The sequence below is a fragment of the Coffea eugenioides genome, chromosome 8, assembly GCF_003713205.1.
Source record: "Coffea eugenioides isolate CCC68of chromosome 8, Ceug_1.0, whole genome shotgun sequence".
NCBI classification, from domain to species: Eukaryota; Viridiplantae; Streptophyta; class Magnoliopsida; order Gentianales; family Rubiaceae; genus Coffea; species Coffea eugenioides.
In genome coordinates, this window is record NC_040042.1 from 1983894 (window position 1) to 2055982 (window position 72089).

Here is a 72089-nt window from a genome sequence, read left to right on the forward strand (position 1 = left end):
ACATGTGGAGCAATTTTCTCCAACAGGTCCCCCTTTTAGCATTTTTTTAATTCCATTTCCTGTAGATAGGTCCGAATACCAAATATAAGTATATATTAACAATTTAAAACAATATTTAGTAAAGACAAAGGGAAAATTAATAATAAAATAACCAACAATTAACACCCTATCAATTCCCCCCACACCTAAATCATGCTTGCCCTCAAGCATGAGAACAACAAACAAACACCAATATTTGATAGTGGCTACTGCTCTATCTACCATATTGCCAAGATACCAAGAAAAATAATAATCAAGTATCAATGGTCAAGTCCAAGAAACATCACTCTGGTTAGGTTCTAAACCACAAACTCCTCTAATTTCAGGTTAATTAATCTAAGAAAAAGGAATGACACACAACATTTATCAGCAAATGGTCCAACTATTAAGCAAAATCTCAATATTAAATCCATAAATCGACAAGCTGACTTTTATTATACACTAACACAATATTCACTTTTTTTCCATGTTTTTCTATTTTTCTTTTTTTTCTTTCCACTTTTTTTTTTATTTTTGATTTTTGATTTTTTTTTTGCTTTTCTCAATAGTAACAAAAGACTTAGTCGCTAGCCATTGGAGCCTTTTGACGCAAACTCTGACATTTGTCAGATGAAAGAGCCCGGTTACTCAGCTTCTATCGCTATGTGATCACGTACTCATAGCAATTACTACTTTTTGACGCGAGAATCGACACTTTTGGTGAAGATCCCCGGCTACTCGGTAGTAAATACTAGCGGAGTACAGTCAACTCTTATTCATAGCCAAATAATACCAAAAATTCAAAATAACAAAAAAATCAAAAGGAACTTTGCAGCTGCTAGCCTCATTTTTAAATATGAAGAACTAAGATTAATAACCGGACCAATTCACATGAAAATGTTAACGGTCCTTCCCTATGCCTAGGAGAGTTAACCAAAAATTATAAAAGTTACACAGTCGTCGATATTCACCACAGAGACATTCTTAGACTCAACCACATCCACTTGATACACTTCCATTACTAAAACTTGGCAATAGCAGAAATAGAGGCAACAATCCAACGTCAAACTTGGCATCACATACGAACTAATCACTAAAAAGAAGAAAAAGAAAATGAATGAAAGACACTAGCACCATAACTGCTCCCCCCACACCTAAATCCTACATTGTCCTCAATGGAGGAATTAAAGCAATTAAAGTGAAGAGGACAACGAAACTTCCCTCTCAAGTGGCTACGGGGTAGGCGGGGACGATGGAGGGAAACCGATGTGGTGGAAGTACGCGCCCAAGTTCTGAGATAACATAACTCAATTCAACCAGCAAATGCAAAACTCTGTCCACCCAAAATCTCAACAAAGCCTCCAATTGGACAGTGAGTATCTCAACTCAAAATCGACAATTCTAGCAATAGTAGATCCAAATTTTGACAAGAACAAAACAAGCCAGCTACCACAACCAGTGCCACTGGTGGACGCACAAGTAGGAAACAATTAAAATAGTCAACCCAATCAACCAGAAAAATTCCAATGCGTCACAGAGAGCAAACAGAGGATCAATAGTGCAACGAATGTAGCAAACAAATGAATCTCAGCAAGCGCCCAGCCAAAATAGCAATTGAAACCACAGCCCACCAATTCAAATATACTCTACCAATTGCTATCAAGCAATTCAAGGAAAATCCACCCAACCACTAGATGCGAACATTCCCATAAAGCATAACCGCTCACAGTAATAAGCATATGACCTCCGAAACTAGCATAATCCAGCATACTTCAGAGGAGTGGGGAAACGAGTTACAAATACCTCCACAGATCGATAGTTGAAGAAGGTGGAGCTGGTGATAGCTAACAAAGGGGAACAGAGGCACGACACGAGAGAGAGGAATGGCCACTACCTGTGGTGGCGGCGGACCGTGGATGGTGGATGGCCCGTGTGGAGAACGAGGGACGACGTGCGAGCAGCGGGCGGCCATGGACAGTGACGTGCGGTTGTTGACGATTGTGCACGGAGCCTGGGCTTCGTGAGCTGGCAGGAGTGGCGTGAAGCGAGGTAGGGGTTGCTAGAGTTGTGAGGGAGAGAGATGTGGCGGGTGGAGGAGCGAAGACGGTGGGTTGCGGCCCGCGGCTGCGATGGTAGGCCGCAAGTGAGTGACGCTGGAGAAGTTGGCGCATGGCAGCGTGGGCTGGCGGAGTCGGCTGTGGACGAGGCGCAACACACGAGCAGCAGCGAGTGGAGGAGATGGCGGCGGGCATGAGGTGTGCTCGGCCGAAAGAGAAGAAGAAACAAGAAGGAAAAAGAGGAATAAGGCAGCGGGGAAGAAGAGGAAGAGAAGAGAAAGAAAGAAAAGAAAGAAAGAAAGAGAAAGAAAGAAAGAAAAAAGGAAAAGAAAAAAAACAGTTGTTGGGTTTTTTTTTTCAATGTTTTTTCCAAAATTTTTTTCTGAATTTAAATTTTCAAAATTTGAATTTTTGAAGAAAAAGAAAAAGAAAAAAATGTTTTTTTTTGAATTTTTGAAAAAGGAAAAAAAATGTTTTTGAAAATTTTTTTTAAAATTCATTTTTGGATCGTCAAACACCGCGTGGGCATGCCAAGATTGTAAAACGTCCACTGCCATTGAGTCTTGAACTTAGACGCTTAACGCGTGCCCTCCTCGCGTGGGCACGCCAAGATTATCTATCCTGGTCATAGTGAGAAAACATCAAGAGTGACTAATACCCAAGTGAGAAACGACATATTTAAAAAACTTAAACACAAAAATAACAAAATCAACAATTGGGTTGCCTCCCAAAAAGCGTCTTTCTTTAATGTCTTTGGCTAGACATTATCATATTTTGTTCATGGAGGATAAAATCTTGTGGCTCGTCTTAATGTTTCATCCTCTATATAGTCCTGGTAACCCTCGTAAATAGAGTAATCTTTGGGCACACGAGTTACGGTCTTCCATGGACTAGTAAATGGCGCCAAACAAGTCAACGATAATTTGCATTCTCCACTCACTCCTCCATCACTTGCATTTATTGGTTCAAGATATCTTGACATCGCCACTCTTAATTTATTCCTGTCATGAAATTCAAGATTTTCTGGTATAATAAAATCAATTTCATTAACAGGAATTGAAAAATAAGAGTCAAGAGAATATTGATTAAGGAATGGAGGAGATGTCACCGCATTTGGAGGTTGTTCACTGGATTCATTCACTTGGATGGGTTGATATTGGGGGCTCATTTTTTGCTCATCAATTTCCTTTTCAACTGCATTTTTAGATTCGTCTCCCTGAAACTCTTGCAGTTCCATGTCATTTGGCCGGATAATTGCACTCTCATCTTCTTCAAGGTTGATATTGATTTGTGAGGGCAATTCTTCAAGGTGAGAAGCTAATCGCATTATCCTGGATATCAATAGATGCACTTGATCCGCCATCCCGGATGTCAATTGATGCACTTGATCCGCCAGATTACTAATGCTCGCTTGTGTCTCCTGATGAAATCGATATGTATTAGCAGCGAATAATTCAATCATTTCCTGAAGAGACATACCTGACATGGATGATGGTTGTTGAGACTCTTGCTATTGAAAATCCATTGGCCCGGTCGCATAATTAAAATTGGAATTATCTCACCATCCTTCATCATACCTGTTTGGGTAAGGATCATACCACGTTTGAAATCAAGGTGGAAAATCTCCAAAAGTATCAATTGAAACACTTAGGCCGTCTTGAAATGTGGGGTATGTGTCGGTTGAATGACCTGAAGCAAAATAAGTCCCACAATTTGCAATAGCCAATTGATCATTAGGCAAAACACGAGTCTCATAATCCCATTCAGGAATAAAGTCTAGTCTATCACCAAAATACGGAATGTTAGCAGCCATAAACTGTATTAAAAAAATAAGAGAAAAAAAAAATGAAAACAAGATGAACTCAAAAAGAAACAAATTAATCTGGCACCAGTTCCCGGCAACGGCGCCAAAAATTGACAGGTTGTCAGCCTGTGCAATAGTAAAAATAAAACCTAACTACCACTAAAAGCAGTCAAAAATTAATCCTAGGTACTGGAGCAGGGACTCTAGGTGTGCAATGAGTTACTTCATTCACCCTATTCCCGAAGAATTTGCTTAATCCGATATATCAGAATTAATTGATTGACGAAATTTACAAGATAGTAGACAGTGGCAAGTAGGGTCGTCTCCTCAGGGACTGGAGATATTTGTCTCCTTTAAATTCCAATTGGCAAGGGGGGATTTCACCGGAATAAAACTAAAAATAATTAAACAACTCAACTAAAAATAAATAATTAACTAGCACGAATATAGCAGGAATTAAATCAAGAATAAATAAATTCTAGCCAAGGATACAACTACTCAGACACAGTCCATTTATCGGGTCATTGATGCAAGAGAGGTCCACTTAATTTATTAATAGGCTAGTTATAGTCGCTGATGAACTCTAACGACCAATTTTTCCTTAATTTATAGATAACCAAGGTACGACCATTGATCACCCCTAACCAGAAAATACTCCTAGGTACGACCGTAGGAATTAATTTTTCAATTGCATTAATAACTAGAAAAACCTAACCCTAACCAATAACACGCTACGAGGGTTATTTAAATTAGATTACACGCTCCCCTAATGTGTAAACACACCAGTTGCCACTAATATTAATCAATCAAAAAATTACGGATTTAATTGACTAAATTGGCACGAGATTAATAAATCACATTGAACATCGGGCCCTTGACATCCAATTAATAAAATAATCTCATGAAAAATCAAGCAGACAACGTGCAAATATTAATAAATTAAGGAACGCGTGAAAACTAATTAGATCTCACAGATTTTCGGGACTGCGCCGTCGAATTGACCCTTGACTAGATGGATGACTTAGTCACGCCGCATAATTAAATCACCACATGAATTAATTGATTGCAAAGGCATTGTGTTTTTACTAGAAAGCTAGAAATAAAAAATGTTTTTCCCGTTGAGAAATATTGTCGAACACTTGATGTGTGTTAAAAGCCAGTCAAAAGAAGGAAAACTAGAACTAAGCTAAAAAGCTAAACTAAAAAGGGTCTCCACGAATAAAGAACAAAAACAACTCTCTGCACGTTTGTTTCCTTTCAATTCAAATGACTAATGCCTTTCTTCTCTCCGTGGTCCCCGCACAACTTGAGAGTCCAATTCCCACAAGTAAGCTCCAGCCGAATTTTTCTCTTTTCGTTTCCTCTTGCTCCTCAAAGACTTCAACTCCTAATCAGCAAAAAGGAAATACCATCCGTCTGCTTTGTGAAGCTTGTTTGGAGTCTCTCACATGTGGAGCAATTTTCTCCAACAGGTCTCCCTTTTTAGCACTTTTTAATTCCATTTCCTGTAGATAGGTCCAAATATCAAATATAAGTATATATTAATAATTTAAAACAATATTTAGTAAGGAGAAAGGGGAAATTAATAAAAAATAACCAATAATTAACACCCTATCAGTCCTATTTAACACTAGAGTATTGCTTTAAAAAAATGACAGGAAAATCACGAAGTATCTAAATGACTTACCATTTAAGGAGATGGTGAGACAAAAAGCCCCACCAACCGCATGGTCTCACTAATAATTTCCATGATTTCGTTGGGTAGCTTCGCCTTTCAAAATCACGTTGCTAACTATCTTCTTTCCATTCAATTTCCATCATCTCTCTTGCATTAGTTTCTTGTAATTGGTTACCTCTTTCTTCTTATTTTTGATTGACTATAATGGCTCTACTCCTTTTTTTTTTTTTGTTTTGCTGCAGTTTCTTGTTGAGTAAGAATTTTCCTCGTATTTCGTCCTTATCTTTCTCACACGGCTTTGATAATTTTTGTGCATTGAGTGACCATATAAAAATGATGAACATTAATTGACAAAAATTTATAATGTCAATAATGTCTTTCTATCTTCTTTCTTACGGTGTTTCTAGGAACCAACACTGTTATTGATTACTAGGAAAATTTTGTGCCTCTGCTTCTTCTTTTGTTTCAAAATTGCTTTTCTGGTGTACAGTGTTCGACTAGCTCACATAATGCATGCACCTTATCACATCTGACTTCAAATTATGGCTCTACGATGGTTAATTTTACTAGTGAATTTCAATTCATTAACTCAAATAGCGGATTCGTACTAGGATTTGAAAAAAAAAATGAACTAGTACAACATTTTTAGCCTATGACTCGTTAAATTAAGGGAAAACAAATCTAACTATATATATGTCTCAAATTTCTCTTCTTTATAACAATATCCCTATATAAAAATCTTCTTTACAAGGATACATTCTCACTAACTATAGTCAATATTTATTATAGTCAATATTTATTTAGTCCTTGCAGATATGTAGCAAAATTTTCCATATATTAATTATTCTTGCACAAGTAAAACTGCAAGAGGACAGATTCCAAGCTCGGGCTTCCGCTAACTATGCTCCCATTTGGTTCCATTTTAACCATTTATCATTACAATAAGGCAAACGGTAAGACCCCATGCCACATGCTAAGATGAAATGGTAAATCAGAACAAATATCATGCATCTTGTACGAAGGGATTTGAGAAAACCTCGGTACATTGAAAATTCAATTCGATGATGAAAGGTGAATATAATCTAGAAAAAGGGTAAACTTCAAAAGAAAAAATTGAACATATAATTATAGAATGAAACATATGCCAACTTCAATATTATTGGCAATTAAAGGTCGAGGATAATATATAGCATACATAAATATTTTCTTCATGTTGTTTGACTATGTATAATGCATAATTTAATTCTAATTTGTCAAAAGAGCCACTTCTTGTCCCTTATTCCTAATCTAGTCTTAGTTGTAATAATTTCACAACTTTGGAGAAAAAGAACTGAGATGAAAGATTACATTGGTGATCCAAAGTGCCAAGTTGGTGTGGCACTATCATTCATTTTACATGGAAGAAAGAAGAAAAATAGAAACGCAAAATTATGATTTGACTTTGTCGGGTATATCTAATTTTTTTCTTTACACATTACAATAAACTAAAAGAAAAATTAGACATCATAAGATGGTGGTGATCGGATTTGGCTGCGTGGTTAAGGGTTTATCTTAATTGCCTTATGCTGAGCATTAAAACAAAATTTAGCCATCTTCAACATTTTCATTCTCACTTATTTCTTCACATTCAACCTTGTCTACAAAACCAGGAAAAAAAAAGAAAAAAGAAAAGCTTTCCAGTTTCCTAAAAGTAAATTTGTAGACTTCAAAGCTAGGAACAGCAAACGAAGAGAACAACTCAGATCATTCCAGTTTCCTCCGAGTTCAAACATTATTATTTACTTCTTTTCTCCTTTTTGAATAACTAACAGAACCAAAAGTAATAAATATCCATCCATCAAATTATCTTTAAAAAAATAAAATTGCATTATTTCACAAGGTAATAATTTCGAAAGAATTGAAGAATAGAATAGCATAAGTAAAATTTTCACTTGAGTTGCTTATTATTGGACCTGGTCCTTTTTATTCAAAAAAAGGCAATATAGAATTAAATTTATTCTATCTTTAGTAAAGTTGAAAATATAAGGCCAAGAGTAATAAAAAGAGGTAAATATAGAATGAATTTTATCTCATCTTCAATAACATTGAAAATATAAGGTCGAGAGCAATAGTAAGGGCAGTGGTGGTTGGCTACACTTTTATGGATTTAAAAACACAATTTCTGTATGTTGTTTGAAGGTGTATGTTGCATAAGACGATTCTGATTGGTAAAAAGAGCCGCCTTTCGTCCTATCTAGTCCTAGTCTTTGGAATTCCACAGCTGGAAAAAGAGGGGGGAAAAAACAAAAGAAAGAAAGAAGCGATCATGTTTATAACAGGTTGTGTGCTAAGTGCTAACACTAACTTGGTTACTGTGGTGCCATGTTTATAAATTATAGAGAAAAATGCAGTTTTGATACCTGAACTTTGACGTAGGAGCGGTTTTAGTCCCCAAATTTTGGACGAAAACAAATTTGATACCTGAACTTTCAAATTTTGAGCACATTAAGTACCCTTGACAATTTTTTCCCAAATTGTTACCGAAAAAAGCCACGTGTCCGGCCAAAATGGAATTAAAAATGGCCAAAAATACAGTTTTGGTACCTAAACTTTGACGCACGAGCGGTTTTAATCTCCAAATTTTGGACGAAAACAAATTTGGTACCCGAACTTTCAAATTTTGAGCACATTAAGTACCCTTGACGATTTTTTTTTCAAATTGTTACCGAAATAAGCCATATGACAGTCACGTGTCCGGCCACAATTGTATAAAAAAAAGGCCAAAAAATGTCAAATGCCATTATAATACTAAGTATTAAATTTAAGGACTAATAGCGTAATAAAAAAAAATTCAAGGACTAAATAACATCACATGAGTCAACAAAACCCAAGAACCGATATAAATGAGCTCCAATTTGTATAATTTGTTAATATTAACCGATACTAAGTTAATTTTATTTTAAATATAATTTGTTATCATATATTTATTATTTTAAATATAATAATATATAATAATAACTATATCTAATATTAATATGCATTATATTTATATAAAATATTAGTACAATTAATATTTATATATTATATAATTATAATTATAAATTTATATTATAACATTTGTATAATTATAATTAATTATATATATAATATTTAATTTAATTAGTTACAAACTTATAATAATGATATTATTATATTATATAATTATATATTATAATTATTTAGTTAAATATAATTATACCTATATAATATATATTGATAGGTTGCAATTTTATTATTTATTTTATTATTAATTTCCCCTATTACCTGACTTGATGTGGATTAATTATTAGATTCTACTCACTTTTCGTAATTTACATTTATTTCAGGGAGTAGAACAAAAATATTACAATCAAGGCTAATTTGATAGTCATTGGGAAAGTGTTCAAGTAAGAGATGTCCAGGGGTATTTTTTGGAATATCAAGATGCGACCCTCTCTGATAATTTGCGAAAGACAGCATAAAAGGAGAAGAAGGAACACAGGGCTAGGCGTTCTTTCCCTTGGGGGCTAGAGCCGCCGCACAGAGCCAGGCAGTAGAATAGGATTTTTGATAGAGGGAGGAGTAGAGGATTTTTCCTCCTGAAGCTTAGTTTTCCTTTGACTTTTCCATCGTAGCTTTAGAGGGGTATCTTCCCACGCATGTCAGAGAGCAAAATTGAGGAGAACTTTAACTTTTCTACTTTTGAGCTTTGAGTAGTCTTTTGTTCCTTCTTGTATGTCGGACGAAATGAATTTCCCCAATTTCAAAGCACGATGGCCGCGCCTTTTGCTACAATTTTGCGTGAGTTTTTCATACCAAATATGAATTAATCTCTTCACCCTAGTCAAGGAGCAACGGATGCTTTGACTCGCCTAAAATTGTGAGATCGATTTAATTTCATCTTTTTCTTTTATTTATTGGTATTCGCATATTCTTTGATTATAGTGCTTATGATTATTTAATTAATTGATTGTCTTGGATCCGGATAATTAGTTAATTTGGTAATCTACTATCAATTAGGGCATTAAATCCGTAATTGTTTAATTACCCTGAAATAGTGACAACTGGCATGATTAGATTTGTGTCAGGGGAGTACGCGGGCTAATCTAAAATAACCCTGGTAGTGCGTTATTTGGTTAGAATAGGGCTCCTCTAATACGTAAGGCAATTGGGGAATTAAATTCTATGGGCGTACCTAGGATTGTTTTCCAATTAGAGAAGTGATTAACGGACGTACCTTAATCACCGATACAGTAAGGAGGGGTTGACTGTCATCGCTTGTTTGGCAGTTATAACCTATTTATTGGTAAATAATTGGAATTGGCTTAGTATCGATGATCAATTAGGTGAACCATTGCTGAAGTTATTCCTTGGCTAGATCCTTAATTATCACTCATTTGATTTTAGTAATTTATTATTTAATTTTTAGTAGCTACTTAGATTTTATTTGCATTTATTTGATTGGCACTTTCTGCATAAAAACACCCCACTTGTCACTGTGAATTTGAAAAGAAACGATTACTCCCAGTCCCTGTGGATTCGACCCTGCTCACCGCTATTTACAGAAATTAATTTTAGTTCGAGCAGATTTTATTATTGCACAGGCTTCGACAACCTGTCATATATTATAAATATATTATTATATATAATATATATATGTATATTTATAAATGTATATTATATGTGCATATAATTATAATATATACATGTATGTAATATTAATAAGTTATATAATTATAATTATAATTATAATTATAATTTTAAATATAATAATATATAATAATAACTATATTTAATATGTAATATATATTATATTATATTATAATATTTGTATATTTATATTTAATTATATATATAATATTTAATTTAATTAATTACAAACTTATAATAATAATAATAATATTAGTTATATGTATTATATAATGTATATTAATTTATGTAATATAATTAATATTATCAATTATACTAATAATTATACATTTTTACTAATAGAAATTATTAATTAGTTAGACTAAATTTACTAATACATTTATACTAATATATTTAATTAGTGAAAATTTCTTGTATCCCATTTACAAAGGGCCAATAACTATTATTTACGATGTGGTTTATAATCTATTTATTATGTTCCATTCCGAAAGAGTCGACGAACCAAACATCAACTATAGTAATAATACACATTCCAGGTACTTGAACCAAACAAATGTATTGGAATGAATGACCTCATTCCAAACCCAAGATATTTGATTCTGAATCCGAATCTGATTCCGATGTGCGAACCAAATGCCACCTAAAGTATTGCTGTAGAAGTACTGAATTATGACATCAAACCTCGTCCTCTAACACATAATGACCTATCTGCTCTTCTCCCTTGAACCCATGAAAGATCAAACAACAAAAATAAAATCAACAGCTCCAGTCGGATTTGCATTCATCTAAAAAATATCCCAGACATTTTCCTCTCTCCTTTCTACTAATTAGAAGTAACTTAAGGCAAGTAAACAACACTACAAGAATATCAAAGTGTCCTACACTATTCTAATTCAATTGCTAATATGTTTTATGTGATAATCAAGTCTAATGTGAAAGATTGCATTTGTGTCAGGTGGTGGTGGCGGGATTTGACAATTTAGTTCTTTTTGTATTACAAGTGTCTTTTTTTTTTCTATGAATGATCAAAAGAACCACTTTAATTTAAATAATGAATATTAATTAAATTTTGAGACAAAAGAATTCATTTTCTTTCAAGTATCAAAGTATCCAATATTTTTAGTTTGATCTAGATCTATCCTAATTCCGCCCTGTATTCGAGTTGGGAAATTTAAGAATTCATGGTGTAATATGAATAAATATTTTATGAAAATGATAATATGATTATAATAGATAGAAACTCAAATTAACTTGTAATGAAATGAATGTTTTGAGAGTAGAAAAATATTTGCAATATATCAACAAACATATCAGAAAATATTTTCATTGACAAACCAAACATCGGAAAATTATGAAAAAAGGAATTTGGAAAATATTTTCACTTAATAACCAAACACTGGAAAATTATGAGGAAGGAAGTGATTTTCCAAGAAAATGACTTCGATGAAAAATACTTTCCTAGGGAAAATAATTTCAGTCCAACCAAACGGGCCCTAAGTCTCTGACTATTTCATAGATTTTTGTCATCAATTAGTACCAGATTCTAGCTTATACTAAAATGCTTTGATCACATTCCGACCAAAAGAATTATCGTTTGTTTGTGTAGTAGTTTCTTGCAAGTATACGAGCTATTGGATCCTAAGTTTTGCTCTTTTCACAAATATTTGTGACAAATTAACATATACCAAACATTCTTCTGGTCATTAATTACGTAACTGTTGGACTGTGATAAGGAGATAGAGCAAAACGAAAATTGTTAATATTTTTTTGTGATTTTGGCTAAATATTATATTATTAGATTGATTCTACTCATATTTGACAATTGATATTGATTGTAGGAATATAACAAGAAAAATACACGGTGATTCAATGAAAATATTTCCAACAGGAGACTCTTAACTTGTTCCATGTGAACGAACCAAGAGTTATTGGATATTTAATATATATATATATGATTTAAATATAATTAAAACAAGAAGGTAGGTGTACTATTAAAGTTTTAAAATTATTATTCACCACTTAAGTTGCAACACTTTGACAGAAAAAAATAAGGATCCACTTCTTATTTGCACCTCTTATTTGGTGCACTACCAAATAGACAACCTTTACATGTATACATTCTTAATTACCAGTATTTTACTACTTATATGTGAAATAAGTTCACAAAACTTGTATTATAGAAGCCAAATTTGCCCGTGGTAACTCTAATTAATCAATCTGATATAACTGAATTACTAAAGATAGCTATTTCTCATTCTAGAAAATTGGGATTCGGCTCTTCCCTATATATCCACGCTCCCATTCTCTACCCAAAAAGAAAAAAAAGGGATGACTGAAGAATCGCAGGCATCACTGAATTTAGTATTGCTTTCCGGGCATCGGCCACTTGACAGCCAGGTGCTAAGGCTCGGCATCTCTATCTCGTTTGTCTTTTCGCCTAGCTAATTGCCAATGTTGCATTGCAATATTGCACATGGGATCATGGGCTATAAATGACTCATGCTAATAAATTTTACTTCTGCTAATAATTTTTTTTAGCAATGAAGTGGAACTCGTATTCATTTCCAGTGTAATTAATTGAAAAAGGGCAAATTCCACTTTACCCCCTGTAATTTAGCATTTTTTACATAATCCCCCTATGGTTTCAAAAGTTATATATAACTCCCTTATGATTTGGATTAAAATATCAAAATAACGGGAATGATCATTCGTAACGGAGTCACCTAAAATGTCAATAATACCCTTATGTAAAATTAAAAATTATTTATTAACCAAGAGGCGTTATGTATATATTTTGAAAACCATAAGGAGGTTATATAGTAAAGTATTAAACTATAAAGGGGTTATATGGTAAAATATTAAATTATAAGGGGTTAGTGTGTCATGTATTTAAAAAGGTAATTTCGATATTTTTAGAAATTCCGTTATGAATGACTATTTCCGTCACTTTGACACTATAATCCAAACTATTATGGGATTATATATAACTTCTGAAACTATAAAGGGGTTATGTAAAAAAAGGCTATACCACAAGGGGGTAAAATATAATTTGCCCATTGAAAAATTGAAAGATGAGAATTATGCAGGCAATCAAGAACCAATGCTGATGATAAGATTTAGCAACATGTGGACAATCAAAGAACGATTGGTTGGCATTTTGTTTGATTAATTTAAGGGCTAGAAAATGTTTAGTTCTACTGTATTAAAAACCAGAATATAAAGAGGGGATCTCTAATTAACTTCTTTATTTGAAATTAAGGAAGCTAGTTTCTCATAGATAAGATTTGGACCACTACATTCTTGCGCAAATTCCTCTCTCTTTGAGTACAACATCAATTGGCCAATAAATAATAATCATAGTAATACTATAGTACAACATCATTTGATCGAAAAGCATTGAAATACTATTCAATTAAAAAAGAGGTGGGTGGGGGGATAAAGTCTACTTTCGGGGTTAGTAGGCGGAAATTAAAGGATTTCTCGGCTGCTTGCTGCGTTTCATGTATAATTAATCATGACCACAATCATATTACAAATTAATGACTGAATGAGACTGGTAGAGAGTGTAGCTGACAGGGCGTCAGCCTGTGCAATAATAATAATAAATATAGAACCTAACTACCACTAAAAGCAGTCAATAATTAATCCTAGGTACTGGAGCAGGGACTCTAGGTGTGCAATGGGTTACTTGATTCACCCTGTTCCCGAAGAGTTTGCTTAACCCGATATACCAGAATTAATTAGTTGGCAGAAATTACTGAATAGTAGACAGTGGCAAGTAGGGTCGTCTCCTCAGGGACTGGAGATATCTGTCTCTTTTAAAATCCAATTGATAAGGGGGGATTTCACCGGAATGAAACTAAAAACAATTAAACAATTTTGACTAAAATGAATAAATAACTAGCACAAGTATAGCAGGAATTTAATCAGGAATAAATAAATTCTAGCCAAGGATACAACTACTCAGGCACAGTCCAATCATCCGATCATTGATGCAAGAGATGTTCACTTAATGTATTAATAGGCTAGTTATAGTCTGACGACCAATTTTTCCTTAAATTATTGATAACCAAGGTACGACCGTTGATTACCCCTAATCAGCAAATACTCCTAGGTACGACCATAGGAAGTAATTTTCCAATTGCATTAATAACTAGAAAAACCTAGCCCTAATCAATAACACGCTACGAGGGTTATTTAAATTAGATCGCACGTTCCCCTAATGTGTAAACACACCAGTTGCCACTAATATTAATCAATCAAACAATTACGGATTTAATTGACTAAATTGGCACGAGATTAATAAATCACATTGAACATCGGGCCCTTGACATCCAATTAATAAAATAATCCCATGAAAATTCAAGCAGACAACGTGCAAATATTAATAAATAAAGGAACACGTGAAAACTAATTAGATCTCACAGATTTTCGGGACTGCGCCGTCGAGTTGACCCTTGACTAGATGGAAGGCTTAGCCACGCCGCATAATTAAATCACCACACGAATTAATAAATTGCAAAGGCATTGCGTTTTCTATTAGGAAGCAAGGAATAAAAGGTGTTTTTCCCGTTGGGGAATATTGTCGAACACCTGGCGTGTGTCAGAGGCCAGTCAGGAGAAGAAAAGAAAAACTAAAGACTAGGCTAAAAACTAAACTAAAAGATAAACTAAAACTAGAGATGTCTTCCTTCCCTACGTTATCCCTATTTAAGAAACAAAAGAAAGATAGACTAAAGCTATCTAGGTGGTCCCCACACATGTGGACAAAGCCTCCAAAGTACTTCTTCTCCCAAGTCTCTTTTCCGTAGCTTTCTTTGAAAAGCCCAAATGACTTATAGCTTTGTGGTCCCCACCAATCCAAGGGCCCAAGGATTGAAGCCCTTAGAAGTCTCCATATTCTCCATAAAGTCCCTCCTTTTTGGTAGTTTTCTGCTTCATTCCTGAAATTAAGTCCAGATACCAAATATGAGTAAATATCAGCAATTAACACAATATTTATCAGGGATAAAAGGGGAAATAAATAATAAAATTACTAACAAATTATACCCTATCAGTAGCTGTTGCATGCACTGAGCTGGCTTATTTTGAAGCCATCTTTGCATTATTTTGAAGCCCGGAAGCCCACAATTGCATTTGCAGTCTCACCACCAACTCCACCACTTGCAGATGCCCTTCTTTAACTTATGGTGTATTAGTGCACTAATTGATTTCATTGTAAGTTTAGAACATCTTGTCATTAATTTATTGATCTCCTTCGTTTTACCAAGGTGGGTGTTTGTCTTTTTTTGGTTGTTGCTGTGGTGGGGGGGTGCTTAAAGCTTAGGTTAAAGTAACAGGGCTTACTTTGAAGGGCCACGGTGCTAAAGGCTGCTTTTCGATATTAATAGGTGCACAAGCACTGGTGTTCTGAAGTTTGAAGATAATTTATGCTAACTCTTTGGGTGCCTTTCTGCTTCGATATTAATAAGTATAATTTTGTATTCTTAACTAGCTTCAGCTACTCTCGGCTAGCTTTCACAAAAGAATTCAGCAACCTGAATTGAGCTTAGGTCTTGAGTTGCATTTTCTGTTCCACTCCGAGGAATTTAACTTTGCTCTGCATCACACATTCCTGGAAAACACATAGCTAGCTTCCATTTGATTCATAACTGTCATTTTTGTTTTGAGGTGGGATTTTCTTTATTTAAAGTAGATTCTCATTCTGTTGTGCTGTTTCCTCTTTAATTACTTAAACACACATGCATGTCTATACCGAAAATTTGGTCTGACACCGTAGTGGAGTGGTTTGTTCCCAAGGTTTCTTTGATATTCCACCCGTTTTTATTACAAAATACTAATTGGTACAAGGGGCAAAAAAAAAAGAGTAGAAATTAGTTCCACAGGAGGAAGAGGTTATATATGTCAGCAGAAGGTGCAAAAGACTTTGTAGTAGTAGTTTTATTTCTTCGTCAATGAAATCAACAATTTCCATTCCAGCCCTTGTTAAATAATTTGACATCATTGCTTTTGCACGATGCTGGGGTAGTCACTCCTTTATCTTTATCCGACCAAAGGACCCACAGTTGAAAGAAGGTCCTGAAGGCTGATCACCCCACCAATTGCACTGTCTTCTAGTTGCCGTGAGGATTTTTTAACACTTGCAAGTAATCATTGAATATGGATTGTTCTACAAGAATGATGAAAAACAGATGTATTTAGTTTTACTGTGATTATGCAAGCGATTTTGATGATAGAAAGAGTACGTCTGACTATATATTCATGATGGGTTCAGCAGCTGTTTCATGGTATTCAAAAAAATAATCAATTGATACTTTACCAACAACTGAAGCAGAATTTGTAGCTGCAACAGCCTATGCCTGTCAAGAAATTTGGCTATGGAATATTCTTGAAGAATTGCATTTTCAACAAAAAGGACCTACTATAATTTACTGTGACAATTGTTCTCCCATCAAACTCTCTAAAAATCCAGTTCTATATGGAAGAACCAAGCACATAAATGTGAGGTTTCACTTTATAAGGGAGCTCACAAGGGATAAACTAATAGATTTTCTCTACTACAAAAGTGAAGATCAGATTGCTGACATAATTGATAGAACGGTTATTTGGCGTATTTTGCACTGTTATTTTGTCCTAATTTTGGCTATTCACGGTGCTAAGAATTGCAATTTCACTCATATTCGATATTTGTGTGAATTGTAGGTGGTAGGCATGAAAAATGATCTCGCGGGGTAAATTTCCAGAAGACTTTTCGTCTCAAGGCGTGGCCACGCTTTAGAAGGTGGACGAAACCGAAAGCCGGACTGCGGTCCACGTGAACCGCGAGAAGCATGGGATAAAAACTCCAAAAGGGCTAGCTTTTGAATTGGGCCAGACGTCTGAGAGTTCCTGCGGCGGCTATAAAGAAAGGAAAAAGCAAGATTCAAAGCATCACTATTTTTAGCCTTAGTTTTACCTTTTTGCAAGACTTGTTAGACGCTTTTGTTTTTCTTTTGTTTTTCGGCGGCTTTGGGTCAGACATTGGAGACTTTCTCCTTTTCTGTAGTTTTTGCTTTTATGCGACTCTGACTCCTGAATTCGTTCTTTTCGCCTTTGACAATTCTCCGTTGGCTTTCGCTTGTAATTGCGGCTTCAATACGAAGCCAGAACCACGCGAGCTTCATCGTGAGAGCTCTTGATAATATACGAAGCCAGAACCACGCGAGCTTCATCGTGAGAGCTCTTGATAATCTGATTTACGGCTTTGGCTCTGCGTCACTTTATTCCCTCCAATCTCTTCAGCAATTAATTGAATGAATTCAATTAAATCACGCGGGATTAACATGATGAGGAGCGGCTAATTTTCTCCTCTACCCAAAGGTCGACGCGAGGGCGCGGTCCATAATATCTGTGAGATCTAAGCAAGAGGACGGGGCGGAACAGGTAAACATGGCCGGAGGCGTGCCCGCGCCCCGCAGGCAGTACGACCCGTACTCCAATACGTACAATCCTGGCTGGAGGGACCATCCCAATCTCAGTTATGGGAACAGGTAACAAAATTCATTCTCCAATCGTCCACCAGGATTCCAGCAACCATGGCAACCGAAACCGCAACCCTCATCCTCCAACACAGGGAGTTCCTTGAAGGATATTGTCAAGAGTCTGGCTACGACTACCGCCCAGCTCCAGCAAGAGACCAGGTCATTGACCACAAATATGGCTCAACTCCAGCAAGAAACTAGAGCCTTAACCATGAGCACCACTCAGTTCCAGCAGGACGCAAAAGTAGGCATGAAGGATATGGAGGCTCGAATAAGCCAAATGGCAACTGCCATCAATCGCTTGGAGTCCCACGCTTATGGAAAGTTACCCTCACAACCTGAAGTAAATCCCAGGAATGTAAGTGCCATGACACTGAGGAGTGGCAAGACACTGGAAGGGTCTAAAGAGGGAAATTCAAAAAGCAAGAGTGAAGAGGAGATAGAGAAGGAAATTGAAGAGGAAGGGCGTATTCGCAAGGATCCTAAGGTAACCTTCACTTCTCCGCCCATTATTAAATCTAACTTACCTCCTTTTCCTTGCAGGCTGGAGAAGACAAAAAAGGTAGAGAAGGAAAAAGAGCTTTTAGATGTGTTCCGAAAAGTGGAAATTAACATCCCTTTACTGGATGCAATCAAGCAGATACCGAAATATGCTAAATTTCTCAAGGATCTATGCACCCATAAGAGGAAACTGATAGGGGACGAAAGAGTAGCGGTGGGAGAGAATGTGTCAGCAATGCTCCAAAGAAAGCTTCCACCCAAGTGTGGAGATCCAGGTATGTTCACGATCCCCTGTAAGATAGGGAATACACCGATCAGGAAAGCAATGTTAGATTTAGGGGCGTCAATCAATGTGATGCCAAAGACCATTTTTGCTTCTCTAAATCTTGGGCCACTTAAAGAAACAGCCATCATAATCCAACTAGCTGATCGCACAAATGCATATCCAGAGGGGCTAGTTGAGGATGTCTTGGTTCAGGTAAATGAATTGGTCTTTCCTGCAGATTTTTATATCTTAGACATGGGAGATGAAAAATCATTAAACCCGTCACCTATCTTGTTAGGTAGACCATTTCTTAGCACTGCCAGGACTAAAATAGATGTGAATGAGGGCATTTTGTCTATGGAGTTTGATGGTGAAACTGTGAATTTCAATATTTTTGAGGCGATGAAGTATCCAGAAGAATCTAACTCGGTTTTTGCTTTGAGCATTATTGAGCCTTGTGTGCAGGAAACTTTCGAATTAGACGGCAAAGACGCATTGAAAGTGGCTCTAATCAAGCATCTGGAGTTAGGTGTAACTCTTGATGTGGGCCTAAGGGAAGAGTTGCTCCATACTGTTGAGGCCTTACACTCACTACCCATCGTATCTCCAAGGTATGAACTTACTTCTCTTTTTGTGCCAGAGGCTCAGACAAAGCTGCTGCCTTCAGTGGTGCAGGCACCGGAGTTAGAATTTAAGCCTCTCCCGAAGCATCTAAAGTACGCATTCCTAGGAGACCGGGAGACACTGCCGGTGATTATCTCTGCACACCTATCTCCAAGTCAAGAAGACAAACTGGTGTGAATCCTTAGGGAGCATAAGGAGGCAATTGGGTGGAGCATAGTCAATATTAAAGGGATTAGTCCGTCCTTGTGTATGCACCGGATAAGACTCGAGGATGATGCAAAGCCGGTGAGGCAAGCACAGCGAAGATTGAACCCTCTGATGATGGAAGTTGTGAAAAAGGAGATACTCAAGCTTCTGGAGGTAGGGATCATTTTCGCTATTTCGGATAGTCCGTGGGTGAGTCCTGTCCAAGTGGTCCCGAAGAAGGCGGGAGTGACCGTGGAGGAGAACCAGGAGGGTGATATGGTCCCGGTCAGGAAAGCTACTGGGTGGCGTCAGTGCATCGACTACCGGAGACTAAATTCTGTGACTAAAAAGGACTATTTCCCCCTCCCTTTTATTGATCAGATGGTTGAACGACTGGCGGGTCGTGTTTACTATTGTTTCTTGGATGGCTTTTCAGGTTACTTTCAGATTGCGATCGCACCAGAAGACCAGGAAAAAACTACCTTCACATGCCCATTTGGCACGTTTGCCTACCGCCGGATGCCTTTCGGCCTCTGCAATGCTCCAGCAACCTTTCAACGGTGTATGGTAAGTATTTTCTCTGAGTATGTGAAAAAAATAATTGAGGTGTTCATGGATGATTTTAGTGTATACGGGGACAGTTTTGATGAATGCCTTGAGAATCTGGTTCTAATTCTGAAAAGATGCATAGAGACGAATTTGGTGCTTAATTGGGAAAAATGTCACTTTATGGTAGATCATGGCATTGTCTTAGGGCACGTTGTGTCGGCTAAGGGAATAGAGGTAGATAAAGATAAAATAGACCTTATTTCTGCTCTACCTTACCCCGTATGTGTACGGGAAGTGCGTTCGTTTTTGGGCCATGCAGGATTTTACAGGAGGTTTATCAAAGACTTCTCAAAGATAGGAGCACCCCTGTTCAAGTTATTGCAAAAGGACGTGCCATTTGATTTCACGAATGAATGTAAGGTGGCTTTTGATAAATTGAAGGAGTCGTTGACATCGCCGCCTGTCATTCAACCACCAGATTGGAGCGTTCCGTTTGAAATCATGTGCGACGCGAGTGACTATGCCGTGGGGGCCGTTTTGGGGCAAAGAATTGGAAGAGTGCCACACGCGATCTACTACGCGTCGAGAGCATTAAGTGGAGCCCAACTTAATTACTCCACGACGGAGAAAGAATTACTAGCTGTTGTTTTTGCACTAGAAAAGTTTAGGTCATATTTGTTGGGTGCAAAAGTAATTGTTTTCTCTGATCATGCAGCCTTGAGGTACTTGCTAGCGAAGAAGGATGCAAAACCGAGACTGATTAGGTGGATCTTGCTCCTGCAGGAATTCGATCTAGAGATCAAGGACAAGAGCGGAGCTGAGAATTTGGTGGCTGATCATTTGAGCCGGTTGCTCACAAATCAAGAGGATCTACCGTTAAGAGAATCATTTCCTGAGGAACAATTATTAGCCATTGATTCGTCAATACCTTGGTACGCTGACATTGTCAATTTTTTGGTAACAAATCAATTACCTGCAGGGTGGTCAAAAGCTAAAAGAGATAAGCTAAAGAGTGATGCCAAACATTACCTTTGGGATGACCCCTACCTGTGGAGGCAATGTTCGGACCAAGTGATAAGAAGGTGTGTAAGTGCAGGTGAGTTTCATTCTATTTTGACTTTCTGTCATTCATTTGCATGTGGAGGGCATTTTGGTCCAAAGCGGACGGCTCGTAAAGTGTTAGAAAGTGATTTTTATTGGCCTACTCTCTTTAAGGATGCATATTTGTTCTGCAAATCTTGTGATAAGTGTCAAAAGGTGGGGAATATTTCTCGTAGAGACCAAATGAGTCAAACCCCCATATTATTTGTTGAGATTTTTGATGTCTGGGGTATAGATTTCATGGGTCCCTTCCCCTCATCTTTTGGTTTCTTGTACATTATACTTGTTGTTGACTATGTTTCCAAATGGGTGAAGGCAAAAGCCACCCGGACTAATGACTCTAGAGTGGTTGCAGATTTTATAAGATCTAACATTTTTGTCCGTTTTGGAATGCCGAGAGCTATAGTGAGTGACAGGGGCACCATTTCTGCAATAAGACGATCACTGCTTTGTTTCGTAAGTATGGTGTGCTCCACAAAGTGTCCACTCCCTACCATCCCCAAACGAATGGTCAGGCCGAAGTATCGAATAGAGAGGTTAAGTCGATCCTGGAGAAGATGGTGAGGCCGGATAGAAAGGATTGGAGTGTGAAATTGGAGGATGCTCTCTGGGCTTACTGCACCGCGTATAAAACGCCAATTGGAATGTCCCCTTACAGGTTAGTCTTTGGGAAGCCGTGCCACTTACCGGTAGAATTTGAACATAAGGCATTCTGGGCGCTCAAGCGGTGTAATATGGACCTTATGGAGGCCGGAGGAAATAGAAAGCTCAAATTACAAGAATTGGAGGAGTTAAGGAATGAAGCCTATGAGAATGCAGCAATTTATAAGGAGAAAAACAAAGTCTTGAACATAAGGCATTCTGGGCGCTCAAGCGGTGTAATATGGACCTTATGGAGGCCGGAGGAAATAGAAAGCTCCAATTACAAGAATTGGAGGAGCTAAGGAATGAAGCCTATGAGAATGCAGCAATTTATAAGGAGAAAAACAAAGTCTTTCATGACCAACAAGTCTCGAGGAAGTCATTTGTCGTTGGGCAAAAAGTCCTACTCTATCACTCGAGGCTTAAGCTTTTTCCTGGTAAGTTGCGTTCCCGTTGGATTGGTCCATTTGTTGTTACTAATATTTTTCATTATGGTGCAGTGGAAATCCGAAGTCTTAAGACGGAGAAAAGGTTCGTAGTCAATGGTCACCGTCTAAAGCTTTATTACGAAGGGTTCAACAGTGAGCAAGTGGAGGTTCTATTCCTTGATAATCCAAGTGGTGAGGTCTAAACAGTTGAAGGCCATGTCTAGCCAAAGACGTTAAAGAAAGGCGCTGCTTGGGAGGCAATTCAAAGATTACAATATTAGTTGTGATCATTTTTCCTTACTCTGCGATTTTTCAGTTTTATTTTAATGTTTTGATGGTTTTTGTGGTGTTGGACAGAAGAATAGAGGTTCCAAGGCATGCCCACGCCTTGGAAAGGGTACGCCAGGTGCCCTGAGCAAATTGGAGACTAGCGGTTCCAAGGCGTGCCCACGCCTTGACGGAAATTCGTTTGGACATCATTTAGATGTCGTGGGCAGAAGGACCATGCCCTCCAAGGCATGCCAACGCCTTCCAACCCCTCCGATAGTGAAAAAGTTAAAAAAAAAAAAAAAAAAGAGAGACCCGGACCCTACCTTTCCCACTTTTTCTTCTTCGTTGACTACTTTTGTCTAGTTCCCTGCCAATCTACCTCAGCAACTCTTCTTCTTGTCTTTGTACCGTACGCCGCCACCTCCGTAGATCTGCCGGCGCCGCCGCTGCTCCATCTTCCCCGTCATCTGTAGCTGCCCACCGCCGTTCGCCGTCGCCAGCGCCGCGCCAAGGCCAGCCTGCGCGCTGCCTCGCGCGCTCGTTCTCACCCAGCAGCAGATCTGCGCCGACGCAGACCAGCCCACTGCGCGGGCTTTTTTCTCAGGCGCAGCCCAGCGCCGTGCGTCACAGCCGCGCGCCGACCTGCCCTTGCCGGCATGTCCCCTGCGCAGCAGTCACTCCAGCAGCGGCCAAGGACCAGCCGCGCGCCTCGCCACCCCCGCACGCCAATCGCGCCCGCCAGCGTCCCCCAAGCTCGCAGCCTCCAGCACGCTTGCCCGCGCGGACAGCACCCGGGCCCAGCCCATCGCGCGCGACCGACTCGACCGAGCAGCCTACCTCAGCGCCCCTGCTCCCTCTCTTCCGCAGCGCGCAGCCTTTCTTCTTCTCCAGCGCGCGCGCCTCCGGCCCAACCCATGCAGCGCTGCTTCAGCCGCGTGCGCGCAGATCAGCACCTAGCAGCAGTGCGCCCAACCACCCCTCCCGTCGTGTGCCCTCTCCTTTGTTGAGAGCAGAAGAAATTGGTACCTCTGTCCTATTTTATTGCTGCCACTAGTCTTTGAATTTGGGGTCCGACACTATATTTGACCAGGATCTGGAATTTTATTGCTGAATTCTCACTCAGTGTTGGGTTGACATAATTGCTTGTTTTTGGGGGACCATTTAATTGTTGTCTGCAAGTGCGAGTCCACGAATCTGCTTGGGATTGATTATATACTTGAGACATCTGTGGGCTCTGGTGAATTTATTATTTGTTACACGTGGTCGGTAGCTCGCTGTTTATTGCCTTTTATTGACTGATATCTTGATTTGAGGGGAGTTGGTTCGGTCTTCTTTATTGTTGTCGGCTATTTAACAGCAGTGGGACATTGGTTGGTGTTTGTTGACCGGTTGTTGTTTGGTGGGGACATTGTGTTCCCTCTTTGCTATTGGACTGTTGATTGTTGCATATTATTTGTTACCTGTGGTCCCGTGTCCTCTTTTGGGTAATTGATTGGCTGTCTCCGGGCTGATTTACATTTCATTTCTGGGCATCCGAATGCCTCCAAAGAAGGCGACAACTGCTGGGCCGTCTGGGTCCCAACCTCGCAAGAGGCGAGCCCCGGTTCAACCCACCATTCGGTCTCGTCTGGGCCTGAATAAGAGCACTATGTCTCCTAGAGGAGGGGGGAAACGGTCACTAATCTCACACAGGCACAAGTGAAGCGGTTTAATAACTTGGCAAACCGTCCTTTTACTCCTTGTAAGTGCTTTCATGCCCCGACCTTGGACCATTTGCGAATTGCACGGGAAGTTGAACAGTTATTCTCAGCCATAGGTTGGCAAAAATATCTAACCATTAATTACCCTACGTTTGAGGAGCTGTGTTGTGAATTCTTCTCCACATTCGAGTTCAACAGAAATGAATTCATCACTTTGGATGAGCCGGAGGTCATTAATTTCAGATTGGGAGGTACTCAGTTTGGTATGTCCATTAATGAGTTTAACCTGACTTTGGGGTTTGCTAGTGAGGCCACCGTTGCCTCTGGGGCATATATAAACAGTGTGTGTGACTACACCCGACCGTTCTCTACTGACTACATTGACATTTGGAGGGAGTGGTCCACGGATCGTCAAGTTTACAATCCGAGTCAGTCGAAGGCTTCCCATCTGAAGGATCCGGTCTTGAAGGTTGTCCACAGGTTCTTAGCTCACAATTTCTCGGGGCGAAAGGATACCTCCGGCACGCTTACCAAAGTGGAATTCTATTTTCTTTGGTGCATGCTCAACAAGGTTCAGGTTAACTTTGGATGTTGGGTGGCCACCCAGATGGAAACGGTCATGCAAAAGCGTAATAAGCCGGTGATACTGGGATCACTCATTACTCACTTGGGGATTCGAGTGGGAGTGCTTGATCTGGGCAAGGAGCACAACTACACTCTAGCTCGAGAAAATGAACCCCTGGATTTGCGTAGCTTGGAGCGAATGGGGGTTATTTTCAAAGTGGGCGATGTTTATCAGTTTACGCCTCCTGGTGAGGGCGGGCCACGGCCTCGGGTGCCTACAACTGCACCCTCCACTAACTCGCCACCCCATCCGGATCAGGCGGGTCCGTCCTCCTCTCATCCTCCTCCTGCTGGGGACCCCCGCTACCCGGATCTCCAAGAGGCTGTCCATGAGCTTAACACCCAACTGTCGAGGATAGATGGTTGTCTTATGGCGCTCCAGGTTTTCGCCCACATTCAGGCAGAGAATCAAGCGGCTTTCTATGCTCATATTGGCTTCCAGCCGCCGTATCCGCGGCCTCCTTAGGCTCCAGTCGCACCTTTTCAGTAGTCAGGGAAGTTTTCGCTCCCTCTGCCCTAGCGAATTATTTTTCCAGGTTACATTGCGGACAATGTAGGTCTTAGGTGTGGGGGGAGTGGCTTCCATTAGTTCTTTTCCATTAGTTCTTTTTGGTGAGTTCTTTTTGCTTTGTTACTTTTAAAAGAAAGGAAAAAAAATGAAAAATGAAAAGAGAAAAAAAACATTGTAGTAGTCGTCTTTTTGGGGCATGTTGCTGTGATGAATGACATAATCAAAGTGAGTTGGTATGTGGTCGTATATGCTGGCTGTGCGTTTTGTTTCCCTTGGCAATGTCATTGAATGTTGAGTATGCTGGAATTCACCCATTTTTGTAACTTTTGGGGAGCTTTTGAGCCTTACTTGAGCGTATTATTCTTGTTTGCTCTATTTTGTTTGATTGAGTGGGTATCGCACATGGTATGAACATTCTAGAACTTGCTATTTTGTACATGTCAAGACCGCATTTTGATGAACTGGATGCATTTGAAATGATAAGGGCATTTAGGATTTAACCCTCTTCAGCTATCTAAAAAAATCAAGCCCTCATTTTATATCCCAATAGTGAACCAACTTGAGCTTTTGTCCTTCGTTTCTGGTTGATATCCGTGTTTGTTAACCCAAGACCTCTTTAAACTTTCTTGTTTATCCCTGTGTTGTCAAGGGATGTCTGAAATCCATCATTTGCGCAAAGCAAACGAATTTGGGGTTGAAAGTGCTGATAGATTAGGAGCTATATGATGCTATCTTTGTGTAAAGGAGGGGAAATTGGAAAAAAGGCCACTGACCAGAGGACTTTGGCTTACAGGGCGTGCCCACGCCTTACAGGACTGTCTCTTGAAAAAAAAAAATTCATGAAGAGACCTCGTGACCAGAGAACTATGGGCTACAAGGCGTGCCCACGCCTTGCGAGCAGTATAAAAAAAAATAAAAAAATAAAATTTGGGGCACTTGTACAGGGTGTACAGCAAATGGAAACTGCCTTGTTAGTGAAACTCCTCCGGTAAAGCACTGTGGTTATTGGTGAGTTTCGGACATTCTCTTGACACTTTACCCCTTATCTATACCCTCTTAACCCGCCTTTCACCTGAGCCCCGTTACAACCCTATTAAAGTCCCTTTGATTTATGTGTTTAGTTCACTTTTAAGGGGTGGAGATGTGATAAATGTGCAAGACTATGGTAATGGCATTCCGTGATGTTGAATTGAGCGTTCCTAGTATTCGTATATACTCTTTGAATTACAACATGTCCGGTGTGTTCTACTTTTGGTGATATTGTCAGGGACCCTAGATGCTTGTGTTAGTATAGACTATTACATGACCTCTGCTCTCTTGGTTGTACTTCTGAGCTCCGAAATGCTTGAGGGCAAGCATTGTCTAGATGTGGGGGGATTTGATAGAACGGTTATTTGGCGTATTTTGCACTACTATTTTGTCCTAATTTTGGCTACTCACGGCACTAAGAATTGGAATTTCACTCATATTCGATATTTGTGTGAATTGTAGGTGGTAGGCATGAAAAATGATCTCGCGGGGTGAATTTCTAGAAGACTTTCCGTTCCAAGGCGTGGCCACGCCTTAGAAGGTGGATGAAACCGAAAGCCGGACTGCGGTCCACGTGAACCGCGAGGAGCACGGGATTAAAACTCCAAAAGTCCCTTTGTTTCAATGAATTGGGCCAGACGTTCTTTTTGGTTGCCTGACCTCCTGCGGCGGCTATTAAAAGATAGGAAAAAAGCCAGATTCAGGATCATCTATTTTTTAGGCTTAGTTTTCTTTTCCTACGTTTGTCAGCGGTCAGACGCTTTTTCTCTTCTTTCGCTTTCCGTCAGCCGCAATTGGATTTGAGCTTTAAGTTTCCTTTTGTTCTCTTTCGGAAAGAACGTAATTTTCTCTCCTTTAGCTTTTGTCTTGTACGGATTTGACTGCTGGGTGGTAACCCTTGTTTTGAGGCAATTCGCGTTGGCTTTTTGCTTTGCGATTGCGGTCCTAGAACGAATGCAAAAGCAGGATCTTCTTCGTTGTTGCCGCAATTAACTTCCTTTCCCCAATTCTTCGGCGAATAATTGAATGAATTCAATTAAATCACGCGGGATTGACACGATGAGGAGCGGCTAATTTCCTCCTCTACCCAAAGGTTGACGCGAAGGCGCGGTCCATAATATCTGTGAGATCTAACCGAATCTTCATTATTTCCTCCAATTAATTGCTATTCGTGCGTTTCCTGAATTAATTGTTCATGGGTATTTTATTAATTGAATATCAACGGCCGGGTATTTGATTTAATTTAATAGCCTACTGCCACGTTAATTAAATAGAATCCGTAATTGTTCATTTAATTAACACCTCGTGGCAACCACCATAATTGGTTTTATGATGGGGAAACGCAAGATCTACCTTAAATAAACCCTCTTAGCGTGTCTATTGGTTAGGGTTGGGTTCTTCTAGCTTTAATACAATTGGGTAATTAAATTCCTACGGTCGTACCTAGGGTTGTTATCTGGTTAGAGAAGCAGTCAATGGTCGTACCTTGACTGTCGAAAAAGTAAGGAAGAGCTGGTTGTCAGAGCTTATTGATGGTTATAACCAACCTAGTGATAAATGGATGAAATATCTTTGCATCGATGAGCATTTATTTGGACCGTGCCTGAGCAGTTGATCCTTTGGGTAGAACTTTTATTAATTGCTATTTTTAGTGAATTGTGCTTTGTGAGTTAGTTTTGAATTTTGTTTGTTTTATTTTATTTTATTTTTGTTTGCCTCCCATTGAAAATCCCCCAATTTCGTTCTACTAATTTGGAAAGAAATAATTTCCTACCTGCTCCCTGTGGAATCGACCCTACTTGCCATTGTACGCAAAATTAGTATTTTTATAGACAAATCCGGTATATCGGATCAAGCAAACTCTTCGGGAACAGGGTGAATCAAGTAACTCATTGCACACCTAGGGTCCCTGCTCCAGTACTTGGATTTGTTCTATAATTATTTAATTGAGGTGGTAATTAGGACTTTTTAGTAATTATTATTGCACAGGTTCGGCACCTGTCAATAATGATAAAATCATTGAAGTTATCCATGTTTCAAAAATTAAGGAAGTTGGAGTCTGTACCGTTGATAAGTCCTATTAAACTGAATGTTTGGAAAACTTTCAGTTTAAGGGAGAGATTGTTAGAAATATTTACTGTTATTAGTTTGACCATGTTTGTTTGTTTTGTTCTACTTAGTAGAATTAGTGGAGTTAATGTAGTAACTAGTGGAGTTAGTGAAGTTAGTTGAGTTAGTAGAATAATTAGTGGAGTTATTTTGAACTCTATAAATAGAGTAGTTTCATGTTGTGTTCATGAAAAATTATGCAACTTGATCTATCTCAGACACTGAAATACCAAGATTGGTAGCTAATTCTGAGGACAGGAATGCATGCTTCCTGCTTGCTTTATTTGGTGAATAAAGCTGAAACGGATTTTGGAATCTCCTTTCTGTTTGTGTTAGCGCCTGCCTTTTCTATTTTTTTTTTTTTGAGGGGTGGATTTATCTGGATGATGAATTGTATTCTTGCCTTTTTTTTTTTTTTGGTGTTTTGTTTAAAAGCAAAAATGGAGAAGTTAATGTTCGTTTGCTTTTGTTTTTGAGATTAGTTTAACAGTTTCCATCTCCATTTGTTTTCATGAGATGCTTATCTTCATCTCTATGAAGTTTTCTTTCTCTCTTCTCCTATCTCATTGTTTTGTCTAATAATAACAGTTTTTTGTTGCACAGGAGGCTGATTACTCAACACTGTATGGTTGTTGTGTTTTAGTTGAAGAGATAATACAGAAGCCGTCTGGATTGATTTCCATGATTTCAGATGAGCAGCCTTGTCATTTGGGGTTGAGCCGCCATATTATAACCACAAAACGCCATTATTGTACTCTTTCAAGACTTCCATTTTACGAGCTGCACTTTGGTCTGTTGAACAGGTATATTAACATATGAATCAAAGAGACATGTTCTTATCAGGTACTACATACTGTATTTTGTGTGGCAATGTGTGAAATTCTTAAAAAGGTTTTCCCACCTGGGAAATTACTTAACTCCTTTTTTTTTTGTTGGTCTCAACCATTTTGCAAAAAGAGGTTGCCAAGGTAGGATCATGCGAATGCGCGCTAGATTTATCATAGATATCTACTTCAGAGCGGCTCCATCAAATACCTTTGGGCTTCATTCATGGTTATGGACAAATAATGTGTTAGATATAGAATTATGTCATGCAAAACACTACCAGAGGATTTAATTCCTCTGCATCCCCAAAACACTACCAAATATATAGATTTAATTCCTTCGCATATCTGCATGCCTTTTCAGGATTTAATTTTTTGGGGGAATTAAGCGGAAGTTATTTTCCAAATAATGTTGGAGATATATATTTCTAGGTATCCTGCCATGTTTCATATGTTCTGTTCAGTTAAAGTTGCCTTTTCTTTTCTTCTTTATGCATGTAAAGCAAGCTGGAGTTCATCTTGTAGAAAGCCTTTTGTTGATTGTGCTCATTAGTTAAAGAGGTTTAATATTCGTCAAGGTAAAACCAATGACATTAACTTTTCTAGATTTATTCATATGGTCATGCCTTTGCTTCACTTTATATGTAGTCAAGGTTTGCTATTAGCTCACATTTTCAAAGGTCTTCTGTAATTGTTTTCATGCTTAATGGTCATTATTTTAAGGTGCTTTGTTTGCTTTACTTTTAATTCATTTCTGGATCTTATAAAAATTATCTTATACAGATTCTGTTTTGATATTATGAAACATCCATGGCATGAAGCAGGAACTTTATGAGTTTTTAAATTTCGAATATTGTGGTTTGAATCCTGCGTTGATTCTCTTTTTCTGTTACATTACTTTGTTACTTAATTTTAAATGACTAAGGTTAAGTTTGTAAGAATATAGCTGCCAAGATTAATTTATTTAAGTAGTACTTTGACTTGGCATGTTCCCATTTTCAGTGCTGCCTTGAATCGATGATTTCTTTCAGTTTAGGGTTCGTTTGGTTCCCCATAGAATTGGGGTTTAGAATTGGAATTGGGGTCCCAATTCCAATTCTTCAGTTTGGACACCCGCAATGCCAGAGAATTAGAATTCAATTTGAATTCTACGAGCCATCAATTCCACAAATTCAATTCTTTGGTAAGACCTAAGAATTACAATTCCAATTCCATAATTTCACCTCCTATTCGGGTTAGTACGCGGATCCTAATGGGTAAAAAATTAAAATCGGGTCAACTATGTGAGCAGCCCTCTCTCGCGATCTAATTAGTCACTTTTCCTCAACTGCAAGTGCTTCTTCTGTGCGTCATCCCCTTCACCGCCACCCTAACATTTTGTCTCTTCCACCACCGTCTCCGGCATCGCTCTGCCACGCATCTACCCATCACTTCAGCAATCGCAAGACTGCTCCGAACTGGGTTCTTCAGTCCGGAAGGTAACAACTAAAAGCTCTCCTTTGCCTTCGATTTTTAACTTTGCAGCATTGAATATTGAATTCTGAATTTCTTTGACTGGCAAAATCTTTGTACAAGAGAGTGATTTGATGTCTTTCTTCAAGAGAGTTTGGTTAATTAATAGGGAATTGGACATCTTAGGGGATTTTCAGGGGCAACAGGGTGAGTGAAGTAAGAGGATTGGATATGTTTTAAGAGTCAGTTTTCGGCGGCTGGTGAGCAGACAGAGTCACATGATGGTTCTGGACATCCGACGATTTGAATTGTGTTGTGGGATTTGGATTATGATCGATATTTGTTTTTTTATTTAAAGAAAAAATAAATTTACTGCTGCTACTTATGAATCGCATTTGCTCCCCTAATATTCGTGAAATTAATTAAATAATAATAATAGCAAATGGAATAGTAGAGGCTTTTTGAAGGATGAGTTGATGAGGATTGAGTGAGTGGCTTACCGCTTACTCTCACGGTAGAAACAGAAGCTTGCGAAGGCTTCTCTTGCTTTCAATTGCAAAAAGTGAGTGTTTTGGGATTCTGATGATTCTGATCCTGGATTGCATTATTTACAGACATTCTGCATACAGGGGGCTCTGAATGATTAAAGTAGTTATTTGCCTCTGTATTTGAACTTTTAAGCTTGCTCCTGATGCTGTATTTACATAACATTTCTTGAATTTGACATAAAAAAAAACACTACTAGTATCCGGTTTTTTTCCCCCTTTTGTTTGTGGCTTTGTAATACATTGTTCATGGTTCTTTGTAGATTGAATATTCAAGAGATAATTTATAGGATCTACATTCACATTACAGGCAGAAAAATTATCTCATTCAAAAACGTTTTGTCTGCAAAAAATTACTGCTACAAGTTTAAAATTTCACTGCATTATAATGATTCGACCTCTAAACATCAGGAAGTGGCCTTGGCTAAGAACCTGACTTCGTGAATCATATCCACATGTTTAAGACTGATGATGGATGAAATGCTGAATCCGAAGCTAAAGTATCCTCCTTCAAGACACTGAGATCATAAACACAGAGAATGCAGATTACACCCTTTTTTTGTGCTTCATATCCTGTATTTTGTGCAAGCAGTGTTCTAGTAAATTATCAATATTCTGCAATGTATATTATTTCTCCATCATCTAGATAAGATTAATGTCTCATATGATTTACGGAAACTTGTTCTTGTTTAATTCTTCTTGGTTTGAAGTACACTAAATTCTTGGTTTGAAGACTCATAGAAGGCTTTAGAAGGATTCTGATGTTTCTCGTAGCCAGTTAGTCTTGTTTCTAGAAAGAAAGCTTTGTCGGGACTTTTCTGTTTCTTTCTTTTGTTGCAGTGTGCTGGAAAATCCTTACCAGTAGAAGCTTTAAGTCACCAGAATAAGTTTAGGACATCTCCAAACTATTTTGTGCACATAAGTGATGATCTTAGCAACATCTCCAAATTGCTTTTGCAAAAAGGTTCCGTCCAAATAAGTCATCATAAGTTCTTCATTTAACATATGTATGGATTTTTCTGGTGCATATTTGCCTCTCACTTTTAGTTCTATAATGCAGTGGCTGTTGAATCTATTCTTAAGAACATGACATTGTGATGTTTTTCTGGTGCATATTTGCCTTAGATATGGCATCTGAAGCAACATCTCAGTCAAAAGGGAAAGGCAAAGGGTATTTCACTTGGACTCCTGAAATGGATCGTGTAATGGGCACCTGTTTTATTGACCAAATGAACCAAGGAAACAAATTGGATGGTAAATGTGCATGGAAGACAGCAGCCTACACCGTAGTAATGAATGCTTTATTCGATAAGCTCAATATATCTGTGACAAAGGCTAATATTTTATCTCGTTTCAAGACATGGGAGAAACACTATGACATCCTATACCCACTGCTCCAGTCATGTAACTCTGGGTCTGCGATAATATGGGACTACTCTAGAGGTAGAATTGATGTTCGTGATGAGGATGTATGGAATGCTCGAGTAAGTGAGAATCCAAAAATTCTTCCTTATAGAAAAAAAATTGTGGTTGAAAATTGGGAGGATATCTGTACACTGTTTTCACAAGATCGTGCAAATGGAGAGGGTGCCCAAACTGTTTTTGAGGCTAATGTTGAAACTGAAGTTGAAGAGTCTGCTAATGTAGAGGAATCATTTGAGACTGATTCACGATCTTTAGAAGATGAAGTTATGAATGCACTGCTAGCTCGACAACGGTCAAAATCAAAAGCTTCATCTTCAACAAATGATCGTGGCACAAAGAGAAAACTAACGAGCTCTCAAGTACTTTACAAAGTGTTGGGACGAATGGCAGATTCACTGGATAAGTACTTAAATTCAGAATGCTCAAAAGTTACAACAAAAATGGTGGAAGATGAGTTATCTAAAATTGAATTGGATAGATTTCAATTGTTGAAGGGTATTGACTTACTTATGAATGACAGGACAAAGTATGACACTTTTTCTGGTCTCGGAGATGACTTAAAAAAGGATTGGCTATTGATGCACATTGGTAATTGATTTTTTTTTTTTTTTGGTAAGCTTCAGTTGAAGTTGTTTTTGTAGAAGAAGTTGAGCTGATTGCTGGACGCCCAAGTAGAGAAAGTAGAAGTTGTTACTACTCCATCGTGTATCCATGACTTTTTAAATTCTGATGAGTTCTTTGTTTTTTATGTAATGGATCAAAACAAGATTATAGAAAGATTCTAGGGAGTATTTCAGCTATTTTCTATCTGATTTTTGAGATTATAAGAATGGAACATTGGATATTTTGTCTATTCATAGCAATGTTGCTGCTGTTTATCAGAAGTTTGTTTCTTTTTTTGGCAGAGTATCTTTAGTAGAGAGCCTGGATGGTATTAGAGGGGCCTTTTGACTAGCATGCAGGGGGTGGAAGTTTTAAAATTCTACTGTTCTTTATGCATCTCAGCATGGCCAAACAAGGTCAGATGGATGCCGTGCATTGGGTGGGAAGTGGTGTGGGTTTTTTTTTTGTTGTTGTTTGGGGGGGTGGGTTTGTGTTTGGGTTTGGAAGCATATTAGGTGGGAAAGGAATTAGGAGGTCTCTTTGTATTGCTCATTGACGTTCACTCTCCAGACTGGAATTGGCTCAGTTCATGGTTTTCAGTTTCACAAGGTATAAAGCTACCTAAACCAAATGATGCCTGTTGTTTGGATCATGTACTTGCCCAGTCCTTTTTGGTTATTATGGAAATCTTACTACCAGCACAATCATATTGGTATATTTGTACCTGTGCGATAAGAAATTGGCACTCTGAATATTGATTAGTGCTAGATTGGCTGTTTATTGCTGATTTGCTGGCTTTCTGATCAATTTTTTTTTTTTTTTTGTAGAAAAGGAACTAATTTGTTTTTTTTTCTCTAAAGCATTAGTAACAATTAGTTAAATGCAAGAAAAAAAATAAATTATTAAAGGCACTAATTGGCTTTTTCCTTAAAGCTTTAGTAACAATTAGCTAAATGTTAAAAAATTATTATATAGTAAAAAAGAAGAATTTTTTTATGTAAGGAAATGTTAGTTGGAAACAATTCTAATTCTTAATAAATTCTTCTCCCATCCAAACAAAGAATTTGGAATTCCAAATGAATTCTATATCAATTCTATGTATTTCCCAAACAAAAGAATTTCAATGTTTTGGAATTCCAATTCATAGAATTCTAATTCTATAGAATTTCAATTCCAATTCAATTCCAATTCTGTTGAACCAAACGCACCCTTAGTAAAATTCTGACTTCTATTTTGATCCTTTAAGATTTACATGCTGATGTTTTTCCAGGTGACGTGTCTTTTTTAGTTGATTGCTTGGTCTAAGGTCATTTGGCAACGTACCTTAGATATTTACCCTTTTTTTTTTAATCCAAATGACATAATCTGCAGGGTGCCAAAAGATGGGACTAATAAATCCCTCGCTAATGACAATTGTGCTTAAAGACTTTTAATTTGGAGACTTTCGAGAATTGTCTTTACTCTTGTAACTAATTTTTGAAGGGTCTAATGAACTTTTGAATCTCATTATGTCAGGGAGGACGACGAATGGTGGCTTTTGCCTACAATCTTGCTGATATTCAAGGTTGTTCAGGCTCGATTTGTAGACTGGCACATAGCAAACCTAGAAATCCAAGATTTTTCTCTCTTCAGTCCTGACCCGGATACTTTTTGGGCATATGAATCTGTGTCTTGATGCATTGTAGGAGGGCTTTTTTTTTTGATGAGGAAAAAGTGTGTGGCTGTTCGTTCGCAGTCTTTCTCAAGATTAGTCATGTATATATGTTTAGGTTTGTGTAAAGCTCTGATAGTTTAGGTGTGCAGGTTTTGTTTACTTGTAAGTATAATAGTTTTGGAAGAGCATTTAGATGTCCAGAGAGAGAGTTCAACATTGAGGGAGGTAATTGAATATAGATTGGATATCAACAGGGGTTGGTCTGAGTGGTAAGCGGCTCGGATTCGCTTAAGCAGGTCTCGTGTTCGAGTTCTAGTGTACGCAGACACCTCTGTTGGGAGACTCACCCACCATAGCAAGGTGCGCGACGCGGGTCGGGTTCAGATTAGTCGGGGCAAAGCTTCGGATACCGGCGAGCAACCAAAAAAAAAAAAAAAGAATATAGATTGGATGCACATATAATATATATTTTGGTATTCTTTATCAACTGATCATACATACATGTTCATATAATTTTGAAATGGTGCAACAAATTTTTCAGTGTACTTCTGATTTTGTTTTGAGTAGACTATTGCTTGTGCAGTTTTCTAGGGGAGACTTGAATGATGCACTTATCGCCTTTTCTAAATTCAGCTGCTTTTGAATCTTATTCATGATCGGACCTGCTCAATCAACTACATAAATTTTTTATGTTGCCTAACTCAAAATAAATTTCGTCTGCATGCAATTCCGTTTGGATTGCATTTTTCAGGTGATTTTTTTTTTTGAATATATTCGATTAAATTGGTGCTGTGAATCTTCTATAGTAAATTATGGGATTGTTGGAAACTCACGAGCTTGTGGCATTGATGAATTTCGGAGGGGGGAAGGAATGATTACCAGAAGGTTAATTTCAACAAGAGCAAATTGAATATTGATTTGAGTTTTGGCTTTTGAAGTGTAGAATTCTCCTTATTCATTAAAGAGACTAAACATATGGTCTCTACAAAATAATTGGTCATCTTTGAGGCATAAATATCACTTCTGAATCTTGATGCCTTTTCTGACTGAAAGTTCATTCGACATTTAAGGCAAAGCATTATTTTCTAGTTTTGTTTGAAGACAGCATAAGCAGAGAATTGGAATGTGCATCTTTAGTCATAGAACTTGAAAACACAGGAATTCTGTTTCCCTTTATTTATTCGTCAATGTCCAGGCCACCACGTTTTTAAGTTTAGACATCGATTGCTTTTGAACGATAGTGCGCGGTACGCTGGTAGCCACCGCCCTTTATTTGATGGAAGACTGAAGAGTGAACGCATACGCGGAACCAGTAGTGATTTTTTTGGGGTTGCCTATCGTGCACAGTTAGTGTGGCGCAGGCATATTTTAAGGCGATAAGGATGCCAGAACCACCACATTGATTTCCTTTTGAGGTGATATTTTAAGGAATTAGCCAACAAATCATTGCAGCTATTTAGTTCATATTTAAATCTTTTCAAATTTTAGATTTTCTATTTTGACAGTAGAAAAGAGAGAGTTACTTAATAAAAAACAGCATAATATATATGTATAGACTTTTAGACATGCCTAATCATAACGGCTGCATTGAACACTACTATATTTGGATAGTTCTCCTGTAATTCTAGATCTACTACTTATTGAATGACTAAAGTCATGTATTAATGGGCGGTGTTTTGCCCTCACCTATGTATCCACCCTTCCATTCTTTACCAAAAAGATGATGACTGAACAATTGCACCTTATCACTCTGTAAGTTACCATTGCTTTCCGGGCATCGACCCCGTGACACCTACCTAGGTGCTAAGGCTCGGCATCGCCAATCTCTTTTGCCTTCTCTGCTAATAATCAATTTTAGTGGTAAAGTGGAACTCATATTCTTTTCTAATGTACTTAATACAAAAATCAACATTACAGAATTATGAGGCAACCAAGAACCAATGCTGACAATAACATGTGGCCAATCAAGAACGATTGGTTAACAATTTGTTTGATTAATGTAAGGGTTAGCTGATGCTAAGTTCTACTGAGTTAAAAATCAAAATACGAAGAGGGGATCTCTAATTAACTTCTTCCTTTGAAATTAATAAAGTTAATTTCTAATAGATAAGATTTGAACCCTTATATTCTTTCGCAAATTCCTCTCTTTTTTATTACAACATCATTTGACCAAAAAAAGAAAAGAAAAAATGAACAAATAAAGTACATCATCATTTAGTCGAAGAATAAGCATTGAAATTATCTATACATCTACGGATAATTATATAGTATGTTAAGAGTGGTTTTTACCATGGTTGTTAAAATCGCGATGCGGATCGTAGGATCGTACGATCCTACGATCCGAAAAGGCAAAATCGATCCGGATCGCACTCAGGATCGCAAGTTCTTAGAATCTACATAGGATCGAGGTAGGATCGCGTAGGATCGTACGATCCTACTTCGATCCTACAAAAAATGCTAATTTGTGAAATACAAGGTTCATTTTGCAAGTAAAAATCAACATTTGGGGTAGGCTTGTAGTTTATCAAGAAATTGTAGGCCTTAGTTGCAATGTTTTAACAAATTTTGCCTCAAAGTCAAAAGTTCCGTCTAAAAGCTTCGGGTTTTCTTCCTCTTCTCCTCAAGCAGACCTTTGTCGTTTCTTTTCTCCTCTCCGCTGCCCAAATCAAATCCCTAATTTAAACCATCAAACCACCTCAAGCTTCGGCTACAGCTCTTACCAAGACCAAGTACTAACAAGACAAATCACTGCGGCTTCTACCAAGAACCCACAAGCTACAGCCGACAGCTTCAAGGCTTCAAGCTTTAAAGCTTCAAGCTCCAGCAGCCATTGCTTCGGTAAGAATATCAAGCTACAAAATCCTCTGTTGCCGCCGGATTTTTGTTTTAGCTGGCAAAATTTTCCTGCTGATCAAGAGAAAAATCAAAATGTAAGTCCATCCTTTTCCCTTTTTTTTTCTGATGCATTCAAGAAATATTTGTTTTTTATGAGTTTAATTCTATTTTGGTCGCGTTGGTTTTATAACAATCTGCAACAGGTAGATGTTTGAAGAGCCTGAAAAAATGTAAATGGAAAACCCCTATTAGTCAGTTATGACATTCTTGGTTGAAGAACTCCGCGAATTTTCCTTTTTATTTAATTTTTCATTTTATATTTTTTTTTTGAGTTGCAGTATGGCCCATTGCAGGTCCACTTGATGGTTCTGTTTGCTTTATTCTAGCAGAAATTCTTGAGAATATATGTTTTAGTTTTTTTGGATTTCCTGGTGGGATTCTGCTCTTTCACAATTCTAGCACGAAATTTGGATTAGTTAGTTGTTACAATGACTCCTAAGTGATCAGTAACCTAGAGAATTAAAAGCATATGAATTAAGAATATTTGGTATCTTGTTGTTTTGATTAACTCATTGAGTACCATAATTTTATGAAATAGTGATTTTTAAGCACAGGGTATGAAGGATCACTAAGGACACAAAAGAATTCCCTTTTCTGGTAAGACGCATAGCAAAGTTTTATTTTCCAGAAAAATTCACACAAATGGATTTTTACTATTCTAGCATTAATTTCTGAACTTCTATTGTTGCTGTTGTTATGTCCTTTACCTATGTTTTCATTGGATTTGCACTTGGCCTTGCAAAAATCATTGGTAATAAGACTGAATTTCTTGTGCTGGTCTGGTCTGGCTTATTTTCTGAATGCTAGCTTTATTTTCTTTTATCAAGTGCTGGTCTGGTCTGAATTTCTTGGTTTCTTATGAATATTCTAATATATTTGGCAGTGCTTAAATGTCTTCATCAGCTTCAAAGAAACAAAGTAAAAAAAATGCACCGGGTGCTCGATTGGATCCCGGGTGGGATCATGGAATTGAAATTGATGCTAATAAAAACAAGTTCAGTGTAAATACTTACAAGAAATGTGCAGAGAGTTTGTAAGTTTCTTTCTTTCTTCCAATTTAAGTATAAAGTTTATCTTTTTTTTTATATTTTTATTTTGCAAGTTCTCTTGTTTTTGGTAACTTTCATTATTATTGTTTGTTTATTTAGATGATCATGAAGATCGTCAAACCCATGTCCGTCGAAGACAAGTTAATAAAATGAAAGAGATTCATGTTATTGATGAGGATGATGGGCCTTCAACTGAATTCGACCGCCAAGATGATGATTATCTTGATATGGTTCCCGAAAATGATGTTCAAATGGGAACTAATGATTTGGATGATACTAATTTGGATGGTGATGAAGATAATGCCGAAGATGAATTCCAAGAGAATTGGGATGGTGAAGATGATTGGGAAAATAATGATTTTGATAATATGGATTATGGGAATAATGAATTTGATTCAAACGATGAAAATGATTGGTTATAAATTAATGTATTTCTGAATTATTATGATACTTGAAAATGATGAATTGTTGCTATTTTATTTTTTATTTTTTCATGTTTGTTTAAACATGACAGATGACATTCTAGTAGTTAATTTTGATCTTGAAAATCTTTTTGGATGTTTGGCTTTTTAGTATTTGTGAAGGTTGATGATTATTTTATATTTGAAATTATGATTGTGTAAACTGTGAAGCATTTGGTTTTAAGACTTGAAATCATGACAGATAACAGGTTTATATTCTCTTCTTTATTACTTGTCAGATAGTAAGTAAAAAATACTATATATTTATGAGTAACTTATTTATTTGATATCTTTTAGGATGTACAAAATGATATATGAATTTCAAATTCATTAATTTAGTAAATTTAGGAGTTTTTGGTAGGATCTTACGATCCTACGATCCGATTCTGTGAAACTAAAATCGATCCGACGTGGGATCCCGATTTTACAAACCTTGATCACAATTACTACTGGACAACCAACAAGGTGGCCGTCCGAGAAGGTACGCCGTCTAATAGTCCATAGTAGCAGCAGTACCAACACCCAGCACCACCAACAAAGACCAAATTATTGCTTTGACCATCTTCGGTCATTTGTTACAGTTGAATCCATGAACCCACTACTATCCAAAATGTTGTTATCTGAAGTTTTAAGGAGTAGCAAGTTGTTGAAGGTTTTGGATTTGAGAGATCAAGAGACACAGGAGGAAATACCAAATGAGATTTTCAACTTGTTTCATCTCAAGCATCTAGACCTATATGATACGAGAGTGGAGAGAGTCCCAAAAGCCATTGGAAAGCTTCAACATTTGGAGTTTCTGGATTTGGGTAACACCAGAGTTAGAGAATTACCCGTGGAAATCCTAAAGCTGCAAAAACTTCGGGTTCTCAGAGTATATCAACAAGTTGATTCTTCCGATGATGATTATGGATATCATGGATTTAAAGCTCCCTCGAATATGGGAGTGCTTCTTGCCCTAGAAATATTAGATAGCATAGATGCTAGTAGTGGATCTACAGTAGTCAAGGAGATAGGAAAGCTGACCCAATTAAGAGAATTAGGTATTACAAAGTTAAGAAGAGAAGATGGAAAGGAGCTCTGCTCCTCCCTTGCCAACCTCACCAGTCTTCATAGATTCAGCATTGAATCAATTGGAGAAGGTGGTGATGATCATGAGATAATCGATCTAAATCATCCTTCTCTTTCTTCTTCGTTCCTTCGATCTCTTCGCATGCTGGTTTTGAGTGGCCGCTTAGAAAAGATGCCACAATGGGTAGCTCGTCTTCACGGCTTAGTAAGAATAGATTTGTACTGGAGCAGGTTAAGGGGCGAGGAGGATCCGCTTGAATCCCTCCATCGTTTGCCCAATTTGGGTGAAATTAATTTCTGTGGATCTTACCAGGGAGAAGGGTTGTGTTTCAAGGCTGGAGGGTTCCTAAATCTGAAGTGGATGCACTTAAAGAGAATGGAAGGGTTGAGATGGATGACAGTGGAGGAGGGTGCATTGCCTCGTCTCCAGAATCTATTTCTGGACCTACTTCCATTACTGGAGGAATTACCATTGGGTATTCAGCACTTGAGCCAGCTTCAACAGCTGTATTTGTCTGAGATGAGTTCTGAAATGATAGAAAAGGTAGAGAATCAGAAGGAAGAAAGTGAAGATTACACAAGAATCGCACACATTCCTGAAATTGTCATTGGTTGCTATACAGATGATGGGGAATGGAGAGAGCGCCAGCTATGGGAGAAGTAGAAGAAGAAAACATAATCATTCCCCTTTCTCTGGTTTGCACCCTCTCTGTTGTGGACAACACTGCTTTCTCTTCTTTTGTTTTTATTTTTTATGAGTAATTTTTTTCCCCTTCGACATCCGTGAGAGAAGTTCATCATCTTCTGTGTCTTGTCTTTTCTTATTTATTGTATGTATTGTGTATAACGCTTTATCTTTTTGTGCTAATAAACTTACAATGTGTATCACTCGTTCTCTTTTAGGAATGATCACAAAACACAAATTTTGAATTCTATTCAATTCACTTTAAAGATTTTTTTTTGAAACTTGACGAATTTAGGTGAACAATCAATAATCTTCGAGTAGTATTTTTTTTGAAGGAGTCGTTACTTTTTTTTTTTTTTTTTGCAGTATTTATTGGAAAATCAAAAGATGTGGTTTACGCGGGCAATTAGGAACAAAAATGCAAATGATCCACGTATATGTATGAGCAACCACTGACCCATTTGCTTTAGCAATGTAAGGGCCAGCTAATATTAAGTTGGGTAAATTATATTTTATCCCCTATGATTAGGTACTTTACCATATAACCTCTCCATAGTTTAAAAACATATATATAATTCCCTCATGGTTTGAGTTAAAGTGTCACCTTTAATTTTTTTTCCATTAAAACTAACGATCAACAGTAAAAGGTCAAAATCAAACTAATAAATTGGCAAATTTATCTTTTCATTACTTGAAGAAATTTAAATAAAATAGATAAATAAGAAATAGAAATTTTTTTATTACAAAAAATATCATTATAGGTTTTTAAACCAAAATTTTAATGGCATTTTCTATTTCTTATTTATCTATTTTATTTAAATTTCTTCAAGTAATGAAAAGATAAATTTGCCAATTTATTAGTTTGATTTTGATTTTTTACTATTGATCATTAGTTTTAACGGGAAAATTAACAGTGACATGTTAATCCAAATCATGACGGGTTCCATATAGGTTTTTAAACTATGGAGAGAGTTATGTGGTAAAGTACAAAATCACAAAAGCACGGAACTATAGAGAATTCAGGACCTAATACATAACAATCTCAGCTAGATAGATGCTCACATCAATCTCCTTGTTCTTTGATATTGAGCTTGCCGCAGAACCATCAGCAATTCCAAACTGTACTATTTGATCTTCAGAGATGGAAAGGACCTCATTTATCAAACTAGAAATGCAAAATCGACCGGGGTTTCCCTCAGCACTACACAAAGTTATTACCAAAAATTACCTCAAAGAGAAAACGTACAAAAAGTAATGTTAATGTTCCCAGCCCACTCTTTGCACAACTTAGCTCATTTTTTCCCACAGCTCATAACAACCCGCGACAGCTGAGTGCTAAGGCTCAGCATTCGCGGCATTACAGCATTGCATGTTGTTCCACATGAGACGATGGGCTATAAATAACTTCTGCTTTTCTTTTCTTTCTTTGTGGGAAAAAGACAAATAACTTCTGCTAATACTTTTGCTAGTAGTAAAGTTGAACTCGTATTCTTTTGCAGTGTAATTAATTGAAAAATCAAAAGAGGAGAATTATGCAGGCAACCAAGAACCAATGCTGATGATTAGATTTAGCAATATGTGGGCAATCAAGAACGATTGGCTTTGCAATTTGTTTGATTAACGTATAACGCTAGCCAAAAAAAAAAAAAATGAAGAGTGGATCTCTAATTAACTTCCTTTTTTGACATTCAGGAAGCTAATTTCTAACAGATAGATCAGATTTGAAACCTCATATTTCTTCTCAAATTTCTCTCTATTTATTACAACATCATTTGACCCCAGAAAAAGGTTCAATGTCATTTAGTCCCAAAATGCATTAAAATAATATATATAAATATATAACTACAATTCATGTAAAAAAAAGGATAAATTACATATAATCCCCCTATAATTTTCTTCAATGCCACGTAACACGCGTAAAGCTTCACAATAGTTATATAACCTTTTATGTGGTTTTATGCAAAGTAGAAAATGAAGGAATGCATCATTGATTAGGTGATTGAACCAAACACATTCCAGAAGACGTATGTGATGGAACCATAAAATTCACTTAATCCTTTATGATTTATAAATACCCACCTTACCTCATTACATTTTTTGTATTTATCCACACAATTCCCCTGCGATTATATCCGAGGTGGTCAGGCATTTATTCGCTTGAGTATTTAAGTAAGGAAATTATTAATATTTGAACTAACGACATTGCAGAGATTATTTTTCGTAAAGTTTATATTGAACCTAAACGAGTGAAATAGATATTTTACAATGTTATAGGGTTATATGACTATGAGTGAAACCGTAGGAGGTTATGTTTAATTTACCCTAAAATAAGGGTAGTGGGTACTTAAAGCTCAGGCTAAAGTAACTACATTATTATGGAATTCAAGGTTTACAAATACTGGTAAAAAAGCTCCTTCTCGGCGTTGGTAGGTGAAAACACTGTGCTTACAGATTTCTCGGTAGCTTTCTAAAAGTTTCGTTTATAATTTTCTATTCTTAACTTCGTCCATGACTTAGTCCAACCATAGTAGCACTACCAACATTTCTGTCTAATGTCTTCTTAAATCAATCCCCGACTGCGGAGTTACAGAAATTGAAATCTCACTTTCCTCAGTCCATTCTTCAACTGACGAGAAAGGAGGAAAAAAAAAATAAAAATCTAAAAACCAACTTTAACCCACAACATGCTCAAAACTCTGCTGCACCCTTACTCTCCTGTAACTTTGATATAATATTCATTTTGAGTTGGGTTTTTCTTTATCTATAGTAGTAGATTCTTGTTCGCTTGTGATCTTTCCTTATTTCTACTTAAACGCATAGGTATGTTTATGCCGAAATTTGGTCAGATATTTTCTATTATGTACCATAAAACTGCAACATAGTCACTGACTCCCTTAATTGAGAGTATATTGTCGTATGGGTGCAAAACAATTCGTGCTCAATCAAATTACTCACAAGCATGTTTTGTCAAAACTCAGGTTAACCAAGTTCAATATTTAGTTCGAGTATCTCAAATTGCTTGAAGAGTTCAAGTTCAAGTCTACTATACGAAGCTTGAAAACTCATTAAGTTCAATTGAACTCAATCGAGATTTAAATGTAATATATCCTTTTGGAATTTTTTAATATTTATTAGTGTGAAATATCATCAATTGTATCCTCATTTAAAATTATATAAAATATTAATTTGTACTACTCATGCTTCATTGAGTTTGATTAGACTCGATTGATTAATGTCCACAAAGTTAAAGCGAGTCCATCTCTTATTCTTTGGCACATAGCAAAAGAATCCTAAATTAAGGCCCTATTTGATAACCCACTTCAACACTTAAATTTAATGAATTCAGATCTTAACATATTCAGACTGTTTGATAACCAAAAATTGAACATCTGAATTAATTAAGTGACACTAAATTTTCTAGGTAAAACTTGGTCCTAAAATTAAGTGATAAATTATTCACTTATCATTGAGGGTGCATTTGATAAAATTGAAGTCTGAAAACTGAAGTCTGAAATTTGAAATTTGAAATCTGAATTTATTAAATTATTGAATTATTAAGTATTAAATCTAATACATTTGAGTGCATATCACATTCAGTGATAAGTAAATAGCTTATCACTTAATTTTGGGAGCAAGTTTTGTCTAAGAAATTCAATGTCACTTAATTTATTCAAATGTTCAATTTTTGATTATCAAACGGTTTGAATATACGAAGATCTCAATCCAGTATATTTTATATTGAGGGCTAAATGATCTACAATACTGAAAGTGGCACAAACAGTTCTCTGTGTTCCTGTTGGATTATTAGCTCATAACAATGATCTACAAAGAGTGAACACCCCACCAACTGCATGGTCCTCTTAATAATTCCCATGATTTTGTAGTGTAGCGGGTAAGGCAGCTTCGTCGCTCTATCTCAAAATCACGTTGCTGGCTATCTTCTTTCTATTCAATTTCCATCACGTCTCTTGCTTTAGTTTATCTTTTTCTTTTTGACTACAATGGCTCCACTCCATTTATTTGCTGCAGTTTCTTCTTTTGTGAGTAAGAATTTCTCTCGTATTTCGTCTTTAAATTTCTTACGGCTTTGAAAAATTCTTCTGTATTAGGTTACAATGTAAAATTGACAAACATTGATAGAATTGTATAATGTCGATAATGTGTTTCTGTCTATCTCCTTTCTTATGTTGTTTCTAGGAACCATATGGTCACTAGAAAAACTCTGTGTCTCTGTTTCTTCTTTTGTTTTCGAAAATATTTTTCCAAAATACAGTATTCGAGTAGCTCAACTAATGCACCATATCACATTTGAGTCCAAATTATGACTCTACAATAGTTAATTTTACTAGTGAATTTCAATTTATTAACTCAAGTAGGGGCTTCAAGCTAGGATTTGAAAAAAAAAAGAAGGAAATTTTTGAACCACTACTACTTTTTTAGCCTACGACTCTTTAAAATCAGGAAAAACCAATCCAACTGTATGTTTCAAAATTCTCTTTTTCGTAACAATATCCCTACATAAAAATCTTCTCTACAAGGATACATTCTCACTAACCATAGCCAATATTTATTTAGTCCTTGCAGATATGTAGCAAAATTTTCCCATAAATTAATTATTCTTGCACAAGTATGCAAAAGGACAGATTCATTTGTGAGCTCAGGCTCCCGCTAACTGTACTCCCATTTATTAGTTCCATTTTAACGGTATATCATTACAATGAGGTAAACAGTAAGATCCCATGCCAAATGCTAAGATGATACGGTAAATCAGAACAAATGTCATGCATCTTGTATGAAGCGATTTGAGAAAACCTTGGTACGTTGAAAATTCAATTTGACGGTGAAAGGTAATTATAGAATGAAACATGTGCCAAGTTATTAGTAGCTAATGGATCCTAAGTTTTCTTCTTGGTATGCTGATTTGATTACTTCTATCTTCCACAATTTTCACACTTATATGAGCTGCTATTAACCAAAAATAACATTGTACTTAAGTTTTGGAGCTGGGATGCCTTTCACTTGACCATTATTTCAACATCAGAAAGTTAATTTATTGGGTTTTAATTTTTGATGTCCTCGATGATTCTCCTCTTTAATTTGTTGTTTTCCTTTTTCTTTTGGAATGCCATGGTTGACGATCCCTTGAATCTCTCTCTAATGTTTCTCAACGCATTTTATTTTTATTTTTTCAATTTTGTGGTTGCCTCGTTGGCTTTGTGGATATCGTGATAGGGTGTGAAATTGTCATTTAATTCATAATTATTTCTCCTTTTATTCAAGCCAAATATTATATTAATTGATCGATTCTATTTATATTTGGTATTTGGTGCTAATTGTAGGAAAAGGAGCAAAACATGACAAAAAGGGGCAATTTTCTAATTAATTTGATGGTGTCACATTCGGAACCGAATTCCAAGTCCGAATCAAATTCAAGGCAATATTGGAGGAAGGTTTTGAAGATTTTAATCTTCATTATTAGTTTTAGTGTTGGATTAGGGAACTTGGAATATTATCTTAGTAGTTACCTTTTTCTATTTAGGAGACTAGTTTTATTTGATAGTAGATTTCAATTAGGAAACTAAGGAGAAAAGAAAGCCAGGTTCCGTGTGATTAGGAGGAAGCCACCAACGTTTTCGGGGACTTCTTATTATCTTTGCGGGGTCAGCCGCAAAGGAGAGGACGGCAGAGCCATTTGGCCTTTTGGCCAATCTTTTGTTTCCTCCAGCCTTTTCTCTTATAAAACAACAATTCGGCTGGTACTAATTGGTCTTGAATTCTCTCCTTTAGCCGACTTTGGGGAGGACAAAAAGGCCGGATCCCGCGTGATTAAGAGTGGGAACTCTTGGAAGAAAAAGACGGCCGACACTTGCTGCGGCTGATTTTTGGCTTGCTCTTAGTTAGTTTGTGAAGAAGGAACCAATGGTTATCAAGGGAGTCCTGCGGATTTCCCTTGAGAATGTGTAGCTGAATCTCCATTTTCTAGTTAAGAGGACAACTGAAAATTTGGTTCAATAATAACTGTGAGATCTGAATTATTTTAACTACTTCCTTCATTTGTTGGTATTTGTATGTTTTCTGCTTTTAATTGTTGGTATAGCTATCGTGTATGATTGATTAGTGCGCAATAATTAATTATTCATATAGGCTATTTTGCTAAATAGGGGTAATTGAATCTGTAATTGTTCGTTATCTCTATCACAGTAGCAACTGGCGTAATTGGGTTTATGTCAGGGAAACATACGATCTAACTTAAACAAACCCTCGTAGCATATTTGTTAGTTAGGATTGAGCCTTTCTAATTCTTAATGCAATCTAAAAATTAAATCCTACGGTCGTACTTAGGGTTGTTTTTGGGTTAGAGAAATAGTTAACGGTCGTACCTTAACTATCGAGAAAGTAAGGAAAGGTTGGTTGTTTATCGCGTGTATGACAACTATAACCAATCTATTAATAAATGTGGAATTATCTGTGAATCGAGGATCAGTGCATGAACCATTTCTGAAGTGTACCCTTGTCTAGAGTTTTCTTAATTATTTCTCTTAATCAATTATTTTCTGCAGTTAATTTATTTAGTTAGCATTTGATCCCAAAACCCCCATTAATCTTGACTTGAAAAGAAATAAATTTCTCTCCAGTCCCTGAGGAGACGACCCTGCTTACCACTGCCTACTAGTTAGTGAATTCAGCCAAATAATTAATTCAGGTATATTGGACTAAGCAAACTCTTCGGGAACAGGGTGAATCAAGTAACCCATTGCACACCTAGAGTCCCTGCTCCAGTACTAGAGTTGATTATTGACTGTTTCAGGTGGTAGTTAGGTTTTATTTATTATTATTGCACAGGTTCGGCACCTGTCATATCGCCATAGACTAGATACCAAATAAACCTCTCTTGTGCAAATGTCTATCACATGCATACATACATACATGTATATATGTATATATGCATATATATATATATATATATATATTAAAAGCACCAATGTGATTTGGTGTTTTAGTAAATTTAGTTTTCACTTTCCAGTAATGCCCTTGTATAGTGAAATAATGAAGCTTATCTTAAATTTCAAATATGAATTGGGGGAGGGATATTTATGGATACTAGTGTTGATGTAATTATTGTCTTCTAAAATTTAGTATTCTAAAAGGAAAGGAATTCCAGACAAAGTTAAAAAAAAAAAGAAAGGAAACCATATACCATATTGTAAAACAAAGTTAAACCCAAAAAAGGGAACCATATTGTGAAAGGAAATTGAAGAAGTATTTGCACTTTATTAATTATCGTAAAAATTAGTTTCTTCTTTCCAACATTAACCCTCCCATAACATATTATGGTGAGTTCTAAATTTGAATGACTTATTGATATTGTTGAGGGTAATTGTATAATATCATTGTTAAGTATTTGTTTTTGGAAGAGAAGTATATTACATTTTTCTTATGAAATATAGTTAGATTTGGAATGAAATTACTTAATGAAACATAGTTTCTACCAAATAACTACTCAATCTAATTCTACTAGGTTCTGGACATAATATAAGGGATAACAAATCCTAATTTGATTTTGACTTGCAAAAGAAAATAAAATTTTGACAATATCGGAAGCTGGAAAAAACTTACTGCATATTACATTGAATAATGCTTATATGTCAAATTAAAGTAAATATATCAAATAAAACATAGAAATTCTTCTAAAAAGAAACCATGAATCTAATATTTGAAAGTTATTAACCAATAAAAAATAAAACCTGGCAATTCACAAATTGTACTTTTTAAACAGAAACTCAAATTTTTTATCATATATACCTCAAGTTAAGAAATTGATTTGCTAGGATGAGAGCAAGTCTCTAACTATTTCATAGATGTTTGTCATCAATTAGTACAAGATTCTAGCTTATACTAAGATGCTTTTATCACAATCGGGCCAAAAGAATTATCGTTTGTTTGTGTAGTAGTTTCTTGCAAGCATACAAGCTATTGGATCCTAAGTTTTGCTCATTTTACAAATGTTTGTGACAAATTAACATATACCAAACATTCTTCTGGTCATTAATCACGTAATCGTTAGATTGTGACAGGGCGCATGGTGGTTAATGAAATTGTTAATATTTTCTTGTGATTTTGGCTAAATATTGCATTATTGGATTGATTCAACTCATATTTTGCAATTGATGTTGATTGTAGGAACATAACAAGAAAAGAGTAAAAAGTGGTTCAATGAAGATATTTCTAACAGAGGATTCTCAGCTTGTTCCACGTGGGCATGCCAGAATTATTGGATATTTAACATATATATGATTTAAATATAATTAAAAATGATTTAAATATAATTACAGCTTGGTAACTTGAGAATTCACAGCATTCAAAGTTATTACTCGTGTGCTTGTCTTGTTTGGTACCATCGAGCAACAAAGATTATTGGATATTTAATATATATGTATGATTTAAATACAATTAAAACAAGCTGGTAGGTGTACTATTAAAGTTTTAAAATTATCATTCACCACTTAAGTTGCAACACTTCGATAGGAAAAAATAATTTTGGATCCTCCTCTTATTTGGTGCACTACCAAATAGACAAACCCTTTACAGGTTTATCTTCTTCATTACTAGTATTTTACTACTTATATGTGAAATAAGTTCACAAAACTTGTATTTTAGATGCCAAATTTGCCCGTGATAACTCTAATTAATCAATCTGATATAACTGAATGACTAAAATATCTATTTCTCATTCCAGGTGCTAAGGCTCGGCATCTCTATCTCTTTTGTCTTCTCGCTTAGCTATTTGCCCATGTTGCATTGCAATATTGCACATGGGATCATGGGCTATAAAATAACTTCTGCTAATAAATTTTACTTCTGCTAATAATTTTTTTAGCAAAGAAGTGGAACTCGTATTCATTTCCAGTCTAATTAATTGAAAAATTAAAAGATGAGAATTATGCAGGTAACCAAGAACCAATGCTGACGATAAGATTTAGCAACATATGAGCAATCAAGAACGATCGGGTTGGCTTTTTTTTTTTTTTTTTCTTTATTAATGTAGGGGATCTCTAATCATCTTCTGTCTTTGAAATTAAGGAAGCTGGTTTCTAATAGATAAGATTTGAACCTTTATATTCCTTGACAAATTCCTCTCTATTTGATTACGACATCATTTGACCAAAAGAAAAACATAATAATAAGAGTAATAAAGTGCAACCTCATTTTAGCCAGAAAAGCATTGCAAGCATCTATATCTATATCTATGCTAAAATAGTGAAAAACTATTTTTTTAATTTGGGCGAAGCATCAGAGTTAGTTGTGCGAGCTGCTATTTATTTGAGATATTTGGATTGTAAATTATTGGAGATATATTTATTGTAGCACTTTTTGTGATGTGATGTATATGAGATAAAAATGTAATTGAAAAGATAGAAAGATGTGTTAAAAATTATAATGATGACGTAAGCAAATAAATTTTGACAAATAATCTTCTGTCCAAACACACGACTTTTTCTGCATAAATAAACAAATGCTCATTCCAATCACGCGTGTTCACACTAATAAATAACCATAATCATACTGCAAATGACCCAATGAGAACAGCATTTTGCAATCGCAACTGGAATGAGCTGGCTCCAACTCATTATTGTCATCTTTGCATTATTTTGTAGCCTGGAACCCCACAATTGCATCTGCACAGTCTTCTTACCCAACTCCGCCACTTGCAGATTCCCATCTATAAAATATGGTGTATTATTGCACTAATTGGCTTCCTCGTAAGTTCAGGGCATCTTGTGATTAATTTACTGGTCTCCTCCATTTCATTTTGGTTTCTAGCTCCTCTGTGCTAAAGGACACTTTCGAGTACCCGCCGTTGACTTTTGTTGATTAACACGGTGTACCTTCAACATGGTGCACATTGATGCCAGCTTTTCTACCTACTAACATTATTGACTTTTTTTGGTCAACATGGTTTACCTTGTTAACTACAAAGATTCATCAATAATATCTGTATCTATATATCTTTGCCAAAAGAGTGAGCTTGTATTGATGGTTGAGTGCTCAGTTATTTCTTTTCAAGATTACCCTTCTTACAAAATAATTAGGACTATGTCAGTCGCTAAATTTGAATGAACTTTCTAATATCATTGAGGGTATTCATGTATTGTCATAATCAAGGTCTCAAATTCAAAAAAAAAATTTATTGCATCAAATTTTCTTTTGAATTATGAAATAGAATTTAGATTTCGAATGAATCGCGTTAATGTAATTTCTAAGAATACAATTAGCTTTGGAATGAAACACACCAGTGTAATTTCGTTCTTAAGTTTCTCACATGAATTTAACAATTCGTCTATAATAAATTACCATATAAAAATGACAAACATTGAGAGAACTTTATAATATCGATAGTGTCTCTCTATCTTTTTTTTTTAATGTTGTTTCTAGGAAGCAATGGTACTATTGATCACTAGGAAAACTTTGTGACTTTGTTTCTTCTTTTGTTTCACTTACAATAGCTCGAATAATGCACCTTATCACATTTGAATCCAAATTATGACTGTACAATAGTTAATTATGGCTTTGAACTAGGATTGGAAAAAAGAATTGAACTACTACTACTTTTTTAGCCTATGACTCTTTAAACTCAGGAAAAACCAATCCAACTATATGTTTCAAATTTCTCTTTTTCGTATCCCTACGTAAAAAAATCTTCTTTACAAGTATACATTCTCGCTTTCTATATACAGTCAATATTTATTTAGTCCTTGCAGATATGTAGCACAATTTTCCCACAAATTAATTGATAGAGCAATTATTAGGCATATTTTGCACTATTATTTTGTCCTAATTTTGGCTACTCATGATGCTAAGAATTGAGAATTTACTCATATTTGATATTTGTGTGAATTGCAAGTGGTTGGTGTTAAAAGTGATCGCGTGAGGTAAATTTCCAAAAAACTCTTTATATCAGGACGTGCCCACGCCAGAAATTACAGGAGGTTACCAAAAGCCGGACCCGCGAGATTAACAGCAGAACCAATTAAGGAATTGGGTCCACGTGAGAAGCATGGGATCAAAACCCCAAAAGAGCAAAGCTTTGCTTCTGACTCTTTGTGGGCTTCTGACTCTCATATTTGATACATTCTCGCTTTCTATATATAGTCAATATTTATTTAGTCCTTGCAGATATGTAGCAAAATTTTCCCACAAATTAATTATTCCTGCAAAATGACAGATTCCATATTCCCATTTGGTTCCATTTTTTTTTTTTTTTAACATTACAAGGAACTAAAAGACTAATTAGACATGATAAGATGGCGATGATGGGATTTGGCTAGGCAGTTAAAGGTTACCTCAATTGTCTTATGCTGAGTATTTAATTTTATCCATCTCCAATATTTTCATTCCCACTTCTTTCTTCACATCCAACCTTGTCTAGAAAACCAGGGGAAAAAAAAGGAAAAAGAAAATCTTTACTTGATATATCAATTAAATTTTTTAAAATTAGAAAACACGTGCTGAGAGAGGTACAGTTGAAATATCATCGGTCACACCATATTCAACTTTTTATCAGCACATCGTGAGAGTGAAGGGACAGGCCAACCACCTAATGTTCACAGACTAATCAAAGCAAGATTATATGCGCAAAATCAGTGATTCAAATTAAAAAAATCACGGATACTCATGAAAGATTATGAAAATGCACATTTAATGTTTGTTTTTATAACCCATCTTTTTGAGTGAATTTGTGCGCCTCATAGGAATTATTACACACGAATTTTAACAGTATATACTTCATGTGAATTTTTACTATGAATTTTAAAATATGTATAACTATGTTTATATAACTGAGTTCCCTCCCCCAACTTGGGGTTTTGCCAAAAGAAAAACTGAGGATAATCAAAGGGGAAAAAACAGAAATGATATGTAGTTTTTTTTTTTTTTTTTTTTTTTTGTAAAATTTGGAATGAGTTCACATTCACAGGATTAAAAGAAAGGGTATACAACATATTTGAGATAAGATTTTGGAAAAGTTTGTTAACCTATGGTGCACTTTACCCTTTACAAAATCGGGCCTCGTTTGAAAGGTGAGTTTTTTGGGTGTTTATCTAAAATTTTACTGTAACTTATTGTAGAATTTTTTAAAAAAATTTTGAAGTATATTTTTTTTAATATTTTGAAGTGTATAGTTTAAAAACTTTGAAAAGTTTTTTGAGGTTACTGTAGCTAAAGTTTTTAAAAAACTTATAACAGATAAATTTGGCAAAAAACTTGGCTTCCAAACAATAATAAAATTGTGCAATGTTGGTCATAGGACGAAAATAAATCACTACGCTGTATTTCATACCTTAATCTTTTCAAACTTTAGATTTCTATTTTGATAGTAGAAAAGGGAAATTAACATTATAAAAAAAAAGGCATAATGTGTATGTATAGACTTTTAAAGGTGCCGAATAATAAGTAATGCATTCAACAGTGTTCTCTTGTAATTCTAGACCTACTACTTCTTATTGATTTGGATTGCATTTTTTATGATTTTTCATGGAAAAATTACTGTAGCAATTTGATGTATGTGAGAAAAAAAGGTGATAGGAAAATGTGATTACGGAAAACGACGTAATTTTCTGACGGAAAATCGCAATCCAAACAAGGCCTAAAGTCATTTATTTCCTGTTTCTAGAAAATGGGGTTTTTGGTCGCAACGGATCTTCTGTCCCACACCCTGTGCCACTTTCTGTCCCATTTTTTATTATATTGCTATTTCTCCCATATAAACATCATGTTTTAGTTCTTTTGTGTTTCCTTAAAATCAAATAACTATTAATTGAGTAATACACAAAATTTAACAAACTCAAAAAATTAAAATGCATTAAAAATGAGATTTTTTTTATGAATTTTCTGCTATATTTTTTAATTTTCTATTATATATTACTTTTTTGAATCTGCTGTATTTATTTTTTACTCAATTAATAGTTATTTGATTTTAAGGAAACACAAAAGAACTAAAACATGATATTTATGTAGGAGAAATAGCAATATAATAAAAAATGGGACAGAGAGTGGCACAGGATGTGAGACAGAAGATCGTTGCAATTTTCGGGTCTCACCTACGAATAATCCACCCACCGTTCTTTACCAAAAAAGAAGATGATTGAGCTTATTACTATTGCTTTCTGGGCCCATAAAAATGGAGGGGCATCAACCCGAAGAAAAATAAATAAATAAATAAACAACTAAAGTGCGGACTGCGGACCACGTTATTTAGTTGAATGAGCAATGAATATCTACTATTCGGTTATAAGAAACAATGTAGGGGAGGACTTATATAACTTATGTTAAAGTAACTATACCTATTTTCGAAACCTGAATTGAACTTAGGTCTTGACTCTTGAAGTCTTGAGTTGCCTTTTCTGTTGCACTCCGAAGAAATTATCCTCTGCATCACATATTCCTGGAAAACTCACAGCTGGCTTCCATTTGATTGAGAACTGTCATTTTTATTTTGGGGTGGGGTGGGGTTTCCTTGATTTCGAGTAGATTCTCATTCTCTTGTGCTCTTTCCTCTTAAACTACAGAAAAACCCGTTCATGTCCATACCGAAAACTTGGTCAGACACCATTGCTTTATTCCTTCCCCTGTTAAATAATTCGACATCATTGCTTTTGCACGATGCTGCGGTAGTCATTCCTTTTTCTCATGATCATCTTAATAGCTTCAACGATTTTGTATTATAAGCAGGTAAGGCAACTTCATCTTTCAAAATCACGTTGCTGCCTATCTTCCTGTCTTCAATTTCCATCATGTTTCTTGCTTTAGTTTCTTCTGATTGGTTAATTCTTTCTTTTTCTGTTTGATGCTGTTTTTCTTTTTGATAAATACTGCAACATATAGCATCAACGTTCACCAGCTTATGAATCTATAACCTACTCTTCCTTCTTCCTTACAAGATACTAGAGTGCACTGTCCCATAAACCAGAAACCGCCTTCTCCGCATTCTTAAGTTAAAGAGAAAGACTGAAAATGGCAGAAACGGTTCTCTCCTTTGTGCTGGATCAACTCTCAACTTTTCTGCGCGAGGAGGGACGACTATTGGGAGGGCTACGGCAAGAGGTCCAATTCATCAGGGATGAGTTGGGGCACATGAGGGCTTTCCTGAGAGAGGCAGAAACAAAAGAAGAAGATGCTCAACCCAGGCTCCAAGAATGGATCAAGCAAGTGCGAGAAGCTGCTTATGACACTGAAGACATTCTTGATGAATTTGTAGCTCGCTTTGCTCGGCACCGCACAACAGGATTCTACGGCTCTGTTAGGAGAATTTTCAGCTCCATCAAGAATTTGAGAGCTCGTCATCGGGTTGCTAGCGAAATACAAAGCATCAAGTCCAGAATCAACAGTATTTCTGAAGGTCATCAAAGATACCAATCCGAATACGGTATCTCTGCCCAAGCGTCCAACTCACTATCTGCTGTGAACAACGCAACCTGGCGCTATAGCAGAGATGACGCACTGCTTGTGGAAGAAGCTAAATTAGTTGGCATTGACCAGCCCAAGAAGCATCTAATTTCTCAGCTCCTCCAAGGGGATGATTACCAACTAAAAGTTGTTTCAGTGGTTGGTATGGGAGGACTTGGCAAAACTACCCTAGTGAAAAAAGTCCACGAGGATCTTGAAGTCAGAAGGCATTTCCCAATTCGTGCTTGGGTAACTGTCTCTCAGACATGTGACTTTCAGTACCTCCTGAAAGACTTGATTCAACAGTTACACAAGGAAGGGAAGAAACCAGTCCCACAATCGATCGAGTCTTCGAATACCACCGAGCTGAAAGAAATTATCAAAGATTTTCTTCAACAAGCTGGAAGGTATGCAATTGTTTTTGATGATGTATGGGACGTGGAATTTTGGAATATCATCAAATTTGCACTGCCCGAGAGTAGCCGTGGCAACCGTGTCATGCTAACAACTCGAAGAGCTGATGTAGCCTCTGCCTCTTGGCATTGAATCTCGGGGTTTTGTCTACAGAATGAGCCACTATCTGTTGAGGATTCAAGGACCCTGTTTTGCACAAGATCTTTAACGGTGGTAATTGCCCTGGCCATTTGATGGATGTTGCCAAAGGTATATTGGATAAATGTGAGGCTTGCCCTTGCAATCCTTGCAATCAGTGGGCTTTTGGCTTCGAAAGATGTAAACAGAATAGATGAATGGGAGATGGTTCGACGCAGTCTTGGGGGTGAATTTGAAGGCGCTGGTAAGTTAGACAGAGTTAAAAGGATACTTTCTCTTAGTTATAATGATTTGCCTTGGCATCTAAAGACATGTCTATTGTACACAAGTATCTACCCAGAGGATTACAAAATAGAATGCTATAGACTAATTAATTTGTGGATTGCTGAAAGGTTTGTAGAATGGAGAGAAGGAATGAGTATCGAAGATGTAGCCTGGGATTATCTCAGTGAACTCATCAATAGAAGCCTAATTCAAGTGACTCGTGTGTTTTACGAAGGAATGCCCGAAATTTGTCGAATCCATGACCTATTACAAGAAGTTATTCTTGTCAAGTCAAGGGAACAAAACATGGTCACAGTTACTGCTGGACATCCAACGATGTGGCCGTCCGAGAAGGTACGCCGTCTAGTAGTACATAGTAGTAGCAGTAACAATACCCAGCACCACCAAGTAAGACCAAATTATTGCTTTGACCACCTTCGGTCGTTTATTACTGTTGGATCCACGAACCCACTACTGTCCAGAATGCTGTTATCTGAAGTTGCACGTGGTAGTAAGCTGATAAAGGTCTTGGATTTTAGAGGTCAAAAGACACAGGAGGAAGTTCCAAATGAGATTTTCAACTTGTTTCATCTCAAGCATCTGGACCTATATGATACGAGAGTGGAGAGAGTCCCAAAAGGCATTGGGAAGCTTCAACATTTGGAGTATCTGAATTTGGGAAAAACTGGAGTTAGGGAATTACCCATGGAAATCCTAAAGCTGCAAAAACTTCGGGTTCTCAGAGTGTATCAACAAGTTGATTCTTCCGATGATGATTATGGATATCATGGATTTAAAGCTCCCTCGAATATGGGAGGGCTTCTTGCCCTAGAAGTATTAAACTGCATAGATGCTAGTGGTGGATCCACAATAGTCAAGGAGATAGGAAAGTTGACCCAATTAAGAGAGCTATATATTACAAAGTTAAGAAGAGAAGATGGAAAGGAGCTCTGCTCCTCCCTTGCCAATCTCACCAGTCTTCATAGACTATGCATTGAATCAATTGGAAAAGGTGATGATCATGAGATAATTGATCTAAATCATCATCCTCCTTCTCTTTCTTCTTCTTTTTCTCTTCGTATGCTGCTTTTGTGTGGCCGCTTGGAAAAGATGCCACGATGGGTAGCTCATCTTCACAGCTTGGTAAGAATAGATTTGGATTGGAGCAAGTTAAGGGGTGAGGAGGATCCGCTTGAATCCCTCCAACATTTGCCCAATTTGGGTGAAATTAACTTCTGTGGATCTTACCAGGGAGAAGGGTTGTGCTTCAAGGCTGGAGGATTCCTAAATCTGAAGCGGATGTACTTAAAGAGTATGGAAGGGTTGAGATGGTTGAGAGTGGAGGAGGGTGCACTGCCTCGTCTCCAAAATCTTATTCTAGAACGACTTCCATTACTGGAGGAATTACCATTGGGTATTCAGCACTTGAGCCATCTTCAACAGCTGTATTTGTCTCAGATGAGTTCTGAAATGATAGAAAAGGTAGAGAATCAGAAGGAAGGAAGTGAAGATTACACAAAAATCGCACACATTCCTGAAATTCTCATTGGTTACTATACAGATGATGGGGAATGGAGAGAGCGCCAGCTATGGGAGGAGAAGAAGAAAACATAATCATTCCTAGCAGCAGCAGCAGCCGCCGTGGCTTCCCTTTCTCTAGTTTGTGGACAACACTGCTTCCTCTTCTTTTGTTTTTATTTTTTATTAGTAATTTTTTGCCCCTTCGACATCCGTGAGAGAAGTTCATCATCTTCTGTGTCTTACCTTCTTATTTATTGTATGTATTATGTATAATGCTTGATGTTGTTAATGTACTGTATACCATTACTCTTTATCTTTTTGTGTCTTGATCTTTCTATATTTGATTTAGCAAACGATCAATTTTAAATTTTGGTTAGAGATAATACTTCTGCTCGTACAAACCTACATTAGTATGGTTTGTCTGGTAAATATAGACATACACCAAGTTTATTATGCGACTCTTTTTACGTGATAATATCCCCCAATCTGCATATGTGATCATTCATCATTGACAAGTATAATTACTTTGTGCTAATAAACCTACAATGTGTATAACTATTTCTTAAATATTTTCACATTGAAAATCTGCATTGCGTCCTCTCTAGGATTATCAGAAAACACAAAATTTAGATTCAATTCAATTCTCTCTAAAGATTTTCACTTCTAAACGTGACAAAATCTGGGTAAATTAGGCAGGCAATCAAGAACGAATACTGAAGATAAGGTTTAGCAACATGTGGGCAACCAAGAACGATTGGTTTTGCAATTTGTTTGATTAACGTATGGCGCTAGCAAATTTTAATTCTATTGAGTTAAAAAAAAAAGAATATGAAGAGAGGATCTCTAATTAATTTTTTTTTTAAATTCAGGAAGCTAGTTTCTAATACATAAGATTTGGACCCTCATATTCCTTCTCAAATTTCTCTCTATTGATTACAACATCATTTGACCACCCCCCCCCCCCCAAAGTTCTATATCATTTTGTCAAAAAAGCATTAAAATAATCTATATACCTACAATTCATGTAAAAAAGAATAAATTACATATAATTCCCCTATAATTTTCTTCAATGCCACATAACACCTCTAAAGTTTCATAATAGTTATATAACCTTTATGTGATTTTATGTAAAGTAGAAAATGGAAGGATTGCACCATTGATTAGGTGATTAAACTAAATGCGCTCCCATAAACTTGTGTGATGGAATCATAAAATCTACTTAACCCTCTGTGATTTAAATAAATACGCATTTTACATCATTGTAATTGTTACATTTATCCACACAATTTCCCTACAGTTTTATCCAAGTTGGTTAAACATTTATTCGCTTTATCATTTAAGTAAGGTCATTATTAGTATTTGAAATAATGATGTTACAGAGGTTATTTTTCGTAAAGTTTACACTGAACCTAAGGGAGTGAAATAGATATTTTGTAATGTTTTAGCGGTTATATGACAATGAGTGAAACCATAGAAGATTACGTTTAATTTATCCTAAAATAAGGGTACTTAAAGCTAAGAGTGGCAACAAGGGCAAATGCCCGCGAGAGTAGAAATAGGGTGGGGGCAGAAAATTTTCCCCTATCTTAAAACGGGGCTGGAGGCCGGGCAACATACACACGTCCCATCCCCTGCATACGGAAATTTTATATATATATATATATATATTTAAATTTATAGATGTATATGTAATACATATATATACACAATATAATAATTTAGTTATAATCCAATTCTTTTTATTTAATAATATAATTAATAACATAATTGTGTAGTTTTGGTCCCTAAAATGTTTGCAAGAGCAAATCTGGTCCCTAATATATCCATTTTAAAAATAGATTTAGGACATTTGAAGAATTTTTTTCAATTACTAACAAAATTTAGTCATGTCTAATTATGTGTCCATTAAATTACATTTCAAAACAAAGAAGCAAAATAGTAGCTAACTTTAAACAACAAAATTAAGAACTAACAATTCATATGCTAACTAATTAACTAGTAAAAACTGAAAATTTTTAAACTAAAATTAGTAGAAGCACCCAATTCATCAATATAGAACTCATTTTTACACTCTATCCTGACTATGCCAAGCACAAAATCTTAACATTTATTTTTCACATAGATTAACAAATTTTCTTTCTTTTTTTTTTCTCTTGATTAATTAGTTACCAACATGAAGAGTAAACACCCCACCAACCGCATAGTCTCACTAACAATTTCCATGATTTCGTAGTGTAGTTTCGGCTTTCAAAATCACGTTGCTGTCTATCTTCTTTCCATTCAATTTCCATCATCTCTCTTGCATTAGTTTCTTGTAATTGGTTACTTCTTTCTTCTTATTTTTGATTGACTATTATGGCTCTACTCCAATTTTATTTTTATTTTTTTTGCTGCAGTTTCTTGTTGAGTAAGTATTTTACTCGTATTTCATCCTCAACTTTCTCACACGGTTTTGACAATTTTTCTGTAGTAAGTTACCTTATAAAAATGACGAACATTAATTGACAGGAATTTATAATGTCAATAATGTCTTTCTATCTTCTTTCTTATGCTATTTCTAGGAACCATAGGAAAATTTTGTGCCTTGCTTCTTCTTTTGTTTCAAAGCGGCTTTTTCAGCATACAGTATTCGAGTGGCTCATATAATGCACCTTATCACATCTGAGTTCAAATTTTGGCTCCACGATAGTTAATTTTACTAGTGAATTTCAATTCATTAACTCAAGTAGTGGCTTCACACTAGGACTTGGAAAAAAAAGAACTACTACAACTTTTTTAGCCTATGACTCATTAAATTCAGGAAAAACAAATCTAACTATATATATGTTTCAAAGGTTTAAAGGTGAATATAATCTAGCCCAAAAAAAAAAATGGCAAACTTTGAAAGAAAAAATTGAACCGCTAGACACAGATAATTATAGAATGAAACATGTGCCAACTTCAATATTATTGGCGGCAATTAAAGATCAAGTATAATAGTATACATAATTTCCTGCAAAGAAAAAAGAAGGAAAATAGAAACGCAAAATTATGATTTGACTTTGTCGACTGTATCTAATTTTTTTGACATTACAATTAAACTGACTGTTACGTACACAAATAATGACCATGGGTATTTTGGGCATTTCTAGTCACTTTGTTATCTTCTTCTGCATTTGTTTTTCTGTTTAGCTGGTATGTAACCAATTAACAAAATTAGAAAGGTCATGCATGGGAAGCCTACGTGCGGAGCACATGCATGGCTCCAAAAATAGCAAGGAATGGCAAATGAAGTTAGTTATAACTAACTCCACTTGCTCTGCCTCTCTACTAGTATAAAGGATCAGTAGTGTTCAGGGAATATCATCGAACAGATTGTAACAAATTCCTTTCCCAAATCTCTTGTCTAAACTCTGATCATCAATAATATTCACTCCCTCGCCACCAAGAGGTGTTCTCCAATCTTTTTTCATCTCTTCTGGTAGGGAGTTTTCGGTCCCTCTCTGTCCTCTGTATCAGTGGTATCAGAGCTGGGTCATCCCAGCTCAGTCAAAAATCCAGTGATAATGGCAGAAGGCACTAGGGGCCAAGAGAACAGGAAGTTCGAGGAAACCATTCGGAATCTGCTGAAGGAACAGAGGGAGCAGTTCGAACGAGAGCTGGAAGCAATCAAAAGCCTGGTGTTGGAAGTTTGTAGCCAAAGGAGTTCTGGGCAGCAAGAATCATCACGCAATTCTAAGGATGAATATCCAGGAAGCCGCGGAGGCAGCTATCAGACTCCGACCAGATTCTCTCGCATCGAGTTTCCCAAATTCGGAGGGGCAGACTTCAAGAGCTGGTTATATAAGTGTGACCAATTCTTTGAAATCGATGAAACTCCTTCAGAAACCAAGGTCAGAATAGCTGCGATGCATTTGGAGGATAAGGCGCTGCAGTGGCATCAAGTTTTCATGAAGGCTAGGATCTCTAGAGATCCACCTTCATGGGAAGAGTACGTGAGAGCCTTGGGCGCCAGATTTGGGGATTGTCTTTATGATGATCCCATGGGAGATCTGAAGAGCTTGAAGCAGACCAGGACCGTGAAAGAATACCAGGATTCATTCGAAGAGCTGCTGAATCGAGTAGCTCTTCCTGAGCAGTATGCGGTGAGCTGTTTCATAAGGGGATTGAGGGAAGAAATCCAGTTGCTGAATCGAGTAGCTCTTCCTGAGCAGTATGCGGTGAGCTGTTTCATAAGGGGATTGAGGGAAGAAATCCAGTTGTCAGTCAGGATGTTCATGCCTCGCGACCTACAACATGCGGTGGGCCTAGCTAAAATTGAGGAGGCCAAAATTCTGAATACTTGGAAAAACAACAAACACCCAGGACCTTCAAGAATGCCTACCCCTTACTCACCAAATGTTGGACCGAGTAACAGCTTCGCCAGGCAGAGTAATCTGAACAGCACCCCTATATTACCCAAACCAGGGGAACAAGGGGGGAGAAATGTGGGGGAACAGAGGCGGAACTCCCGGTTCTTGAGCACTGCTGAAATGGATGAAAAGAGAGCTAAAGGACTATGCTACTGGTGCAATGAACGTTACAGTCCCGGTCATCAGTGCAGGAGGAGGCAGCTTTTCAGGATTGAATGTGTTGAAGAGGAGACTGAGGAACAGGAACCAGAATGCTTGGAGGAGGATGAACAAGAAGAGGTGACAGAAGGTAATCTAGCTCAAATTTCTACTAGTGCCATGTGCAGCTTATTGGTTCCTAATTTCAGGACTATGAGGGTACATGGCCAAGTCGAAAGAAAAACCTTCAGTATCCTTATAGATTGTGGCAGTTCCCACAACTTCCTACATCCCAACATGGTAAGAAAGTTTGGCCTGAGAACAGTGCAAGTTGCTCCTGTTAAAGTAGTAGTGGCAGATGGAAGCTCTCTCACCACGACCACTCTATGCCCTGGGTTCCAGTGGAGAATGCAAGGTCAAGTATTTGAGGGAGATGTATTGGTCCTACCTGTAGGCGGTTGTGAAGTAGTACTTGGAATGCAGTGGTTATCTACTTTAGGGGATGTTAAGTGGAATTTCTCTGAGCTACGCATGGAGTTTGTTCAGAAGGGCAAGAAGGCGGTATTAAGGGGGATCAAACAACAACCAGTCCAAGTAGTTTCAAAAAAGCAAATGCAGAAGCTCCTGAGCAAACCTGAGCAAATTGAAACAGCTCAGCTGTGCTTGGTGACAGCAGAAAATGACTACAAAGAAGCGGAAGTGATAGCAGACTGTGCTTCCATGGAACGTGAAGTAAAGGTAACTCCCTACAAACACCAACTTGAGTTACTTTTAGCAAATTACAATAAGGTATTTGAAGAACCTACGATATTACCCCCTGCTAGAATGCATGACCACAGGATCTATCTCAAGGAGGGCACACAACCAATAAATGTTAGACCTTATAGATACCCTGCATTTCAGAAAGGCGAAATTGAAAGGTTGGTGACTGAAATGTTGGATAATGGTGTTGTTAGACCCAGTAATAGCCCTTATTCCTCTCCCGTAGTCTTGGTAAAAAAGAAAGACGGTACTTGGCGAATGTGTGTGGACTATAGGGAGCTCAACAAGGCTACGGTAAAGGATAAATTCCCTATTCCATTGATCGAAGAGCTCTTTGATGAGCTGTTTGGAGCTGTTGTTTTTACTAAGTTAGATCTAAGGTCGGGGTATCACCAGATTCGAATGCATTCGGATGATATTGCTAAAACGGCATTTCGGACTCACGATGGACACTATGAATTTTTAGTTATGCCATTTGGCCTAACCAACGCACCATCAACCTTCCAGAGTTTAATGAATGACATCTTCAAGCCTTTTCTAAGGAAGTTCCTGCTGGTTTTCTTTGACGATATCTTAATATACAGCAAGTCCGAGGATGAGCACTTACAGCACTTGACAACAGTGTTTGAGACGTTGCTCAAACACCAACTCAAGGTCAAGAGGAACAAGTGTTCGTTTGCGGCTGACCAGATTGAATACTTGGGACATGTGATTTCAGCAGAGGGAGTTAGCGCAGATCCTCAGAAACTTGTAAGCATTCAGCAGTGGCCTACACCTGTTACCATCAAGGAGTTGAGGGGTTTTTTGGGTTTGACAGGCTATTACCGCAGGTTTATTAAAGGATATGGGATGATAGCAAGGCCCTTGACAGATTTGCTCAAGAAAAATGCCTTTGCATGGCATGATGGAGCTACCACAGCATTCGATCAATTGAAGCTTGCTATGACTTCCCCTCCAGTACTAACCTTACCAGATTTTTCCCAGGAGTTTGTAGTAGAAACAGATGCTTCCAACTTGGGCATTGGAGCTGTCTTGCTACAGCAGGGGAGGCCACTAGCATTCTTTAGCAAGGTCTTAGCACCTAAGCACCAGGGCCTGTCAGTTTATGAAAAGGAAATGCTAGCCATTGTGAATGCCATACAGAAATGGAGACCATACCTGTTAGGAGGACATTTCATCATCAAAACTGATCATCAGAGCCTCAAATATCTGATAGAACAAAAAATTTCAACACCAAGCCAGCAGAAGTGGTTATCCAAATTGATGGGGTATGACTATGTGGTGCAGTTCAAGAAGGGTAGTGAAAATGTCACAGCTGATGCTCTATCCAGGATACCTCATGCAACCGCCACCTCTTGGTCAATCCATGGTATTACTACGGATTTGCTATCTGAGATACAGCAATCATGGCAGTCAGATCCTAAGGTACAGGAAACCATTCAGCAGCTGATCTCGGATGACACTTCCAGGGCCAAGCATTATAGTTGGGACAACCAGGTGTTGAGGAGAAAGGGAAAACTGGTGGTAAGAGCTGACAAAATGCTCAGGGACAAAATAATAAAATTTTGGCACACAAGCTCCTTCGGAGGACACTCTGGGATCCTGGTGACATTCCAGAAGTTAAAGGGGACTTTTTATTGGAAACACATGCATGAGGATGTCTACAAATTCGTTACTGCTTGTGACGTCTGCCAAAGGCATAAGGCAGATTTGGCAGCTTATCCGGGGCTCTTACAGCCGTTGCCAATACCAACAAAAATATGGACAGACGTCTCGATGGATTTTATTGAAGGCCTTCCAAAATCTCAAGGAAGACAAGTCATTATGGTGGTAGTAGATCGTTTGAGCAAATATGCACACTTCTGCGCCTTATCTCACCCTTACACCGCGATGGAGGTTGCTCAATCCTTCATGAATCACATTTTTAAGTTACATGGACTTCCTCAAACTTGTCGTGTAGGGATTGCGATCTTTCTCAGCCATTTTTGACGGAACTGTTCAAGCTCTTGAGGTCCAGCTACATTTTCTACGTTTTGACCTCCTCGAGCAACGGCGCAACCGGAGGTGGAAGGTAGTGCTTGGAAGGGTATTTGCGGATGTCTGACGAAGTGAAACAGCCGCACCGTACGTGGTTCCTTGGCTGCCCCTAGCTGATTCTGGTACGCAATTACGAACTATCACTCAGCTGACACAAATCACTCCCTTGCAAGTTGGTGTTATGGCCAGCTACCCCCTCTCCATGTCCCTTATCTTCCTGGTTCATCTGTAGTAGAGGCTGTGGATAGAAGCTTGGCTGCAAGGGAAAAAGTACTGCACCTCCTTAAGCACAACCTTCAGAAGGCTCAAAATCGCATGAAGCAAATTGCTGATGGCCGTAGGTCTGACCGAGAATTCACAGTTGGGGACATGGTTTATGTCAAATTGCATCCATATAAACAACATTCCCTCAAATCATCCAGCTGTCAGAAGCTTGCTCCAAGGTATTTTGGGCCTTTTCCAGTCATAGAAAGAATAGGGAAAGTGGCCTACAAACTGCAACTCCCTGATCATGCACGCATCCATCCAACCTTCCATGTATCACTATTTGAAAAAGAAGATAGGATCTCAGCCTGTCGCACCCCATTTACCAGCTGCAATCAACGATCAAGGTCAACTGCTGGTCGAACCAGTTGTAATTTTAGACAGACGCATTGCGAAGAAAGGCAACCAGGCAGCAACTCAGGTTTTGGTCCAATGGAGTAATTCATTTCCAGAGGATGCAACGTGGGAGTTCTTGCACGACTTAAAACAGAAGTTTCCCGCCTTTAGTCCTTGAGGACAAGGACTTTCTCTGAGAGGGAGCATCTGTTACGTACACAAATAATGACCATGGGTATTTTGGGCATTTCTAGTCACTTTGTTATCTTCTTCTGCATTTGTTTTTCTGTTTAGCTGGTATGTAACCAATTAACAAAATTAGAAAGGTCATGCATGGGAAGCCTACGTGTGGAGCACATGCATGGCTCCAAAAATAGCAAGGAATGGCAAATGAAGTTAGTTATAACTAACTCCACTTGCTCTGCCTCTCTACTAGTATAAAGGATCAGTAGTGTTCAGGGAATATCATCGAACAGATTGTAACAAATTCCTTTCCCAAATCTCTTGTCTAAACTCTGATCATCAATAATATTCACTCCCTCGCCACCAAGAGGTGTTCTCCAATCTTTTTTCATCTCTTCTGGTAGGGAGTTTTCGGTCCCTCTCTGTCCTCTGTATCACTGACAGACTAATTAGATATGATAGGATGGTGGAAATCGGATTTGGCTCAGTAGTTAAAGGCTTACATCAATTGTCTTACGCTGAGCATAGAAATAAGCCACGACATGATTGAGTGGTAAAGCTATTCCAACAAATTTGGTAATCCTTAATTGCAAAGAAATTTGATTCTTATCATCTTGTGTTATTCTTTTTTTTTTTTTTGGCTAAATTTCCATGCTGTTCACAGACCTTCTAAATCAATGTAGTCTCACATTTTGTTCCCAAGGTTTCTTTGATATTCCATCCGTTTTTATTACAAATACTAATTGGTCAGCAGAAATTAATTCCATATAGGAAGGAAGGTTATATATGTTACAAGAAGGAGCAAAAGACTCTGTAGTGGTTTTATTTCTTCGTCAATGAAATCAACAATGTCCAGTCCAAGAAGGTCCTGATGGCATGCATCCCACAGTTGTTTCTTGATCTTTTCTATATTTGATTTAGCAAACGATCAAGAGGCAGGCAGGTTAGAAGTGTGTTAATAATATCTACCAGAAAAATTTCATTAAAAGCTCCAAATAATAACTTTTAAAGTTTGATCAGAGATAATACCTAAACCCAATTTATCCTCACTCTGCTTGTACAAACCTATATTAATATGGGTTGTCTGGTAAATATAGCGCATAATGAACATAAACCAAGTTTATTATAGGGTTAATCACATTTAATCCCCTTAAGGTATATCTCATTTCTCAGTTTACCCCATAACCTTTAATTTTGTTCACTTAACCCCCTATAGGACAAAATTGCCCTTGTATTATTCTGACTTTTCATTTACCTTGTTTTCCTTTCTTTTATTTCTTTTTCTCTTTCTTCTTTATTTAATTCTTCCTCTTTCCCACAAAAATCTTCACCTTAATGATTGAAATTACAAAAGAGGAATTGCAGAGATCTATCTTATCCTTAAATGATTAAAAAAAATATTCAAATCACTTTCCTAAAATACAATTTTTTTAGCCTTTCAATTCTTTTAATTTTGGGTTTTCCTCTTTCCTTTTTAGTTTCTCATTTTATTCTCAAGAAAATATCATAAGATGAAATTGTGACCTGATTAATAATCATCAATTGAAATTTGTGACATGCAGTATCATACAAAAAATCAAAATTAGTTTTTAATACTTTTTAAACCTTCACCCAGAAATAGGATCCTCCTGTCTCACTCCCCTTTCGTTTCTGAAGTATCCTACCATTGATCCATTTAGGTTACCATGGTCACACATTTATCCAATAAAGCAATGAATTTAGCAGGAAAGCCCAATACCTTCATAGCAGCAAATAGGAAATCCCAATTCAGGGTGTCGTAGGCTTTCATAATATCGATCTTTATGACAGCTCTTGGTGATCCATCTTTCCTGTGATAACCCCTCACCACTTCATGCATCAAGAGAACGTTATCAAGAATGTGTCTGCCTTTCACAAAGGCACTCTGTGTGTTACTGATAATTTCAGGAATAACCTTCTTTAGCTTATTGGTCAAGATGGCAGAATAGCACTTGTGCAGTGTATTGCAGCATGCTATGGGCCTAAAGTTCTTCTTTTGGCAGCACCAACGTGAGGACAGTACTATGAAATTTAAACAATACTGAATAGCATCGATCACATCATTTCCAACCACATTCCAATTTCATTTGAAGAATTCAGCCAGATATCCATCAGGTTCAGGTGCTTTGCCATCCTTCATTTGAAACATGACTCTTTTAATATCTTCAGGAGTAACTCTTGCGGTTAAGTATACATATTGCTCACTACTAAGTACAGGATTAATAGATTGCCGCATTCTATTTTCATAGTCAGCTTCCCAGAGATAATCCAGAGAAAAAAGCTTTTGATAAAATCCAATAGCCAACTCCTCCACTTCAGCATAGTCTGTGATCTTTACATCATCATCATCATATAATGCCAATATCCTGTTCCTTGCAGTGTGTGCTTTCATCTTTCTATGAAGAAAAGGATGTGTTTTTATCTCCCTCTTTTAACAACAGCGCTCTGGATTTTGCTTTGTATAAGGTCTCCTCTGCTTGCAATAGTTCAGCATATTCTTTGATAAGAGTTCTTTTCTGTGTGATTAGCTCAGAGTCAAAAGGCCTAGACTGCATCATAAGCTGCACTTGCACCAACCCGATCCTTTTTTTGCACAACTCTGCCACTAATATTGCTGAAAAACCTTTTATTTGACTCCTCCAAACCATTCTTTAGGTCCTTGAGCCTGTGGGATAGAGAAATCACAGGATTACCATGCGAAACGCTAGTCCAGCTCTCTAATAGAATACTTTGAAAATCCCTATGTTTCATCCAGAACTTCCGAAGTTTGAAGACATTCTCACAAATTTCAATAGAAATGGGGGAGCGATCAGAAATTCCAGGCCCCAAAATTCCACCTCTGTGACAGGAAAATGAGAAAACCACGCCTCATTTGTGAAAATCCGATCAATTCTACTGTATTCTTTCTTTCTTTTCTTTCTTTCTACTGTATTCTTTTGTTGGTTTAATTGACCTCAACTCAAGGAATGTTTCTTTGTAACTGTTAACATAATACTTACTTATTATTAAGGAAATGCAATGTAATTTGTCTATTTATTGGTGTCGAGGATAATTTTGGTATCATAAAGACAAACATCAACTTTTATTTACACTCTTACACACCAAGACTAATCATACTTTTTATAACGTAATGGACAAATTTCACTTTACCTCCATGTGATTTAGTATTTGCTTACATAATCCTCTATAATTTTAAAACTATACATAACCCCCTCATTATTTAGATTAAAGTGTCAAAATAACGGAATTTGTAATCTATAACGAAGTCAACTAAAATGTCAAGTAGTATCTGTTTCAATAAGTTATAATTAGATGGATTATGCAATCTAAATTCTACTTGTTTTGGTGGCTATAAATTTTATTCTCGAGACAAACAAATTATACAGCCATGCAATATATCTATAAGCTCTAAAATGAACCTGGAAACAGGACACAAGAAATCAAGAGAAATAGTATTATTACACATTTCAGTATAGTTCTGAGATAGTAGATAAAGACAGAATTCGAGAAATTTCAAAACAATAACCTTAGAGAGATACAAAATCTCTTTTGAGTATATGAATTTTTATTGTTTAAAACTTCTAGCTAATTTTGCTCAAGAAAGTATATCAACAGACCATTCCCTTGGAATCAGAAACCTCAACAAAGTATATTAAATGTTTGAGACAATGAGTTCGAAGTTTAAGGCTAATTGCTTATATTATAGGTAAAAAAAAAAAAACATCCTCCAAATGCACCTCTGACACGGGCTTGTTCTTATTCTATACGTGCCGTGCTGAGTCAGTACGGCAACAAAATTAAATTTCGCAGAAGTCAAAAAACTGTCAGTGCGTTCAGCCTTGTGTCTGACGGCTCCGACTGACACAACACTGACAGTGATGCTTCTGCGTCAGTTCGAGCCGTGTTGACTGTGCACGGCTCCCACTAACAGGATTGACCCATTGTACCCATTGGATTATACGGAAATTGAATCCTGGTGCTGGTGGGTTAGCACTAGTTTGGCGACCAAGGCTTGAGTTGATCCCGTATTTACTTTCCCCGCTTGTAGTTTGTATTTTATGCTCCTCTTTAGAAAGTACTAAATGTGACTTAAGGAGAGGTCTGGAGTTGGAATCCTTATTGTCTGTGAACTCCACCACTCTTCTACTTTTTCCTGTTTTTTATTTTGTCTCCAACGAAAAAAACAAAAAAAAAAGTAGCACGATAAGACTTCGTATTCTCTACGACAAACCCAAGGAACTGTAAAACAATTATATAAATGTACATTTATACATAATATATATATATATATATATATATTAATGTATATTTATAATATACATTTATATTATGTATTATATATAATATAATACATTTATACATTTATATTAATATACCTAATATTAATTTTATATTTATACATAATATTAATACATTTATACATAATATTAATATATATTTATAATATATTAATTTATAGGTAAAAAAAAATCCGCCAAATGGATACAATTTTGTAAAAACTTTATTGTGTTCTTATGCTCACTGATTTTCATCTAAGTCCATAATTTATATTTATAATTTGTCCCCTAACTTGTACATAATTATGCTAGGGCATCAACATTTGTAAAAAATGGATATAATTTCTCATTTTTGAGTCCTGGCCTTTCTTTATGATGTTAATCTGTATTTTGGTGAATTAATTCTGACTCTTCAGGTATAAATTGGGGTTTAAGTAAATTTGTTTGGGATCCGATTTAATTTAAGTCTACTTATGAAACTAGTATGAATACTCTTTTGTTTGCAGATTTGTAAATCACTTTGGTAGTCTAAATAACCTAAATTTGAGTAGAGTATGAATAAAAGGTTAGTTAAAAAAAATGGATTTTGCAGCATTTGCATTTTAATTCTAATGGCCAAAATGCAATTTTGCATTTTGCAGCATTTGCAATCCTAAATTTTGCAGCATTTTGCAGCGGGGAAAGTAAATACGGGGTCAACTCAAGCCTTGGTCGCCAAACTAATGCTAACCCACCAGCACCAGGATTCAATTTCCGTATAATCCAATGGGTACAATGGGTCAGTCCTGTCAGTGGGAGCCGTGCACAATCAGCACGGCTCGGAGCCGTGCACAGTCAGCTCGACTTCGACTGCTCCGACTGACACAAGGCTGAAGGCACTGACAGTTTTTTGACTTCTGCGAAGTTTAATTTTGGTGCCGTGTTGCACGTATAGAATAAGAACAAGCCCGTGTCAGAGGTGCATTTGACGGATGTTTTTTTTTTTTTTGACCTATAATCTAAGCAATTAGCCTTTAAGCGATGGAGATGCAGAAAAAAAGAATGTAAATAATAAATATACAGAATTTAATAGCTATAATACACAGAATTATTCTATAACTAGTGTATATCCGTGCTATGTAGATTATAGGATCAATTCATCGATTCAATATTGGAAGTTCTCTCAAGGTTAACCAATAATGACGGCCATTGTTTTTTTCCTGTAAGTCAGTTGCCAATTGCATATTTATTTGGATAAGTTACATAAAATCCCCTATGATTTTGCATAATGCCAAATGACCCTCTAAGGTTTCAAAATAGCAACATAACTCCTCTTTGATTTTATATAATGTGGAAATGAACAGAATGTATAATCAGTTACAGGTTTACAGCGATTAGATCACACTACTCTAAATGTGCTTGTGATGAAATCATAATATTCACTTAAACCCCTTATAGTTTGCATAAATGTCCACTTTACCTCCTTATGATTTTTGTATTTATCAACGTAATCCCTCTATAGTTTTGTACAAGGTGTTTAAGTCATCATTTGATTTAGCATTTAAGCAAGTGCATTACAAGTAGTTCAACTAATAACACTACATAGACTATTTTTCATTAAGTTTCTAGTTTATATGAAACAATAAGAGATGAAGTGGATATTTTGAAACGGGATTATGTGGCAATAGATGAAACTATAAGAGAGGTTATCATTAATTTACCCTATTTATTTTAAGCTGTGAAAAGTGATGAATTTTTTTTTTCGAGCAAGGTACTAAAAGAAGGGCTTCTGCCAGGTGCTTTGTTAATTTTACTATTTATGCTTCTGAAAAGCCAAAAGCCAAAACTACCTTATACTGTATTAATTCCATCAGTGCAGCTGAAGTTTTCACTCCTAATCACCTATTGCTATCTTCAATTTATATGGTTCTTCTGTCTATGTTTCTTTTGCATTCAAATATACATCGGTCTCTCTACTTTCTTTTCTTCTGATAGCTCTTC

General features: G+C 36.8%; 6 protein-coding genes across 6 annotated transcripts; all 6 read left to right on the forward strand.

Annotated features, from left to right (window-relative positions):
• Positions 1-17899: 17899 nt before the first annotated feature.
• On the forward strand, positions 17900-19291 carry LOC113779441. Its single transcript, XM_027325019.1, has one exon. The coding sequence runs from the start codon at positions 17900-17902 to the stop codon at positions 19289-19291; it is 1392 nt and encodes a 463-aa protein (XP_027180820.1).
• Positions 19292-30429: 11138 nt separating this feature from the next.
• Positions 30430-33105, forward strand: LOC113779444. The gene is made up of 2 exons (XM_027325021.1): positions 30430-30565; positions 32210-33105. Exon 2 carries the CDS (start codon positions 32212-32214, stop codon positions 33103-33105), a length of 894 nt encoding a protein of 297 aa, XP_027180822.1. The 5' UTR covers positions 30430-30565; positions 32210-32211.
• A 6676-nt stretch (positions 33106-39781) lies between these two features.
• Positions 39782-40903, forward strand: LOC113779445 (disease resistance protein RPM1-like). Its single transcript, XM_027325022.1, has one exon. It carries the CDS (start codon positions 39782-39784, stop codon positions 40901-40903), a length of 1122 nt encoding a protein of 373 aa, XP_027180823.1.
• A 14031-nt stretch (positions 40904-54934) lies between these two features.
• On the forward strand, positions 54935-55912 carry LOC113779446 (putative disease resistance protein At1g50180). Its single transcript, XM_027325024.1, has one exon. The coding sequence runs from the start codon at positions 54935-54937 to the stop codon at positions 55910-55912; it is 978 nt and encodes a 325-aa protein (XP_027180825.1).
• Positions 55913-56017: 105 nt separating this feature from the next.
• Positions 56018-57796, forward strand: LOC113779447 (disease resistance protein RPM1-like). The gene has a single exon (XM_027325025.1). It carries the CDS (start codon positions 56018-56020, stop codon positions 57794-57796), a length of 1779 nt encoding a protein of 592 aa, XP_027180826.1.
• Positions 57797-61248: 3452 nt separating this feature from the next.
• Positions 61249-65736, forward strand: LOC113779449. The gene is made up of 3 exons (XM_027325029.1): positions 61249-64890; positions 64955-65065; positions 65221-65736. Exons 1-3 carry the CDS (start codon positions 61249-61251, stop codon positions 65734-65736), a joined length of 4269 nt encoding a protein of 1422 aa, XP_027180830.1.
• Positions 65737-72089: the final 6353 nt, after the last annotated feature.

Excerpts from the sequence above, each read along its gene's own strand:
- LOC113779441 (XM_027325019.1), top strand. The coding sequence starts at position 17,900 with ATGGCTCAACTCCAGCAAGAAACTAGAGCCTTAACCATGAGCACCACT.
- LOC113779444 (XM_027325021.1), top strand. The coding sequence starts at position 32,212 with ATGGCATCTGAAGCAACATCTCAGTCAAAAGGGAAAGGCAAAGGGTAT.
- LOC113779445 (XM_027325022.1), top strand. The coding sequence starts at position 39,782 with ATGTTGTTATCTGAAGTTTTAAGGAGTAGCAAGTTGTTGAAGGTTTTG.
- LOC113779446 (XM_027325024.1), top strand. The coding sequence starts at position 54,935 with ATGGCAGAAACGGTTCTCTCCTTTGTGCTGGATCAACTCTCAACTTTT.
- LOC113779447 (XM_027325025.1), top strand. The coding sequence starts at position 56,018 with ATGTTGCCAAAGGTATATTGGATAAATGTGAGGCTTGCCCTTGCAATC.
- LOC113779449 (XM_027325029.1), top strand. The coding sequence starts at position 61,249 with ATGGCAGAAGGCACTAGGGGCCAAGAGAACAGGAAGTTCGAGGAAACC. Across the intron at positions 64,891-64,954 it reads ACCCTTACACCGCGATGGAG|GGATTGCGATCTTTCTCAGC; the intron begins GTTGCTCAATCC and ends CTTGTCGTGTAG. Across the intron at positions 65,066-65,220 it reads GGCGCAACCGGAGGTGGAAG|CTACCCCCTCTCCATGTCCC; the intron begins GTAGTGCTTGGA and ends TGTTATGGCCAG.